The 72,089-nt window shown below is 39.6% G+C and overlaps 1 protein-coding gene across 2 annotated transcripts; it reads right to left on the bottom strand.

Moving 5' to 3' along the window:
• Positions 1 to 4,698: 4,698 nt before the first annotated feature.
• Positions 4,699 to 53,496, bottom strand: GZF1 (GDNF inducible zinc finger protein 1). Of its 2 annotated transcripts, none has more exons than XM_053712187.1 (6): positions 53,323 to 53,496; positions 49,010 to 50,346; positions 33,453 to 33,547; positions 23,639 to 23,806; positions 18,376 to 18,533; positions 4,699 to 5,155 (listed from the first exon to the last, which is right to left on the bottom strand). In XM_053712187.1, the coding sequence occupies exons 2-6, from the start codon at positions 50,323 to 50,325 to the stop codon at positions 4,805 to 4,807; spliced, it is 2,088 nt and encodes a 695-aa protein (XP_053568162.1). In that variant the 5' UTR covers positions 50,326 to 50,346; positions 53,323 to 53,496; the 3' UTR covers positions 4,699 to 4,804. The 2 variants fall into 2 exon arrangements, with proteins under 2 accessions (XP_053568162.1, XP_053568161.1); XM_053712186.1 differs by having other exon boundaries at positions 53,310 to 53,496.
• Between the last annotated feature and the right edge of the window lie 18,593 nt (positions 53,497 to 72,089).

Genomic DNA, 72,089 nt, shown 5'->3' on the forward strand with positions numbered 1-72,089 from the left:
CAACTGTCCTCTATTGGTATAGTTGTACGCTTAGCAAGTGTTGAAACAGCCCCTCTACCTTGGGGACCGTCTGCCACGCGTCCCGCCTGGGGTCATTTATGGGGAACATTTTCTTAAAGATAGGTGGGGGAACAAAGGGTACACCTGGTCTCTCCCACTCCTTAGTCACAATATCCGCCACCCTCTTTGGGATCGGAAATGCCTCAGTGTATACAGGGACCTCTAAAAACCTGTCCATTTTACACAATTTTTCAGGGACCACCATGGGGTCACAATCATCCAGCGTAGCTAAAACCTCCTTGAGCAGGACGCGGAGGTGTTCCAGCTTAAATTTAACGCTAAGGAATCTGACTCTGCCTGCTGAGAAACTTTTCCTATGTCAGAAATTTCTCCCTCAGACAGACCGTCCCTCACTGCTACTTCTGAGTGTTGTGAGGGTACTACAGATAAATCATCCAAAGCTTCTGATTGCTCATCCTTTGTTCTTAAAACTGAGCTATCACGCTTTTTTGTAAAAACTGGCAGTTTGGATAGAAATGCCGCAAGGGAATTATCCATGACTGCTGCTAATTGTTGTAATGTAATAGGGCACAATGCGCTAGAGGAACTAGGCAACGCTTGCGCGGGCGTAACTGGTGTCGACACATGGGGAGAGGAAGGAGGACTATCCTCATTACCTTCCGTCAAAGAATCATCTTGGGCTACATTTTTAAGTGTCACTGCATGGTCATTAAAATGTTTAGATACCTTAGCACACTTTAAACACAAATGCAATGGGGGTACCGCCATGGCTTTTAAACACATAGAACAAGGTCTATCAGTAGGCTCAGACATGTTAGACAGACTTAGATAGCACTCAAATACAGAAAAATACACTTTTTGAAAAAACGTTACTGTGCCTTTAAATAATAAACAGCACACACTTTTTTACCAAATCTCAAAAAAAACATCCGATCTTTATGAAATTTACACCATATAATCCTAATGCTTTGAAAAGATTGCACACCAAGTTTCAAGCCAATTAACCCCTTATTGCCCAAACCGGAGCAAATTGAAGCTGACCACCAGTTTAACACACTACCTTCCTTGGGGATTAGTTGTGGAACAAAAATAAGCCTCCCTGTAGTCCTCCTGCAGTCTCTGGACTCTACATGTGAAGCTGCATGAAGCTATCTTGTAAAAGAACGGCGCAAAAATTAGGCCCTCTCCCTCTTCACTCCGGAGTTGTGAGGCCTTCCTAAGCCAAAATAGGTGTCTAAAATTATGCCAGGCGTATAAAACCCCTAAAAAGTGTTCCAAACATGATAAACACTTGTGCAAACATCAGATTATATTAAAAAATAATCGATTTTACCCATAACAGTGTCCACCAGTGATTTAAGCCCTGTAAACTAAGCCATCCTTCTATACTGAGTCTCAGAAAATGGCTTACCTTTCCACATGGGGATTTCTATCAGTCTTCTAGCATTACCAGGTCTTGTTAGAAAAAAATGACTGAGCATACCTTAAGCAGTTAAGCCTGCAAACTGTTCCCCCCAACTGAAGTTCACTGGTATTCAACAGTCCTGCGTGGGAACAGCAATGGATTTTAGTTACTGGTGCTAAAATCATATTCCTCTCAGCAGAAATCTTCATCACTGTTCTGCCTCAGAGTAAATAGTACAAACCGGCACTATTTTAAAATAACAAACTCTTGATTGAAGAAATAAAACTACAAATCTAACACCACATACTCTTTACCACCCCCGTGGAGATGCTACTTGTTAGAGCGGCAAAGAGAATGACTGGGGGGGCCGAGCCTGAGGGGAGCTATATGGACAGATTTGATGTGTGCTCTCTTTGCCACTTCCTGTAGGGATTGAGAATATCCCACAAGTAAGGATGAATCCGTGGACTGAATACACCAAGTAAGAGAAATTCTCTTCTTCATCAAATGACCATTGAACTATATGATACGGTAGGAGACATGAAACATAGAACAACTAGTTTAATGCATAAATGTGAATGCTATATACACAGCCTGCCACAGCAATTGCAAACACAACTACTTTATCCTTTATGAAATACAAAAAGTATTCTAAATGCTCGATTGTGGGGAGAATGGATGTTAAATTTTGATGGATAAGGCTTAATGATATTAATACTAGAGGCTCCTGGATTATAAATATTGAACCAATTGCCTTAATAATGACTTTCTCTAAATATGACTACTACATAATTAAGATTCTTTTATTATTTGTTTTTGGTTAGGTTTTTGTTTTATTTTATTTGTTTTCTCAAGTTTAATTGAAACTTCAGATGACATTGCTTTCGTTTACAAAGTTTCTGTGAGAAATATTGTCTAATTCACCCACAACTTGGAGAATTTTAACTTTGATACATCCTTTTTCTTTTTTAAAAGGTTTACTAATACTTTGTATTTGACAGAAATTGAGGAAAGATATACAGTCAATGTCCTGAGAAGATAAATAAATTATATAAAAAAATATAGGTGGCTTAGAGCTATAAGAGTGGCCCTGGACTCTGAAGAAGGGTCTGGTTTAGCACGGACTCCGGGATTAGTGCGGATATTCAGCGTGCTAAAGGTAAGTATTTAACGCTTAAGGTGAACTTTTCACCTGTAGCAAAAGGAACATTTAGATTAGTTTAATGAAAACAAATATAAACTGTTCCACAAACATAGAGTATTTGTTTAAAAATAAACTAATATCGAATAGCATGGGCACAGAATATTTTTGATTATTCGGTATGAAAGACTCAGTTGAACCAGATTTTTCGCCCATACACACCTCTACTAAAAAGCATAGAAATTCATAACAGATATTTTGGTTACTCTTTAGCAGCATCAATACTTTTGAAAAACATTTTGCAAAAAAATTATTATATATATATGTAAAACGGACATTACCCAAGCGGCTGTGGGTAAAGCCTGATGTTTGATCATAAATCCCCTCAGAGTGAGTCACCACATCAAACATATTTAGCATGCACTGTAATTTCCCCTTCTTCACTATCTTTTTTTGCCTCCGTTTGGGGTGTTCAAGGGGGGGGCAAAGCCCCCTTGTAAACCTCATTCCCCAAGGTTCACTTGGGGTGGATGCCAGAGGATCGGCGGGGTGCCTTCCTTGAATCCCCCAGGCAGAGGCAATAAGAATTAGTGGAGATGGTGGAATTACAGTACATTGGGCTGTACCCACAGCAGCTTGGGTAATGTCCGTTTTACTCGGGTAATCCTAGGATAACCTGGATTTCTTACTTTACCCATAACACATACATACACACATATATATATATATATATGTATATATATATATATATATATATATATCTCTATCTATATATATATATATTTTATGTTTAACGTGTGAGAAAGTGTTAAACTAAAAAAAGGTGACTTATTTTCTTCTTTCATCCCCAGCTACTGTGTGAAGAAGGAATGCTACCAACATTGTTAAAGAAAAAACTCCTCGCTTGATCAAATACAGGAATAGGAGGATCAGAGAAAATGCCTTGGGGCCCCCAGACTTTTAGGTTGCACAGACTGTTTTTGATAAATCAAATGACAAAAAAAAAATATGATGTCCCTTTACCAAACGCTTTAGTACCTTAGTATTGATGTTTAATGCTGTTTAGACAAAACCCGTCCCTGCATAATCTTGAGATCTTTCATGCAGTGCAGTAATTACAATGGAAAAAAACATTATGGGGTTTAGCACAATCATTTGATGTTAGCAGCTGCTGATGAGTCGTTTTTTTTATGTAGATTGCTCACAATCAGTCATTTTCATTCTTTAATCAGGAGCATTTTTTTCATTATTGGTTTGGTGCAAAAATTTTGAATACTTAACATATGCCAGTTGTGTTTGGCTGATAATCCAAATTCTCGATACTCTACAACAAATTTACAGGCCATTTTTGCTTAAATTTCACAGATAAAAGGAACCCTAGACAACACTTGGACATAGGCAGATCATACTGAATTTACCTCCTACCATATTGGGTGACATTAGGAAGCAACATCACCAACCAGATACAAATGCTCCCTGCTTAATCAATTAACATTAAAATCACTATAATAAGCATTTTTACACCAATAAAAATAAGCCAAATCAATAACCAAACACAGGTCCAATTATACCAATAATTTCCATTTTCAAATCCCTTAAAAGACACACACACATCTAAGGTTTTGCCTTTGTCGTGTATTAGCTACACTACACACTATAAAAAAGGGACCAATCAATAAACAGACACTTTAACCTGTGATGTAATTGCTAAACCCACAAATAGCCATTTTGCTTGTTGTTAATCGTGAGTACTTGGTTTTTGAATGACAAAATCAGGAGATTAACATTGTAGTTAACTATTTTGTTTTGTTTTTAAGAGGTAGCAATTTCAAACTTTCAACCGGTTTTTGTTTTAATAGAAAAAAAAAAGAAAAAAAATCTACCCCAAGAAAGATAAATATGCTACAGATTCACACAGTGAGAGATTGTCTTACCCTACCACAGCCAGTAATGCTAATACTTTGATGAGGGCCTGATTTGCAATTTAAAAAAAAAAAAAAATCCTCAAATTTGAGGGCGGTAGATTATATATACTGCAAGAACTAACTTTAATCACATTTTAATATAATAATAAAAGCATGCCCTTTAAAATTAGATTTACATGTTAGAAAATATCACAAAAAGTCATTAGTAAAACAATGTCTATATTTCTTTTTATTTGATAAATTCCAGGGCATTGTAAACACAGCCAATACAGACAGAGACTTTTTGCTAGGGCTTAAAGTCCAGAGTTCAATCTACTCCATATGAACCATAGCATGAATAGATTCAGTTTGTGTATGGAGTACTGTGAGCTGGTTTAATGATGTGGCTATGTACACTTCCTGAGGAATAAGCGCACAGTCGGACTTGCAACTAAGAATAGAGGTAGAACTGTTTTCATGTAGTATATCCACAGTTCCTGGCATGATAGTCACATTCTGATAGTGGTCATTTTCTGTGTAAGTCAACTTTGATAATGATTTAAGCGAGCTGTCACAATCTTCCGCTTTCAGCTCTGGTTTTTGCTCATCATCATCATCATCTCCTTTATCTGCAGCATCCAAAACCACAAGGAACGACTTCCATGGAGTATTTTTGTCATGGATCTAGAGAGAAAATAAGTAAAAAAAAAATGTTAACATACAAAAAACAAATCTTACATAAATTCAGTTTATCGAATAAATAACATGGAAACGTGAAATGTGGGACAATGTGCTCATTCCATATTTTCTCTAGCTTTAAAGGGTGCATTCTAGTGGAAAGCAGTACTGCTCTCATTAGAATGCTAAGTAGATGAAAGACAGCAAGCTTCTAAAAGTCACTTTTATTTGTAACAAAATAGAGTTTTAAAACATATTGGCAGTCAGCACGGATATGGTCTGGCTCATTTCGGCTGATGATGCCTTACTCATAGACATGGAGTCTCTTAAGTCTTAAAGTGATAGTAAAACCTAGAGTTTGCGAAACTGCTAGGATTTACCAGTGCAACAAATAAAGGAGACTTTCAGTCATGAAGTATAAAATACTTAAATGCTGAAAGTTCCTTTGTCTGTCTGCAGCTTTCGCCATGCTGAGTGCCTCAGTCCGCCTGCAGCAGAACACTATTTCTCTTGTTAAGTGTAGTCAGTCCACGGGTCATCCATTACTTATGGGATTATATCTCTTCCCCAAAAGGAAGTTGCAAGAGGATCACCCAAGCAGAGCTGCTATATAGCTCCTCCCCTCACATGTCATATCCAGTCATTCTCTTGCAACCTAACTAAAGATAGGTCGTTGTGAGAGGTCTGTGGTGTTTTTAAACTTAGTTTATTTCTTCAATCAAAAGTTTGTTATTTTAAATGGCACCGGAGTGTGCTGTTTGTTTCTCAGGCAGCATTAGAAGAAGAATCTGCCTGCGTTTTCTATGATCTTAGCAGACGTAACTAAGATCCACTGGCTGTTCTCGCACATTCTGAGGAGTGAGGTAACTTCAGAAAAGGGGAATAGCATGCAGGGCCCCCCCTGCAAACGAGTTATGTGCAGTAAATTATTTTTCTAAGCAATGGAATTGACTGAGAAAATACTGCTGATACCAATGTAATGTAAGTTCAGCCTTAAATGCAGTGGTAGCGACTGGTATTAGGCTGATGAGTGTGTGTACACCGAAGTATTTTTCTAGGGAATGGAATTTGACTCAGAAAGAAATACTGTTAATACTGAAGTAATGTATGAGCCTTAACTGCAGTAAAAGCGACTGGTAGCAGGCTTATTAATAACACTTCATAACTTTAAAATGTATGTTCAAAACGTTTACTGGCATGTTAATCGTTTTTTGTGAGGTACTTGGTGATAAAACTTATTGGGGCATGATTTTTACCACATGGCTAACTTTTGTTTCTGCATAGAAACAGTTAACTGAGCTTCCCCACTGTTGTAATATGAGTGGGAGGGGCCTATTTTAGCGCTTTTTTGCGCAGTAAAAATTCAGTCACAATCTTCCTACTTCATCCTCCATGATCCAGGACGTCTCTAGAGAGCTCAGGGGTCTCCAAAATTCATTTTGGAGGGAGGTAATCAGTCACAGCAGACCTGTGACAGTGTGTTTGACTGTGATAAAAACGTTAATTATTAAATTGTTATCCGTTTTTGGGTATTAAGGGGTTAATCATCCATTTGCTGGTGGGTGCAATCCTTTGCTAACTTAATACATTTACTGTGAAAATTTGGTTGCTATAACTAATTTGGTTCATTGTTATTTCAACTGTGACAGCTTTTTGTGCTTCTTAAAGGCACAGTAGCGTTTTTTATATTTCTTGTAAATTTATTTAAAAAGTATTTTCCAAGCTTGCTAGTCTGTTTAAACATGTCTGACACAGATGAATCTGTTTGTTCACTATGTATGAAGGCCAATGTGGAGCCCCATAGAAATATGTGTACTAAATGCATTGATGTCACTTTAAGTAAAAGTCAGTCTTTACATATAAAGAAATTATCACCAGACAACGAGGGGGAAGTTATGCCGACTAACTCTCCTCACGTGTCAGTACCTTCGCCTCCCGCTCAGGAGGTGCGTGATTTTGTGGCGCCAAGTACATCAGGGAGGCCCTTACAAATCACTTTGCAAGACATGGCTACTGTTATGACAGAAGTATTATCTAAATTGCCAGAATTAAGAGGCAAGCGTGATAGCTCTGGGTTAAGGACAGAGCGCGCTGATGATGTGAGAGCCATGTCCGATACTGCGTCACAATTTGCAGAACATAAAGACGGAGAGCTTCATTCTGTGGGTGACGGATCTGATCCAGGGAGACTGGATTCAGAGATTTCTAATTTTAAATTTAAGCTTGAGAACCTCCGCATATTGCTAGGGGAGGTATTAGCGGCTCTGAATGATTGTAACCACGGTTGCAATTCCAGAAAAATTATGTAGGTTGGATAGATACTATGCGGTACTGGTGTGTACTGACGTGTTTCCTATACCTAAAAGGCTTACAGAGATTATTAGCAAGGAGTGGGATAGACCAGGTGTGCCTTTTTCCCTTCCTCCCATATTTAGGAAAATGTTTTCCTATAGACGCCACCACACGAGACTTATGGCAGACGATCCCTAAGGTGGAGGGAGCAGTTTCTACTTTAGCTAAGCGTACCACTATCCCGGTGGAGGATAGTTGTGCCTTTTCAGATCCAATGGATAAAAATTAGAAAATGTTTGTTCAACAGGGTTTTATCTTACAGCCCCTTGCATGCATTGCGCCTGTCACTGCTGCGGCGGCATTCTGGTTTGAGTCTCTGGAAGAGGCCATTCGCACAGCTCCATTGGATGAAATTATGAACAAGCTTAAAGCACTTAAGCTAGCTAACGCATTTGTTTCTGATGCCGTCGTACATTTAACCAAACTTACGGCTAAGAACTCCGGATTCGCCATCCAAGCGCGCAGAGCGCTATGGCTTAAATCCTGGTCAGCTGACGTTACTTCTAAATCTAAATTGCTTAATATTCCTTTCAAAGGGCAGACCTTATTCGGGCCCGGCTTGAAAGAAATTATCGCTGACATTACGGGAGGTAAGGGCCATGCTCTGCCTCAGGACAGGGCCAAATCAAAGGCCAAACAGTCTAATTTTCGTGCCTTTCGTAACCTCAAGGCAGGAGCAGCATCAACTTCCTCCGCTCCAAAACAGGAAGGAGCTGTTGCTCGTTACAGACAGGGCTGGAAAACTAACCAGTCCTGGAACAAGGGCAAGCAGGCCAGAAAACCTGCTGCTGCCCCTAAGACAGCATGAAGAGAGGGCCCCCTATCAGGAAACGGATCTAGTGGGGGGCAGACTTTCTCTCTTCGCCCAGGCTTGGGCAAGAGATGTCCAGGATCCCTGGGCGTTGGAGATCATATCTCAGGGATACCTTCTGGACTTCAAAGCTTCTCCTCCACAAGGGAGATTTCATCTTTCAAGGTTATCAGCAAACCAAATAAAGAAAGAGGCGTTTCTACGCTGTGTACAAGACCTCTTACTAATGGGGGTGATCCACCCAGTTCCGCGGACGGAACACGGGCAAAGATTCTATTCAAATCTATTTGTGGTTCCCAAGAAAGAGGGAACCTTCAGACCAATCTTGGACTTAAAAATCCTAAACAAATTCTTAAGAGTTCCATCATTCAAAATGGAAACTATTCGAACCATCCTACCCATGATCCAAGAGGGTCAGTACATGACCACAGTGGACTTAAAGGATGCCTACCTTCACATACCGATTCACAAGGATCATTATCGGTACCTAAGATTTGCCTTCCAAGACAGGCATTACCAGTTTGTAGCTCTTCCCTTCGGGTTAGCTACGGCTCCAAGAATCTTTACAAAGGTTCTGGGCTCACTTCTGGCGGTACTAAGACCGCGAGGCATAGCGGTGGCTCCGTACCTAGACGACATTCTGATACAAGCGTCAAGTTTTCAAACTGCCAAGTCTCATACAGAGATAGTTCTGGCATTTCTGAGGTCGCATGGGTGGAAGGTGAACGTGGAAAAGAGTTCTCTGTTACCACTCACAAGGGTTCCCTTCCTAGGGACTCTTATAGATTCTGTAGAGATGAAAATTTACCTGACGGAGGCCAGGTTATCAAAACTTCTAAATGCTTGCCGTGCCCTTCATTCCATTCCACACCCGTCAGTAGCTCAGTGCATGGAAGTAATCGGCTTAATGGTAGCGGCAATGGACATAGTACCATTTGCGCGCCTGCATCTCAGACCGCTGCAATTGTGCATGCTAAGTCAGTGGAATGGGGATTACTCAGATTTGTCCCCCTCTGCTAAATCTGGATCAAGAGACCAGAGATTCTCTTTTATGGTGGCTTTCTCGGCCCCATCTGTCCAAGGGGATGACCTTTCGCAGGCCAGATTGGACGATTGTAACAACAGACGCCAGCCTTCTAAGTTGGGGCGCAGTCTGGAATTCCCTGAAGGCTCAGGGATCATGGACTCAGGAGGAGAAACTCCTCCCAATAAATATTCTGGAGTTAAGAGCAATATTCAATGCTCTTCTAGCTTGGCCTTAGTTAGCAACTCTGAGGTTCATCAGATTTCAGTCGGACAACATCACGACTGTGGCTTACATCAACCATCAAGGGGGAACCAGGAGTTCCCTAGCGATGTTGGAAGTCTCAAAGATAATTCGCTGGGCAGAGTCTCACTCTTGCCACCTGTCAGCGATCTACATCCCAGGCGTGGAGAACTGGGAGGCGGATTTTCTAAGTCGCCAGACTTTTCATCCGGGGGAGTGGGAACTTCATCCGGAGGTCTTCACTCAACTGATCCATCGTTGGGGCAAACCAGATCTGGATCTCATGGCGTCTCGCCAGAACGCCAAGCTTCCTTGTTACGGATCCAGGTCCAGGGACCCGGGTGCGGTGCTGATAAATGCTCTGACAGCCCCTTGGGTCTTCAACATGGCTTATGTGTTTCCACCATTTCCGATGCTTCCTCGACTGATCGCCAAGATCAAACAGGAGAGAGCATCGGTGATTCTGATAGCGCCTGCATGGCCACGCAGGACCTGGTATGCAGACCTAGTGGACATGTCGTCCTGTCCACCATGGTCTCTGCCTCTGAGGCAGGACCTTCTAATTCAGGGTCCTTTCAACCATCCAAATCTAATTTCTCTGAGGCTGACTGCATGGAGATTGAACGCTTGATTCTATCAAAGCGTGGCTTCTCGGAGTCGGTTATTGATACCTTAATACAGGCTAGGAAACCTGTTACCAGAAGAATTTACCATAAGATATGGCGTAAATATTTATATTGGTGCGAATCCAAGAGTTACTCATGGAGTAAGGTTAGGATTCCTAGGATATTGTCTTTTCTACAAGAGGGTTTAGAAAAGGGCTTATCCGCTAGTTCGTTAAAGGGACAGATTTCTGCTCTGTCTATTCTTCTACACAAACGTCTGGCAGAAGTTCCAGACGTTCAGGCTTTTTGTCAGGCTTTGGCTAGGATTAAGCCTGTGTTTAAGACTGTTGCTCCGCCGTGGAGCTTAAACTTAGTTCTTAACGTTCTGCAAGGCGTTCCATTTGAACCCCTTCATTCCATTGATATCAAACTGTTATCTTGGAAAGTTCTGTTTTTGATGGCTATTTCCTCGGCTCGAAGAGTCTCTGAGTTATCTGCCTTACATTGCGATTCTCCTTATCTGATTTTTCATTCAGACAAGGTAGTTCTGCGTACTAAACCTGGGTTCTTACCTAAGGTAGTTTCTAACAGGAATATCAATCAAGAGATTGTTGTTCCATCATCGTGTCCTAACCCTTCTTCAAAGAAGGAACGACTTTTGCATAATCTGGACGTAGATTTTCGTCAAACTTCTTCCCTGTTTGTCGTTTACTCTGCACAGAGGAGAGGTCAAAAGGCTTCGGTTACCTCTCTCTCCTTTTGGCTTCGTAGCATAATACGTTTAGCCTATGAGACTGCTGGACAGCAGCCTCCTGAAAGAATTACAGCTCATTCTACTAGAGCTGTGGCTTCCACCTGGGCCTTTAAAAATAAGGCCTCTGTTGAACAGATTTGCAAGGCTGCAACTTGGTCTTCACTTCACACTTTTTCAAAATTTTACAAATTTGACACTTTTGCTTCTTCGGAGGCCATTTTTGGGAGAAAGGTGCTTTAGGCAGTGGTTCCTTCCGTTTAAAGTTCCTGCCTTGTCCCTCCCTTCATCCGTATACTTTAGCTTTGGTATTGGTATCCCATAAGTAATGGATGACCCGTGGACTGACTACACTTAACAAGAGAAAACATAATTTATGCTTACCTGATACATTTATTTCTCTTGTAGTGTAGTCAGTCCACGGCCCGCCCTGTCTTTTAAGGCAGATCTAAATTTTCATTAAACTCCAGTCACCACTGCACCCTATGGTTTCTCCTTTCTCGTCTTGTTTCGGTCGAATGACTGGATATGACATGTGAGGGGAGGAGCTATATAGCAGCTCTGCTTGGGTGATCCTCTTGCAACTTCCTGTTGGGGAAGAGATATAATCCCATAAGTAATGGATGACCCGTGGACTGACTACACTACAAGAGAAATAAATTTATCAGGTAAGCATAAATTATGTTTTTTCAGTGATGTGATGTTTACATCTCTTAGCAAATAGCTGTGCGGGCCAGCTGGCATTATGCCAAACGCTAGGATTTACTACCACTTTAAGTTGGAAGATCTAAATTGCTTCCCTGTGGAGAAGTCTAGCAATTTTATTGCGCCCTCAATTCTAGTGGTTTTCTTACCCATTCAATAACTCACATTTACAGTTTTAAGAACTGCAAAAACAAGCATCTAGTGATAGTATCTTCTAGAGAGAAAACCTGCCCAAAATAATTTTACAGAAACCTCTAGGAGTTCATGACATTGTAAAGGGATTAATGGATTTAATTTACCAGAAAAACATAATTTATGAAAGAAAACATAATTTATGTAAGAACTTACCTGATAAATTAATTTCTTTCATATTGGCAAGAGTCCATGAGCTAGTGACGTATGGGATATACAATCTTACCAAGAGGGGCAAAGTTTCCCAAACCTCAAAATGCCTATAAATACATCCCTCACCACACCCACAACTCAGTTTAACGAATAGTGGGGTGATAGAAAAATGAGTAAAAAGCATAAAAAAAGGAACTGGATATATAAAAGTGTGCTTTATACAAAAAAAAACAACCACCATAAAAAGGGTGGGTGTCATGGACTCTTGCCAATATGAAAGAAATTAATTTATCAGGTAAGTTCTTACATAAATTATGTTTTCTTTCATGTAATTGGCAAGAGTCCATGAGCTAGTGACGTATGGGATAGCAATACCCAAGATGTGGAACTCCACGCAAGAGTCACTAGAGAGGGAGGGATAAAAATAAAGACAGCCATTTTCCGCTGAAAAAATTAAATCCACATCCAAAAAAATAAGTTTTTCTCATAATTAAAAAGAAAAAAACTTAAAACATAAGCAGAGGAATCAAACTGAAACAGCTGCCTGAAGAACTTCCCTACCAAAAACTGCTTCCGAAGAGGCAAATACATAAAAAACAGTAGAATTTAGTAAATGTATGCAAAGAAGAACAAGTTGCTGCTTTGCCAAACTGATCAACTGAAGCTTCATTCTTAAAAGCCCACGAAGTGGAAACTGATCTAGTAGAATGAGCTGTGATTCTCTGAGGTGGGGCCTGACCCAACTCCAAATAAATCTGATGAATCAAAAGCTTTAACCAGGATGCCAAGGAAATGGCAGAAGCTTTCTGACCTTTCCTAGGACCAGAAAAGACAACAAATAGACTAGGAGGCCCATTTATCAAGCCCGAATGGAGCTTGAGGGCCCACGTTTCTGGTGTGCCTGCAGGCTCGCCAGAAACAGCAGTTATGAAGCAGCGGTCTAAAGGCCGCTGCTCCATAACCCTGTCCGCCTGCTCTGAGCAGGCGGACAGAGATCGCCACAATTCAACCCGATCGAGTACGATCGGGTTGATTGACACCCCCCTGCTGGCGATTGTCCGCAAATCTGCAGGGGCGGCGTTGAGCTGCTGGTGCAATGTTGAATACGGAGAGCCTATTGCTCTCCGCATTCAACGAGGTGTGTCGGACCTGATCCACACTGTCGGATCAGGTCCGACAGACTTTAATAAATATGCCTCTTCCTGAAATCTTTAGTAGCTTCAACATAATATTTCAAAGGTCTTACAACATCCAGAGAATGTAAGGCTCGCTCCAAAGAATTCTTAGGATTAGGACACAAAGAGGGAACAACAATTTCCCTATTAATGTCGTTAGAATTCACAACTTTAGGTAAAAATTTAAATGAAGTCTGCAAAACTCCCTTATCCTGATGGAAAATCAGAAAAGGAGACGCACAAGAAAGAGCAGATAATTCGGAAACTCTTCTAGCAGAAGAGATAGCAAAAAGGAGAACAACACTTTCCAAGAAAGTAGTTTAATATCCGAATAATGCATAGGCTCAAAAGGAGGAGCATGTAAAGCCTTCAAAACCAAATTAAGACTCCAAGGAGGAGAGATTGATTTAATGACAGGCTTGATACGGACCAAAGACTACACAAAACAGTGATTATCAGGAAGCTTAGCAATCTTTCTGTGAAATAAAACAGAAAGAGCAGAGATTTGTACTTTCAAGGAACTTGCAGACAAACCTTTATCCAAACCATCCTAAAGAAACTGTAAATTTCTATGAATTCTAAAAGAATGCTAGGAGAATTTATGGAGAAGAACACCATGGAATATAAGTCTTCAAAACTCGATAATAAATCTTCCTAGAAACAGATTTTCAAGCCTGTAACATAGTATCAATCACTCAGTCAGAGAAACCTCTATGACTAAGCACTAAGCGTTTAATTTACATACCTTCAAATTTAACGATTTGAGATCCTGATGGAAAAAAACCATCTTTGAGACAGAAGCTCTGGTCTTAAAAGGAAGTGGCCACGGTTGGCAACTGTACATTCGGACAAGATCCGCATACCATAACCTGTGAGGCCATGCTGGTGCTACCAGAAACACAAACAATTGTTTCATGATGATCTTGGAGATCACTCTTGGAAGAACTAGAGGCGGGAAGATATAAGCAGGTTGGTAAAACCAAGGAATTGCTAATGCATCCACCGACTCCGCATGAGTATCCCTGGACCTGGACAAATACCTGGGAAGTTTCTTGTTTAGATGGGAAGCCATCAGATCTATTTCTGGAAGACCCCACATGTGAACAATCTGAAAAAACACATATGGATGGAGAGACCACTCCCCCGGATGTAAAGTCTGACGGCTGAGATAATCCGCTTCCCAATTGTCTACACCTGGGATATGTACCGCAGAAATTAGACAAGAGCTGGATTCCGCCCAAGAAAGTATCCGAGATACTTCTTTCATAGCTAGGGGACTGTGAGTCCCACCCTGATGATTGACATATGCCACAGTTGTGATATTGTCTGTCTGAAAACAAATGAATGGTTCTCTCTTCAACCAAGGCCAAACCTAAAGAGCCCTGAAAATAGCACGGAGTTCTAATATATTGATTGGTAATCTCGCCTCTTGAGATTTCCAAACCCCTTGTGCTGTCAGAGAACCCCAGACAGCTCCCCAACCTGAAAGACTTATATTTGTTGTGATTCCAGTCCAGATTGGACGAACAAAAGAGCCCCCTTGGACTATACGATGGTGATCTAACCACCAAGTCAGAGGGAGTCGAACATTGGGATTTAAGGATATTAATTGTAATATCCTTGTAGAACCACTGATTCAGCATACAAAGCTGAAGAGGTCTCATATGAAAACGAACAAAGGGGATCGCGTCCGATGCTGCAGTCATGAGACCTAAATCTTCCATGCACATAGCCACTGAAGGGAATGATTGAGACTGAAGGTTCCGACAAGCTGAAACCAATTTTATTCGTCTCTTGTCTGTTAGTCATGGACACTGAATCTATCTGGAAACCTAAAAAGGTGACCCTTGTCTGAGAAATCAAGGAACGTTTTGGTAAATTGATCCTCCAACCATGTCTTTGAAGAAACAACACAAGTTGATTCGTGTGAGATTCGGCAGAATATAAAGACTGAGCTAGTACCAAGATATCGTCCAAATAAGGAAACACCGCAATACCCTGTTCTCTGATTACAAAGAGTAGGGCACCGAGAACCTTTGAAAACATTCTTGGAGCGGTCGCTAGGCCAAATGGAAGAGCGACAAATTGGTAATGCCTGTCTAGAGAAGAAAATCTCAGAAACCAATAGTGGTCTGGATAATTTGGAATATGAAGATATGCATCCTGCAAGTCTATGGTGGACATATAATGACCTTGCTGAACAAAAGGCAGAATAGTCCTTATAGTCATCATTTTGAAAGTTGGCAAAACGATTAAAAATGTTTAGATCTAGAACTGGCCTGAATAAATTTTTCTTTCTTTGGGCCAATGAATAGATTTGAATTAAACCCCAGACCCTGTTTCTGAAACTGAACTGGTATGATTACCCCTGAAAGCTCTAGATCTCAAACACACTTCAGAAAAGACTGAGCCTTTACTGGATTTGCTGGAACGTGTGAGACAGAAACTGCCCAAATGTTTTGGAAAAAAATTAATCTGCCCCCCACCAGCTGAGCTGGAATGAGGGCCGCACCTTCATGCGGACTTGGGGGCTGGCTTTGGTTTCTTAAAAGACTTGGATTTATTCCAACTTGAAGAAGGTTTCCAATTGGAACCAGATTTTTTGGGGGAAGGATTGGCTTTCTGTTCCTTATTCTGTTGAAAAGAGCGAAAATGATTAGAAGTTTTAGATTTACCCTTAGATCCTGAGGTAAAAAAACTCCCTTCCCCCAGTGACAGTTGAAATAATTGAATCCATTCTGAGAACCAAATAAAATTGTTACCTTGGAAAGAGATAGTAATCTAGACTTAGATAACATGTCAGCATTCCAATATTTAAGTCACAAAACTCTTCTAGCTAAAATAGCTAAAAACATAGATTTAACATCAATATTGATGATATCAAAAATAGCATAACAGATAAAATGATTAGCATGTTGAAGCAAGTGAAAAAATGCTAGACAAATCAGGATATTTTTCCTGTTGCGCTAAGCTTTCCAACCAAAAGGTTGATGCAACTGCAACATCAGCCATGGGTATAGCAGGCCTAAGAATGTAGCCAGAAAATAAATAAGCTTTCCTTAGATAAGATTAAGGTTTTCTGTCTAAAGGGTCCTTAAAAGAAGTACTATCTTCCATAGGAATAGTAGTACGTTTGGCAAGAGTAGAAATAGCCCCATCAACTTTGGGGATTTTTCCCCAAAACTCCAACCTAACTGCTGGCAAAGGATACAACTTTTTAAACATAGAAGAAAGAATAATAATAAAAAAAAAAAAGTACCAGGCCTATTCCATTCCTTTGAAATCATATTAGAAATAGCATCAGGAACTGGAAAAACATCTGGAGTAACCACAGGAGGTTTATAAATAGAATTTAAACGTTTACTAGTTTTAGTATCAAGAGGACTAGTTTCCTCAATATCCAAAGTAATCAATACCTCTTTTAAAAAGGAACAAATATATTCCATCTTAAAGAGATAAGTAGATTTGTCAGTGTCTTCTGAACCAGATAGATCCTCAGAGGAGGATAATTCAGTATGTTGTCGGTCATTTGAAATTTCATCAACTTTATGAGAAGTTGTAAAAGACCTTTTACGTTTATTAGAAGGCGGAATAGCAGACAAAGCCTTCTGAATCGCATCAGCAATAAAATCTTTTATATTCACAGGGATATCATGTACATTAGATGTTGAAGGAACAACAGGGATACATTCTCTGCATGTAAAATCTTATCATGACAACTGCTATCAGGCAGCAGGGTTCCAACAGTGGTTTCTGAGACAGGATCAGATTGAGACATCTTGCAAATGTAAGAGAAAAAAACAACATATAAAGCAAAATTATCAATTTCCTTATATGGCAGTTTCAGGAATGGGAAAAAATGCAATAGCATAGCCCTCTGAGCATAAAAAGAGGTAAGAAGCATATAGGAAGTGGGGTTTAAAAAATTAAATTGTTTGGCGCCAAGTATGACGCGCAACGCAAAATGAAATTTTTTGGCGCCAACAACATCCGGAAATGACGCAACTCGCGCCAAGGAAAATGACAAATTGCGTCTCCAAACGTACCATCGCGCCAAAAACATTCTCGTGCAAAGAATGACACAATAAATATCAGCATTTTGCGACCTCGCAAGCCTAATTTTGCCCGCGAACATTATTGAAAAAGCAGTCAATTTGAAGAAAAGACTATGCCCCAGATAAGAAAAAATAACTTCCTAAATATTTTTCCCAATTTTGAAACTGATAGTCTGCAAAAAAGAAATATACATAAACCTAACTCATGGCAAATATAAGTACAATACATATATTTAAAACTTTATATTAATACATAAAGTGCCAAACCATAGCTGAAAGTGTCTTAAAAGGATAGATATACAATCACCTATAAAAAAATATATCAGATTTAAATGTAACCCCCCATTGATTTTTATCCACCTACTCTTTAAGGATACCAAGTGAAGTAAGATAAATTGCTAATAAAAGGATAATGAGAAGGGAAAGAATAATGAGAAGGGAAAGTCTACACCAGAATTTGTTTTGTTTAAAAAGATAGATAATCCCTTCATTATCCATTTGCATAACCAACACTGTTATATTAATATACTTTTTAACTCTGCAATTACCTTGTATCTAAGCTTCTGCAGACTGCCCCCTTATCTCAGTTCTTTTGAGAAACTTGCATTTAATAATTACACCGGGAGCGAGCACAATGTTATCTATATGGCACACATGTACTAGTGCTCTCTAGCTGTGAAAAACTGTCAACATGCACAAAGATAAGGGGTGGCCTTCAAGGGCTTAAAAATTAATAAATTAGCCCACCTAGGTTTTGCTTTTAACAAAGAATACCAAGAGAAGAAAGCACATTTGATGATAAAGGTAAAGTGTATGCTATCTGAATCATGAAAGTTTAATTTTGACTAGACTGTCCATTTAAAGTACAACCTGGAGGTTTTCGAATTAAAATAAAAAGTAATATTTACATGCATAAGTATTTTTAAAACAGTATTTTTCCTGGTATTTTTTCTGCATGGGTTATGTATATATTTACTGTGCTTTTGATGTTAGAACAATGGTAGATATCAATCTAAAGTGAATGTGTAATATACTTTATTTTGTATAATTAAAGAAGGAGACATTTGTAAATGAGCTATAAATGTTTTTCTCTTATCTCCCTTTTAGTGTCTGTTTTCAATGTAATGAAAAAAAAGAAAAGGACATTAAATAATTCTTACAGATGTATGTCTTCGGAGCGTAGATTTATCAGTAAATGTTCGCTGACATGCAATACACATGTAGGGTTTTTCTCCAGTGTGTATACGTTGGTGTCTTTGTAGTGCATTGAGTTGAGTGAATTGTTTTCCACATTCATTGCAACTGTAAGGCCGATCCCCTGGGGGGAAAAAAAAAAAAAGGGGAGGTAATTTTTACAAGACTGTTCAATAAATTACCAACTCAAAACAAGATACCATGAAACAAGTAATGGCATTAAATTTTCCTATCTTACATTTCAAAAACTAGAGAGTAAAATACTAAGGGCACGATCCGATATACGGCGTAGGTTTCGGCGCAAGCGAGGGAACCCGCACCGCCCGTAGCTTCACCTCGCACATTGGGGTATTACATATACCCTGCCGGCAGTTCCTAAAGTGCCGTAAGTCGGATAAACTAGCGATGTCCAGAAATAAGCGTAAGTACAAATTTCTGGAGTCGCCAATGACTTACGGCACTTTAGAAACTGCCGGCGCCTAAGAAAACTAACTAAAATTTTAAATCTCCCGTAACTGTCTAACACGCCTCCCAAAAATAAGCCTGACACGTATACCCCTATATCCGCAATCCCCCCTCTCACTCCTAATAATAAATGTATTAACCCCTAGATTGATAACCCCCCACCGCAATAAACCTATCCTAGTATTAACCCCTAAACCGCCATAGCCCACACCGCAAAAAACCTATCCTAGTAGTATTAACCCCTAAATCTCCATAGCCCACACTGCAATAAACCTATCCTAGTATTAACCCCTAAACCGACGTAGCCCACATAGCCTATTAAATCTATTAACCCCTAATCTGCCGCCGCCACTATAATAAAGTTATTAACCCCTAAACCTAAGTCTAACCCTAACACCCCCGTAACATAATTATTATTTAAATAAATCTAAATAATATTACTATTATTAACTAAAGTATTCCTATTTAAAACTAAATACCTATAAAATAAACCCTAAGATAGCTACAATATAATAATTACATTGTAGCTATTTTAGGATTTATTTTTATTTTACAGGCAACTTTGTAATTTATTTTAACTAGGTACAATAGCTATTAAATAGTTAATAACTATTTAATAGCTACCTAGTTAAAATAATTACAAAATTACCTGTAAAATAAATCCTAACCTAAGTTACAAATACACCTAACACTACACTATCATTAAATAAATTAAATTAATTAACTACAATTAGCTAAAATTAAATACAATTAACTAAAATAAACTAAAGTACAAAAAATAAAATTACAGAAAATAAAAAATAATTACAAGAAGTTTAAACTAATTACACCTAATCTAAGCCCCCTAATAAAATAAAGTCCCCCAAAATAATAAAATGCCCTACCCTATACTAAATTACAAATAGCCCTTTTTTTTGCGGGGCATTGCCCCAAAGTAATCAGCTCTTTTACCTGTAAAAAAAAAAAAAAGACAATACCCCCCCCAACATTACAACCCACCACCCACACACCCCTACTCTAAAACCCACCCAATCCCCCCTTAAAAAAAACCTAACACTAACCCAATGAAGATCTCCCTACCTTGAGCTGTCTTCACCCAGCCGGGCACAAGTGGTCATCCTATCCGGGCAGAAGAGGACATCAGGACCGGCAGAAGGCTTCATCCAAGTGGCATCTTCTATCTTCTTCCATCTGACGAGGAGCGACTCCATCTTGAAGAGATCCGGCGCGGAGCATCCTTCCAGCATGACGGACTAACCACGAATGACGGTTCCTTTAAGGGACGTCATCCAAGATGGCGTCCCTCGAATTCCGATTGGCTGATAGGATTCTATCAGCCAATTGGAATTAAGGTAGGAAAAATCCGATTGGTTGATTTAATCAGCCAATCGGATTGAAGTTCAATCCGATTGGCTGATTGGATCAGCCAATAGAATTGACCTCGCATTCTATTGGCTGATCCAATCGGATTGAACTTCAATCCGATTGGCTGATTAAATCAACCAATCGGATTTTTCCTACCTTAATTCCGATTGGTTGATAGAATCCTATCAGCCAATCGGAATTTGAGGTACGCCATCTTGGATGACGTCCCTTAAAGGAACCGTCATTTGTCGTTCGTCCGTCGTGCTGGAAGGATGCTCCGCGCCGGATCTCTTCAAGATGGAGTCGCTCCTCGTCGGATGGAAGAAGATAGAAGATGCCGCTTGGATGAAGCCTTCTGCCGGTCCGGATGTCCTCTTCTGCCCGGATAGGATGAAGACTTATGCCGGTCCGGATGTCCTCTTCTGCCCCATCAGATGAAAACTTCTGCCAGGATCAGATGACTACTTGTGCCCGGCTGGGTGAAGACGGCTCAAGGTAGGGAGATCTTCAATGGGGTAGTGTTAGGTTTTTTTAAGGGGGGATTGGGTGGGTTTTAGAGTAGGGGTGTGTGGATGGTGGGTTGTAATGTTGGGGGGGGGGGGTATTGTCTTTTTTTTTTTTACAGGTAAAAGAGCCGATTACTTTGGGGCAATGCCCCGCAAAAAAAAAAAAAGGGCTATTTGTAATTTAGTATAGGGTAGGGCATTTTATTATTTTGGGGGACTTTATTTTATTAGGGGGCTTAGATTAGGTGTAATTAGTTTAAACTTCTTGTAATTATTTTTTATTTTCTGTAATTTTATTTTTTGTACTTTAGTTTATTTTAGTTAATTGTATTTAATTTTAGCTAATTGTAGTTAATTAATTTAATTTAATTTATTTAATGATAGTGTAGTGTTAGGTGTATTTGTAACTTAGGTTAGGATTTATTTTACAGGTAATTTTGTAATTATTTTAACTAGGTAGCTATTAAATAGTTATTAACTATTTAATAGCTATTGTACCTAGTTAAAATAAATACAAAGTTGCCTGTAAAACAAAAATAAATCCTAAAATAGCTACAATGTAATTATTAATTATATTGTAGCTATCTTAGGGTTTATTTTATAGGTAAGTATTTAGTTTTAAATAGGAATACTTTAGTTAATAATGGTAATATTATTTAGATTTATTTAAATAATAATTAAGTTAAGGGGGTGTTAGGGTTAGACTTAGGTTGAGGGGTTAATAACTTTATTATAGTGGCGGTGACGTTGGCGGCGGCAGATTAGGGGTTAATAGATTTTATAGGCTATGTGGGCTATGGCGGTTTAGGGGTTAATAATAGAATAGGTGTATTGCGGTGTGGGCTATGGCAGTTTAGGGGTATATACACTTTATTAGTTAGTGCGGTGGGGGATTGCGGTTGACAGGTAGATAGACATTGCGCATAGGTTAGGTGTTATTTTTTTTTTTGCAGGCATTTTAGGGAGTTACGGTGCTCCCATATTCAGCGCAAGGCCTGCTACGGCTGCATTTTATGGCGAGGTGAAAATGGAGTAAGATTTCTCAATTTTCGCCACGTAAGGCCTTGCGCTGGATATTGTATACCGACTTACGACGCGGTCCCATGTTAGCCTATGGGAGTAAAAATTGCGAGCGACGGGTGAAATATACGTGCCACATTTAGATGCGGCGCTGTATATAGGATACCAAAAACGCGCAAAACCCGGCATCGACGGCTTTTGCGGGCGACACTGCATATCGGATCGAGCCCTAGATATTAAGTGCAAGGTCCAAGACAACCTCTAGGACTGTTAAGCAGATTGATACTCAAATTGAAAAAGGACCCACTAAATCTGATGTAGTAATGGCTATACTGAGCTCTAGCTAGTAACAGTGGACTGTCTGGAGAACTATATGGCAGTAGTTTTTGTAAAAAAAAATAAAAAAATATATATACACACATGGTGTTCATGAAGTGTTTACGTTAAAACAAGAAATACATTTGATGATAAAAGTACATTTCTTAACAAAACAAATATGTTGAATGAAACATAAAATTGTAACTTTGACTCGTCTTTTATTTTTGAGGCTGCAGGTGGTGGTAAGTTTAACCAAATACTCCAGTCTAATACTGAAATGCGCCAATTCTTCAGACCATTTTACTAAACAAGTGGTTATTGTAAACTGTGTGTTAACCCAACGCAAAGAGTTAAAACACATAGGGCTCAATTTATCAAGCTGCAGCATTTGAGCTTCTGCTTCCTAACATATACACCAGACTGTGGTGCTTGACAGCTTTGCGCGAGTAGAGGGAGGAATTGCACAAGCAGATGCTTGTGCAATGTTAAATGTGGGCTGCATATTGCTGCCCACTAGCAGCAATGCTGGGCAGATAGGTTTGTGGGAGTGAATCTTGTCTCTCTGGAGTTTCTTAAATTGAGCTTATAATAGTTCAAATCATGCTTAGGAAGCAAAACTGTTGCTGCTCCTAACATACTTCTTCTTTGCAGCATATGCATGTAGCGCCCAATCACCGGCGATCTTGCACAAGAAGTACATGGGAATGCATTGGATGTGTTAGTTTTAACTATTAGTTTAATCCCTTTGGATGTGTTAAGAAAATACTCTAAGGTTTAGATAGAGCATGCAATTTTAAGAAACTTTCTAATTTACTCCTATTATCAATTTTTCTTTGTTCTTTTGGTATCTTTATTTAAAAAGCAGGAATGTAAAGCCAGCCCATTATAAGTTTAGAACCCTGGATAGCGCTTGTTTATTGGTGGCTACATTTAAGCCACCAATAAGCAAGCAAAACCCAGATTCTCAACCAAAAATGGGTAGGCTCCTAAGTTTTACATTCCTGCTTTTTAAATAAAGATAACACGAGAACGAAGAAAAATTGATAATAGGAGTAAATTAGAAAGCCGATTAAAATTGCATGCTCTATCTGAATCATGAAAGAAAACATTTGGGTTTAGTATCCCTTTAAAGAAATACAGCTAAAGGGTAAACTCCAACCTAGGAATGTAAAAACTATGCAATTCTGAATCATTAGTATAAAGATACAACTATTTTCTGCACCAAAATAATGCATTAGCAAAATAATGTTGTTGACAAGACATTCTTACTATAAATTTAAAAAAAAAAAAAAAAAGTAGTAAAAGGACACAGTATAATATTTTGATCCACGGCAGATGAAAAAGGTTTTAGATATTCTCATAATTACAGTGCCCAAAATGGCATTTGAGAACCATAGACAAACCAGAGTTAATTTGTATTCTTGTTTGAGCACAAATGGTTAAGTGGTAGGTCAATTATTTTGACTGTGCACTTGTTTATGGGAAGCTATATTCTAAAATTCGTACATGTCAACGGAAAGAGAGATTTGAGAAACACTAGTTTAGAACAGGATACCTGTGTGGACTTTAATGTGTTGGTAAAGGGAGTTCCTCTGAGCAAATGTTCTCAAGCAGATATCACATTTATATGGTTTAGAGCCAGTATGGACTCGATTGTGATGTTTTAAATATTCTTTAGAGGCAAAACTCTTTCCACAGGTTTCACACATGAAAGGTCTTTCTCCTATGAAGAAAAGATAAGAGTTGTTAAGTTTGAAGCATGACACAGGATATCTACCCTTACCTGCTGTCCTATCTGTATGCAATAGGTCAGATAAACCTTCCTCTTGTAGAAGCATAACAGTCAGTGGGGCCTATCTATCATGCTCCGAATGGAGCTTGATGGCCCGTGTTTCTGGCGAGTCTTCAGACTCGCCAGAAACAGCAGTTATGAAGCAGCGGTCTAAAAACCGCTGCTCCATAACCCTGACCGCCTGCACTGAGCAGGCGGAAGGAATCGCCGCAATTCAACCCGATCGAATACGATCGGGTTGATTGACACCTCCCTGCTGGCGGCAGATTGGCCTAATTGTCTAATGTCCCTAAAAATGGCCAGAATGTGACACTAAATAGCACATTAAACTCAACTAAATTTCTATTATCGTTATGAAAGGGCATGACTAAACATGTTAGCTTTCAACTTAAAGGGATACTAGACCCAAATTTTTTCTTTCATGATACAGATAGAGCATGCAATTTTAAGCAACGTTCTAACTTACTCCTATTATCAAATTTTCTTTGTTCTCTTGCTATCTTTATTTTAAAAAGCAGGAATCTAAGCTAAGGAGCCGGCCCATTTTTGGTTCAGTACCCTGGATAGCGTTCGCTGATTGGTGGCTACATTTAGATGACTATGGATATAATCTTTTACAGTTTTTAGAATCCAATTTTAAATTTGCCCAGGCATAACACCAAAAAATGCTTTTCCTGCATATATCCATCGTTATAACCTGGTGAAAGGAACTAGAATCTTTTTCATTTGTACATACTGGACAGGAGAAGAGCTGTTTTTATATGCAGACACCACTAGATATAATTTTAATTTAAAAAGCGAGGCCCTTATTTCATGCAATGAGACGTTTTGCACATGTAAAACTGCATGAAGGACAATACGATTTTTTATTTTATTTTTATATACAGTATTATATATTTTAGCAGCTCTGCCATTTCATTTTTTATATTATTAAAAGTGATAGCACTAGAAATGCAGGAGACCACTCTTAAAACAAGATGTCTTATGAATTTCTTAAATTTGGGCTTGACATATAATGGAACTCAGGGACACATTTCTAGAATCTTACTGTCTGTATATATTTCATTATTCTAAATAAATATGAAAACAAATATTCTGAATTACTCAACAATACTCTTAATGGCTTGGGCTCCTACATTTCACAGACACCTACTGTAAAGGGACAGTAAAGTTAAAAAAACAGACAAACATGGGGAAACCCAAAACATTTTCTTTCATAATTGAGACATCACCGGCACTCCCATGAAGCCTGTGAGTGGCGCCACTAGGCCACCAACGATCTCTGGCCTGTAGTTAGGAAGATTGTCAAAAACAGCATTTGATCGGCATTCCCCCTGCATGACGAGAAGGGTTCATCATGCGCATTCAGGTATCGATGTATAAGATGAGAACACCTTGTCATGCACATCGAAGGGGTTAAGTTACATTTATAAAACAATAAAAATGTTATAATATTGCAAACTATATAGACTACTCTCAAACCGCAAATTTTTCTGTGGAGAACACAGAGTAATACAAGTGCAGGCACCAATCACCAGCTAGCTCCCAGTAGTGCACTGCTGATCATGAGCCTACCTAGGTTTACTCTTCAACAAGGTAAAGCAAGAGGACAGAGCAAGTTTGATAATAGAAGTAAAATGAAACCAAGTAAAAAATACATTTTTATGATATTTTAAACAATATTGTCTCTTTTAACACTTTAACCAATGTTGCCCTCTGATTACTTAGAAGTGCTTGGGGCACAGTTAATGTGCTAGCAAGCCAAGAGCACATACATCTTTCTTTCATGTAATTGGCAAGAGTCCATGAGCTAGTGACGTATGGAATATACAATCCTACCAGGAGGGGCAAAGTTTCCCAAACCTCAAAATGCCTACAAATACACCCCTCACCACACCCACAAGTCAGTTTTACAAACTTTCCCTCCTATGGAGGTGGTGAAGTAAGTTTGTGCTAAAGATTTTTACGTTGATATGCGCTTCTCAGCATTTTAAAGCCCGATTCCTCTCAGAGTACAGTGATTGTCAGAGGGACGTGAAGGGAGCATCACCTATCGAATGCAATGATTTTCCTAAAGGGGATCTATTTCATAGGTTCTCTGTTATCGGTCATAGAGATTCATCTCCTACCTCCCTTTTCAGATTGACGATATACTCTCATATTCCATTACCTCTACTGATAACTGTTTCAGTACTGGTTTGGCTATCTGCTATATGTGGATGGGTGTCTTTTGGTAAGTATGTTTTCATTACTTAAGACACTCAACTATGGTTTGGCAATTTATGTATTTATATAAAGTTCTAAATATATGTATTGTACTTATATTTGCCATGAGTCAGGTTTATGTATATTTCCTTTTGCAGACTATCAGTTTCATATTTGGGAAAAACATATTTAGGAAAATAGTTTTTTTCAAATTGACTGCTTTTCATTAAATTTTTGCGGGCAAAATTAGGCTCGCGAGGGCGCAAAATTCTGATGTTTATTGCGTCATTCTTGGCGAGAGAATTTTTTGGCACAAAGGAATACGTCCGGTGACGCAAATTCGTAATTTCCGGCGTCTTAATTGACGCAGAGTTTCCTTGCACAAGGTTGCGTCTGCAATGACGCGAGTGTGTCATTTACGGATGTTGTTAGCGCCAACATTTTTTCATTTTGCGTTGTGTGTCATACTTGGCGCCAAATAATTTCATTATTTAAAGCCCCATTCCTATATGCCTCTTGCCTTTTTCTATGTCAGAGGGCTATGATGTTTGCATTTTTTCCCCCATTTTCTGAAACTGCCATATAAGGAAATTGATAATTTTGCTTTATATGTTGTTTTTTCTCTTACATTTACAACATGTCTTAATCTGATCCTGTCTCAGAAACCACTGTTGGATTCCTGCTGCCTGATAAGAGTTCTACCAAAGATAAGTGTATCTATTGTAAATTAGCTTAGATTATATCTCCAGTGGTAGTATGTAACAGCTGATATACTATTACATTCAGAGAATGTATCCATCAGTACTAGTACAATGCCTGTTGTTCCTTCAACATTTAATGTACATGATATCCCTGTGAATATAAAAGATTTTATTGCAAAAGGCTTTGTCTGCTATCCTGCCTTCTAATAAATGTAAAGGTCTTTTGAAACTTCTCATAAAGTTAATGAAATTTCAAATGACCGACAACATACTGAATTATCCTCCTCTGATGGTGATCTATCTGATTTAGAAGATCCTTCCTCAGATATTGACACTGACAAATCTACTTATTTATTTAAAATGGAGTATATTCGTTCCTCGTTTAAAGATGTGTTGATTTACATTGGATATTGAGGAAACTAGTCCTCTTGATACTAAAACGAGTAAACATTTAAATTCTGTTTATAGACCTCCTGTGGTTACTCCAGAGGTTTTTCCAGTTCCTGATGCTATTTTTGATATGATTTAATAGAAGTAATAGAATAGGCCTGGTACTTTTATCCCTTCTTCAAGGTTTAAAAAATTATATCATTTGCCAGCAGTTAGTTTGGAGTTTTGAGAAAAGATTGCCAAAGTTGATGGGGCCATTTCTACCCTTGCCAAACGTACTACTATTCCTATGGAAGATAGTACTTCCTTTAACCCTTTGAGTGCTAAGCACTTTCCCACCTGGGTGCTAAGATTTTTAAAGTTTTTTCTTTTCTTTTTTTAACAAACATTTAACTTTTTTTTTTCTTTTTTTCAGACCCCCAAGACTCACACTGTTGGAAAGGTTAGGCGATTGCCTTTCCAATGATGGGTCTTGGGGGTCTGTAGCTGCTTAAATGCCTGAAATACAGGCTTCTAAGCAGCATGCCCCCTGCTCCTATACTTAACAGTGTTAAGTATAAATAAAGTTGCACGGTGACGTCATCACGTTATTGCGCGTGACGTCACCATGCAAAACGGGAAGCCCCAGTGATGCCTGTCATTCTACAGGCATGATCGCCGGGGTAGGAGCAGGTGGGAGCCCCCAGATCTCCCTCAAGGTGGGAGAGTGCTAGTGACGGCATTAGCACCAGAGTGGGAAACTCTGTGACGGCTCAGAGCCGTCATTAGCACTCAATGGGTTAAGGACCCTTCAGATATGAAACTTGAATCTTATCTAAGGAAAGCTTATTTATATTCTGGCTATCTTCTCAGACCTGCCATTTCTATGGCTCATGATGCAGCTGCATCAACTTTTTGGTTAGAAAGTTTAGCGCAACAGGAAATGAATCCTGATTTGTCTAGCTAATCATTTTATCTGTGATGCCATTTTTGATATCATCAAAATCGATGTTAAATCTGTGTCTTTAGCTAAAAGAGCTTTGTGGCTCAAATATTGGAATGCTGACATGGTATCTAAGTCTAGATTACTATCTCTTTCGTTCCAAGGTAATAATTTATTTGGTTCTCAGTTGGATTCGATTATTTTAACTGTCACTGAAAGGGGAAGGGAGTTTTTTTGCCTCAGGTTAAAAGACCTAAGGGTAAATCTAAAATGTCTAACCGTTTTCGTTCCTTTCGACAAAATAAGGAACAGAAACCTAATCCTTCCCCCGAAGAATCTGGGTCCAATTGGAAACCTTCAAGTTGGAGTAAATCCAAGCCATTTAAGAATACAAGCCAGCCCCCAAGTCTGCATGAAGGTGCGGCCCTCATTCCAGCCCAGCTGGTAGGAGGCAGATTAAGATTCTTCCAGGACATTTGGGCAGATTCTGTCCAAAATCAATGGATTCAGAGTAATACCTCCTGTGAGAAAATTTTTTCTCTCACACATCTCAGCAATTCCAGTAAAGGCTCAGGCTTTTCTGAAGTGCGTTTCAGATCTGAAGCTTTCAGGGGTAATCATACCAGTTCCGTTTCAGGAACAGGGTCTTGGGTTTTTATTCAAATCTATTAATTGTCCCAAAGAAAGAAAATTTATTCAGGCCAGTTCTGGATCTGAAAATTTTGAATCATTTTGTAAGAGTGCCAACTTTCAAAATGGTGACTATAAAAGGACTATTTTGCCTTTTGTTTAGCAAGGGCATTATATGTCCACGATGGACTTACAGGATGCATATCTTCATATGCCGATTCATCCAGACCTCTACCAGTTTCTGAGATTCTCTTTTCTAGACAAGCATTACCAATTTGTCGCTCTTCTATTTGGCCTAGCGACAGCTTTCCTTTTTGGACGATATCTTGGTACTAGCTTAGTCTTTACATTCTGCAGAATCTCACACAAATCAACTAGTGTTGTTTCTTTAAAGACATAGTTGGAGGATCAATTTTCAAAAAAGTTCCTTGATTCCTCAGACAAGGGTCACCTTTTTTAGGTTTCCAGATAGATTCAGTGTCCATGACGCTGTCTCTACAGACAAGAGACAAATTAAATTGGTTTCAGCTTGTCGGAACCTTCAGTCTCTATCATTCCCTTCAGTAGGGGTGTGCATCTTCACTGGTCTCACAATTCGATTACGACTATCCTGTCAACTATTCGATTCCGCAATGCATCACGATTACTGCCCATGATTTTCATGAACTTGATCTATTCCATAATATATATATATATATATATATATATATATATATATATATATATATATATATATATATATATATATATATATATAATATATATATATATGCACACACATCCCCGTTTTCTATCATTTATAGGTTTTTCCTAACATACATTATCTTCTAACAAAATTAAATATTTATCCCAATCTGCAACTGGGTTGCCCCAGTGAAGTTTGTGTTACATCACCTAATAAATTAAATTGCTAATAACCCTTTAGATGCTCCAGTGAAAACTCCACATGCCTGCCCATTTGTAATATGCCCCACCTGCCTACAAAGGGTATTTTGTTTTTGTACTTGTATTTCTTAAAATACTTGTAATACTTGCATGTATTACTCCTTGCATGGTGTAAAATCTTTTGCAATACAGTGCTTAGCCGACGATTAACACTGTGTATAAAAACATGACAGACTTTTATGCTGACATACAGACAGGCCAATAGTGTTCAATATGTGATAACCTCAGGGTGTTTGCACAGAAAAGATCTGTATTAAACAGTTAAATCACACTAATATTATCCTCAAGCACATACATAAAATATCCACACTCCCAAACCATTCGTTGTAAATTATATTAATGTAGCTGTTCCTCTAAAGCCATTTCAGTGAAAGCGTTGGATTACCATGGAGGTTACAGATTAATTATATCTAGTCAAATGGCAAAGCTGATAAAAATGCCCCAAAATGCCCCAGCAAGGCTACGTCCACTTAAATTAAACAGAGGTGTTTGCAGATCTTTATGGTAGCCTTAGAAAGGAGTAGTTAATACTACTGTCTCTTTATGGGTGAAGGGGAGAAACGGATGACATGGGCCAGACACTATTAACTTAATAGTGTCTGGCCCATGTCATCCGTTTCTCCCCTTCACCCATAAAGAGACAGTTCCTTCTCAAATCAGTGTGAATGTTGTATACACCAGGAAATAGTAAATCCTCCAACTCAGGAAGTCTTCACACTGTCTACTGTGTGATGGGAAATGTAGTCCGCCGGCACCCGATCTTATCATCCTTAACAGTACACTGTCACAAAATAATATATATGACTACAACTCCCAGAGGAAGCTGGGAAGACTGCGCATGCGTTCTGCGATTTCATAGCCTCCCTTTGAGGCAGGGTCACGTGACGTTGCGCGATGAAGTCACTGACCCCTGAATCGATTCAGGTCTGCACTGCATCGATGCAAGCATTGTTAACGGCTGCATCGCGATGCATCACTGAATCGATTATTTTCAGCAGCCCTACCCTTCAGTAGCTATGTACATGGAAGTTTTAGGTCTCATGATTGCAGCATCGGTCGCGATACCCTTTGCTCGTTTTCATATGTGACCTCTCCAGCTTTGTATGCTGAATCAATGGTGCAGGGATTATTCAAAGATATCACAATTAATATCCTTAAAAACTCCAATGTTCGACTCTCTCTGGTGGTAAGCTCACATTCGTATAGTTCAAGGGGCCTCTTTTGTACGTCCAACCTGGACTGTGATCACAACAGATGCATGTCTTTCAGGTTGGGGAGCTGTCTGGGGATCTCTAATAACACAAGGGGTTTGGAAATCTCAAGAGGCGAGGTTTCTAATCAATATTTTAGAACTCTGTGCTATTTTCAGGGCTCTTCAGGTTTGATCTCTGTTGAAAAGAGATCCGTTTATTTGTTTTCAGACAGACAATATCACAACTGTGGCATATGTCAATCATCAGAGTGGGACACACAGTCCTCAAGATATGAAAGAAGTATCTCGGATATTTGCTTGGGTGGAATCCAGTTCCAGTCTAATTTCTGCAGTTCATATCCCAGGTGTAGACAATTGGGAAGCGGATTATTTCAGCTGTCAGACTATACATCCGGGGGAGTGGTCGCTCCATCCAGATGTGTTTTCTCAGATTGTTCAGATGTGGGGTTTTCCAGAAATAGCTCTGGTGGCTTCCCATCTAAACAAGAGACTTCCCAGGTACCTGTACAGGTCCAGGGATCCTCAGGCGGAGGCGGTGGATGCATTAGCAGTTTCTTGGCGTTACCAGCCTGCTTATATTTTCCTGCCTCTAGTTCTTTTTCCAAGAGTGATCTCCAAGATCATTATGGAACAATCGTTTGTGTTGCTGGTAGTTCCAGCATGGCCTCACAGGTTTTGGTATGCGGCTCTTGTTCGGATGTCCAGTTGCCAACCTTGGCCACTTCTTTTAAGACCAGACCTTCTGTCTTAAGGTTCGTTTTTTCCATCAGGATCTCAAATCATCAAATTTGAAGGTATGGAAATTGAATGCCTAGTGCTTAGTCATAGAGGTTTCTCTGCCTCAGTGATTAATACTATGTTGCAGGCTCGTTAATCTGTTTCTAGGAAGATTTATTATAGAGTTTGGAAGACTTATATATTTCATGGTGTTCGTCTCATATATTCTCCTGGCATTCTTTGGAATTCCTAGGATTTTACAGTTTCTTCAGGATGGTTTGAATAAAGGTTTGTCTGCAAGTTCTTTGAAGAGACAAATCTCTGCTCTTCCTTATATTCACTGTTTTGTACAGGCTTTGGTCTGTATGAAGCCTGTCATTAAATCAATCTTGGAGTCTTAATTTGGTTTTGAAGGCTTATAGGCTCCTCCATTTGAGCCTATGCATTTTTTAGACATTTAACTACTTTCTTGGAAAGTGTTGTTCCTTTTGGTCATCTCTTCTGCTGGTAGAGTTTCCAAATTATCTGCTCTTTTTTTGTGAATCTCCTTTTTTGATTTTCCATCAGGATAAGGCAGTTTTGCGGACTTCATTTAATTTTCTACCTAAGGTTGTGAATTCTAAGAGATCCTTACATTCTTTGGATGTTGTAAGAGTTTTGAAATATTATGTTGAAGCTACTAAAGATTTCAGGAAGACTTCTAGTCTATTTGTTATCTTTTCTGGTTCTAGGAAAGGTCAGAAGGCTTCTGCCATTTCCTTGGCATCTTGGTTAAAGTTGTCGATTCATCAGGCTTATTTGGAGTCGGGTCAGGCCCCGCTTCAGAGAATTACTGCTCATTCTACTAGATCACTCTCCACTTCGTGGGCTTTTAAGAATGAAGTTTCAGTTGACCAGATTTGCAAAGCAGCAGCTTGGTCTTCTTTGCATACATTTACTAAATTCTACCGTTTTTATGTATTTGCTTCTTCAGGCAGCCGTTTCAGTTTGATTCTTCTGCTTATGTTTTTTCTTTTCATTTATGAGAATAAACTTATATTTTGGGTTGTGAATTTATTTTTTCAGCAAAAATGTCTTATTATTGTTATCCCTCCCTCACTAGTGACTCTTCTGTGGAGTTCCACATCTTGGGTATTACTATCCCATATGTCACTAGCTCATGGACTCTTGCCAATTACATGAAAGAAAACAATTTATGTAAGAACGTACCTGATAAATTAATTTCTTTCATATTGGCAAGAGTCCATGAGACCCACCCTTTTTATGGTAGTTATGGTTTTTTTGTATAAAGCACAATTATTTCCAAATTCCTTTTTTTGATGCTTCTTACTCCTCTCTTTATCACCCCACTACTTGGCTATTCGTTAAACTGAATTATGGGTGTGGTGAGGGGTGTATTTATAGGCATTCTGAGGTTTAGGAAACTTTGCCCCTCCTGGTAGGATTGCATATCCCATACGTCACTAGCTCATGGACTTTTGCCAATATGAAAGAAATGAATTTATCAGATAAGTTCTTACATAAATTATGTTTGTTTGAGATTCACTGTTGGTATAGGGGTAGTGAAAACCCATCTCCATGTATTGTGGTCACCATATGTGATGACCAGAACCAAGAAGGGGGGGGGGGTGCAAAACCCATAATCTGGGCCCATTTGAAATCTCGAAAACCATTACATTTTAAAATGTTTCTTCTTGGAAATGGTGATAGTCTTGGTTTATGTTTATACAAATGTACAATTAGTTAAAATAAATTAAAAAAACACAAGTGGATTTTTTGGTGGGTAGTGCATTACAAGGATAGAAAGTGAGAGACATATAGAGATTTAATATATGGTTGCTGAGATTTTCTTACCTGTGTGGTGTCTTTTATGATAGATAAGCATGTGGTTTTGAGAAAATTTTGCTCCACATTCATCACAGACAAACGGTTTCTCCCCAGTGTGAATTCTTAAAAACATGCACCAGGTTAGGATTTCAGACAATATTTGGAGAAAACTTACTTTCTGAAACAAAGGATTCTTATCAATCTTGTTAAAATACAATGATTTGATACAAAGACCAGACCTATACACAAATGCTAAATGGCATAACTAAAGAAAAAATATATAAAAATACATGGTAAAAAAGTCCTGTTTCCCTGTTTACCAGTCAGTCAAGAAAAGTTACAGATCCACTTGAAGTTAACTACGAAAAAAAGACTAAATCCCCTACTTGTAATTTCTTTCTACTGTGTTACTAAAGCTTTTCAAATGCATTGCTAATCCAATAAAAAGGCGTACACACATACTTCATATAAATTATATTTATATTTTATATATGGCAACCTATGACAGTGCACATAAGTATGTGGACACCTGACCATCACCCTTATATTAACTTGTTGAGCATCTTACGACAGTGCACATAAGTATGTGGACACCTGACCATCACCCTTATATTAACTTGTTGAGCATCTTAATGCAAAACAATGGGTGTTAATATGGAGTTGCCCCCAGCCTTTGCAGTTATAACAGCAGCCACCCTTTTGGGAAGGCTTTTGTAGTGTGTATGTGGGACATAATAGTGCAATATTGTTTTGATAGGAATACAACAATTTTTAGTCAATTCTAGGGTAAAACCTACATTCGTTAACCTCAAATCAGTTAATCATATTCAGATGTACAAAATAATCCACCAATACTGCATGTATATGCGGCAAATAAAACCATCCAAAAGGCAAGCCAAAGTCTTTTCAAAAAATTCCTTTGAGGTTAACGAATATAAGTAGGTTTTGCCCTGGAATTTAATAAAATTTGTTGTATTCCTATCAAAACAATATTGCACTATTGTGTGTCACTTTTTGTTCCCTCTCTATACATATTCTGCCTCCTGTGACGTGGAGGGAAAGTGAGAAAAGAGTAAGAAAGGGACCTACCATACCCAAGCAACACAGAAGCACTCTGATTGACTAATGAATCCAGGACCTCTTATTCTATCAATGCGCAGTACTTACATCATTTGATTGAGGGAGTTTTCCAGTAAGTGGGCAATTTTATCATTTAGCCGAGATTATTGCTGAAGCTACTAGCTGTCACTACATATTTTACTCATGCAGCTTTTATTTGGAACTATATCTATTTACATAGAACTATATATTCATTGGCCAATATATTCTTTTGGGATTTATACATTAACATTTAAAATCAATTGTTTTTTATATTGGTTTATTATATTGTGGACAGTATTCGGTGTTTCTCTTGTAAGGTGTATCCAGTCCACCGATCATCCATTACTTGTGGGATATTCTCCTTCCCAACAGGAAGCTGCAAGAGGATCACCCACAGCAGAGCTGTCTATATAGCTCCTCCCCTAACTGCCACTACCAGTCATTCTCTTGCAGCTCTCGACAAAAAAGGAAGTAGCTAGAGAGATGTGGTATTTATTTAGTTTATCTTCAATCAAAAGTTTGTTATTTTCAAATGGTACCGGAGTTGTACTATTTTAGCCTTAGGCAGAAAATAGAAGAAGAGTCTGCATGTGGTCTTTGATGATCTTAGCAGGTTGTAACTAAGATCCATTGCTGTTCTCACACATAACTGAAGAGAGAGGTAACTTCAGCTGGGGGAATGGTGTGCAGGGTCTCCTGCTATGAGGTATGTGCAGTTAAAATTTTTCTAGAGAAAGAATATGCAAGAAAATGCTGTTAATACCGGAGTTATTTAAGGTAAGCCTGATTACAGTGATTTAATAACTACTTGTATCATGCTTGCTGTAAAAGGTAATATTCTTATTACTTTCTCACATTACTGAAAAATAAAATGTTTGCTGGAAGTGTTTTAAACGTTTTTTTTATACATATTGGTGATAAAACTTTATTGGGGCCCAGTTTTTTCCACATGGCTGGCTAGATTTTGCCTAGGGTTAGTTTTGTTAGGCCCTCTCACTGTGAATACAGGGTGGGAGAGGCCTATTTTCGCGCCTAAATGCGCATCAGATTTTGTAGCTTGAGACATCCAGTTTCCCTGAAGGAGTCTCCTGAACACTTGGGACCTCTCTGAGGGTTTTTTGTGCCTTTCAAAATCGTTATATGGGCAGGTAGGGCCACAGGAGAGCTGTGGCAGTTTGTTGTGACTGTTGAAAAAAGTTTATATCGTTTTTTTGATCCGGTTTTGAAACTAAGGGGTTAATCATCCATTTGCAAGTGGGTGCAATGCTCTGTTAGTCTATTATACACACTGTAAAAATTTCGTAAGATTTACTGCTTTTTATCACTGTTTTTCAATATCTGACAAAATTTGTTTCTCTTAAAGGCACAGTACATTTGTTTACATTTATCAAAGTGTTTTCCAAGCTTGCTGGTCTCATTGCTAGTCTGTTTAAACATGTCTGACATAGAGGAAACTCCTTGTTCATTATGTTTAGAAGCCATTGTGGAACCCCCTCTTAGAATGTGTACCAAATGTACTGATTTAAGTTATAAAGATCATATTCTGTCTTTAAAAGATTTATCACCAGAGGAAACTGACAAGGGGGAAGTTATGCCGACTAACTCGCCCCACGTGTCAGAACCTTTGTCTCCCGCTCAAGAGGCGCCAAGTACATCTAGCGCGCCCATGGCGTTTACTTTACAAGACATGGCGGCAGTTATGGATCATACCCTTACAGCGGTATTGTCCAAACTACCAAGGTTACAAGGAAAGCGAGACAGCTCTGGAACTAGAAAAAATACAGAGCACTCTGACGCTTTAGTAGCTATGTCTGATATCCCCTCACAATATGCAGAAGCTGAGGCAGGAGAGCTTCTTTCTGTGGGTGATTTTTCTGACTCAGGGAAGATGCTTCAACCTGATTCTGATATGTCTACATTTAAATTTAAGCTTGAACACCTCCGCGTGTTGCTCAGGGAGGTTTTATCTACTCTGGGATGACTGTGACACCATTATAGTGCCAGAGAAATTGTGTAGATTAGACAAATACTATGCAGTGCCTGTTTACACTGATGTTTTTCCAATACCTAAAAGGTTTTCAGAAATTATTACTAAGGAATGGGATAGACCAGGTGTACCGTTCTCTCCCCCTTCCAATTTTTAAGAAAATGTTTCCAATAGATGCTGCTACACGGGACTTATGGCAAACGGTCCCTAAGGTGGAGGGAGCAGTTTCTACCCTAGCTAAGCGTACAACTATCCCCGTCGAGGACAGTTGTGCTTTCCTAGATCCAATGGATAAAAAGTTAGAGGGTTACCTTAAGAAAATGTTTATTCAACAAGGTTTTATTCTCCAGCCTCTTGCATGCATTGCCCCGGTCACTGCTGCTGCGGCCTCCTGGTTTGAGCCTCTGGAAGAGGCCTTACAGGTAGAAACCCCATTGGATGATATATTGACAAGCTTAAAGCGCTTAAGCTAGCCAATTCATTTGTTTATGACGCCGTTGTTCATTTAACTAAACTAACGGCTAAGAACTCAGGTTTTGCTATTCAGGCGCATAGGGCGCAATGGCTTAAATCCTGGTCAGCTGACGTTACTTCAAAGTCTAAGCTTCTCAACATTACCTTCAAGGGGCAGACCCTATTCGGGCCTGGACTGAAGGAGATCGTTTCTGATATTACTGGAGGAAAAGGTCATGCCCTTCCTCAGGATAGGTCTAATAAATTAAGGACCAAACAAACTAATTTTCGTGCCTTTTCGAAACTTTAAGATGAGCGCGGCATCAACTTCCTCTAATACAAAACAAGAGGGAAATTTTGCCCAGTCCAAGCCGGTCTGGAGACCTAACCAGGCCTGGAACAAAGGTAAGCAGGCCAAGAAGCCTGCGGCGGCCTCTAAGACAGCATGAAAGATCAGCCCCCGATCCGGTAACGGATCTAGTAGAGTGCAGACTTTCTCTCTTCGCCCAGGCTTGGGCAAGAGATGTCCAGGATCCCTGGGCATTGGAAATTGTGTCCCAGGGATATCTTCTGGACTTCAAAGCTTCTTCCCCAAAAGGAAGATTTCACCTCTCACAATTATCTGCAGACCAGATAAAGAGAGAGGCATTCTTACATTGTGTTCAAGACCTCCTAGTTATGGGAGTGATCCACCCAGTTCCAAAGGAGGAACAGGGGCAAGGCTTCTATTCAAATCTCTTTGTGGTTTCCAAGAAAGAGGGAACCTTCAGACCATCTTAGATCTCAAGATCCTAAACAAATTTCTCAGGGTCCCATCTTTCAAGATGGAGACTATTCGAACCATCCTACCTATGATCCAGGAGGGTCAATACATGACTACCGTGGACTTAAAGGATGCTTATCTTCACATTCCGATACACAAAGCTCATCATCGGTTTCTCAGGTTCGCCTTCCTAGACAGGCATTACCAGTTTGTGGCTCTTCCCTTTGGGTTAGCTACGGCACAAAAAATCTTTACAAAGGTTCTGGGGTCACTTCCGGCGGTCCTAAGGCCGCGGGGCATAGGAGTAGCCCCTTACTTAGACGACATTCTGATACAGGCGTCAAATTTCCAAATTGCCAAGTCCCATACGGACATTGTTCTGGCATTCCTGAGGTCTCATGGGTGGAAAGTGAACGAAAAAAAAGAGTTCTCTATCCCCTCTCACAAGAGTTTCCTTCCTGGGAACTCTGATAGATTCTGTAGCAATTAGGATTTATCTGACAGAGGACAGGTTGTCAAAACTTCTAAATTCCTGCCGTGTTCTTTATTATACTTCTCGCCCTTCGGTGGCTCAGTGTATGGAAGTAATCGGCTTAATGGTACTCTACTAAATCTGGATCAAGAGACCAGGGATTCTCTTCTCTGGTGGCTATCTCGTGTCCATCTGTCCAAGGGTATGACCTTCCGCAGGCCAGATTGGACAATAGTAATGACAGATGCCAGCCTTCTGGGCTGGGGTGCAGTCTGGAACTCTCTGAAGGCTCAGGGGTCGTGGACTCAGGAGGAGGCACTCCTTCCAATAAACATTCTGGAACTAAGAGCGATATTCAATGCTCTTCAGGCTTGGCCTCAGCTAGCGGCAGTGAGGTTCATCAGATTTCAGTCGGACAACATCACGACTGTAGCTTACATCAACCATAAAAGGGGGAACAAGGAGTTCCCTAGCGATGTTGGAGGTTTCAAAGATAATTCGATGGGCAGAGATTCACTCTTGCCATCTATCAGCTATCCATATCCCAGGAGTAGATAACTGGGAGGCAGATTTTCTAAGTCGACAGACTTTTCATCCGGGGGAGTGGGAGCTCCATCTGGAGGTGTTTGCACAATTGATTCAACGTTGGGGCAAACCAGAACTGGATCTTATGGCGTCTCGCCAGAACGCCAAGCTTCCTTGTTACGGATCCAGGTCCAGGGATCCCAAGGCAGCGCTGATAGATGCTCTAGCAGCGCCTTGGTCCTTCAACCTGGCTTATGTGTTTCCACCGTTTCTTCTGCTCCCTCGTCTGATTGCCAAGATCAAGCAGGAGAGAGCATCGGTAATTTTGATAGCACCTGCGTGGCCACGCAGGACTTGGTATGCAGATCTGGTGGACATGTCATCCTTTCCACCATGGACTCTGCCTCTGAGACAGGACCTTCTACTTCAGGGTCCTTTCAACCATCCAAATCTAATTTCTCTGAGGCTGACTGCTTGGAGATTGAACGCTTGATTTTATCAAAGCGTGGTTTCTCCGAGTCGGTCATTGATACCTTAATACAGGCGCAAAAGCGTGTCACCAGGAAAATCTATCATAAGATATGGTGTAAATATCTTCATTGGTGTGAATCCAAGGGTTACTCATGGAGTAAGGTCAGGATTCCTAGGATATTATCTTTTCTCCAAGAAGGATTGGAGAAGGGTTTGTCAGCTAGTTTTCCTTAAAGGGACAGATTTCTGCTCTGTCTATTCTTTTGCACAAACGTCTGGCTGAGGTTCCAGACGTGCAGGCATTTTGTCAGGCTTTAGTCAGAATCAAGCCTGTGTTTAAACCTGTTGCTCCGCCTTGGAGTTTAAATTTAATTCTTAAGGTTCTTCAAGGGGTTCCGTTTGAGCCTTTGCATTCCATAGATATTAAGCTCTTATCTTGGAAGGTTCTGTTTTTAGTAGCTATCTCCTCGGCTCGAAGAGTTTCAGAGTTATCTGCTTTACAATGCGATTCCCCTTATCTCATTTTCCATGCAGATAAGGTAGTGTTACGTACCAAACCTGGTTTTCTACCTAAGGTGGTATCTAATAAAAATATCAATCAGGAGATTGTTGTACCGTCACTGTGTCCTTATCCTACTTCAAAGAAGGAACGTCTTTTACATAATCTTGACGTGGTTCGTGCTTTAAAGATTTACAAGCTACTAAAGATTTTCGTCAAACATCTGCATTGTTTGTTGTCTACTCTGGACAGAGGAGAGGCCAAAAGGCTTTGGCAACCTCTCTTTCTTTTTGGCTAAGGTGTATAATACGCTTAGCTTATGAGACTGCTGGCCAGCAGCCTCCTGAAAGGATTACAGCTCATTCTACTAGAGCGGTAGCTTCCACATGGGCTTTTAAAAATGAGGCTTCTGTTGAACAGATTTGTAAGGCGGCGACTTGGTCTTCGCTTCATACTTTTTCAAAATTTGATACTTTTGCTTCTTCGGAGGCTATTTTTGGGAGAAAGGTCTTGCAGGCAGTGGTGCCTTCCGTTTAAGCGCCTGCCTTGTCCCTCCCTTCATCCGTGTCCTATAGCTTTGGTATTGGTATCCCACAAGTAATGGATGATCCGTGGACTGGATACACCTTACAAGAGAAAACAAAATTTATGCTTACCTGATAAATTTATTTCTCTTGTGGTGTATCCAGTCCACGGCCCGCCCTGTCATTTTAAGGCAGGTGTTTTTTAATTTTAAACTACAGTCACCACTGCACCCTATAGTTTCTCCTTTCTCTTGCTTGTCTTCGGTCGAATGACTGGTAGTGGCAGTAGGGGAGGAGCTATATAGACAGCTCTGCTGTGGGTGATCCTCTTGCAGCTTCCTGTTGGGAAGGAGAATATCCCACAAGTAATGGATGATTCGTGGACTGGATACACCATAAGATAAATAAATTTATCAGGTAAGCATAAATTTTGTTTTTTATTGCTACTATCTATTTGATGTATTTTCTTGATTATGCAATATTAAGCTAATTCTTGGAATAACCGATACACACACACACACACACACACTAGGGCTGCAACAACTAATCGTTATAATCGATTATGAAAATAGTTGTCAACTAATCTCATAATCGATTAGTTGGTTTGCAATTGGTCTGTGCACAACACCAGCTGCTTCACTCCGATGAGCTTATGCACATAGTATTGTGTTTTATGGTTATGCCCTTAACCTAAAGGACATCTACAGATATTTACTTTTCCCTTTTTCAGGACAGTATAAGTTTACAATTACTCCTTGCTAATCATTTGGATTGTTTATAATAAATCAGGCGATTTGGGACCATGCTTTTCATGATATAGTGCCAAGCTTGTTATTTACACCTAGCCCTAGATTGATGGGAGTTGTTATTTGAATGATGTGCACTATTATCTGTTTGCACAATTATTAGTGGTTCGCTTGCTATTGCTGATTATATGTACTGTATAGATAAATGTGTAAGGCTTTGTCCTGTTATTGATATAAAGTCCTTAGCGATATATATATATATATATATATATATATATATATATATATATATATATATATATATTTATATATATATTAATAAATTGTGATAACTGATAATATGTACCAAATTCAACTTCTATAAGTATATATCTGTTATTTTTAGGGCGGACTAGATATTTTTCCCTAACCTTATAGCTGGTTATTTACCATTGCATATAGATATTCAAGATCTTTCTTATGTTAGAATGAAGTCCAGGCTTACTTTGCTGAGAGGCCCCTTGCCAAAGTGGAAAGCACTTTGCATTGGTGGAGCTAACTAAGATAAATATCCCACTTTGGCAAAATTGGCAAAACCCTAATTATGCATCTCAGATACCTCAACACCAACAGTGCCTCTTGCCTGCTGCAGGCAAAATAGCTTGCAAAAAAGCACCATCCCCAGCCAAGAGCATGTAGTTATGTTGACATTTTTGCATTTCAACTCAAAGTTTCTGTAAGAGTGAATAACAGAATGTGATAAACAGTGCTAGCTAGTCTACCTCTTTCTAGTTCTACCGCTTTTCAAACAGTTTGTGGTTTTGTTTTGCTTAATTATAAAAATGTCTCCTGCTGCTTAAAAAAATGGACAAAAAGTTGTATTAATGTAAAGTTTTAGTCTAAAGTTTATATTTGTAACACTCAGTATGTGGATTTTATTTAAAATATAGAAAACAATTATTGATTATTTTTTATCTGATTAATCAGCCGATTATTTTTTCGACTAATCAATTATAAAAATAATAGTTAGTTGCAGCCCTAATATACACACACACAGTAGAGTATAGAAGTCTACCATAACAAAATGGTTTAATTTGATCATAAAAAAGTAGTAAAATATTGTGATCAGTTGATACTTATTACTCAATCACTTTTGTAATCTCTGTTACATATTTATATGGCATTGCCTCTTCACTCAACATTTGTATAAACGTTTTCAAAACTGTTGTTGCACTATATATTTAATTTAAAAGGGTAAAATCCTAACACACACACACGAGTTGTATTAATCTTTTAATTATTCCCATATTATATTAATTATATTAGTATGGCCTTGCTAGAGCTCATGTTAGGGCCTTTGGAGAAGGACATTAGTTGAAATACCTTCTGTAATCATGACAAAAGGAGTTAAAGGGACACTGAACCCAAAAATTTTCTTTTGCGATTCATATAGAGCATGCAATTTTAAGCAACTTTCTAATTTACTCTGATTATCAATTTTTTTTCAATCTCTTGCTATCTTTATATGAAAAAGAAGGTATCTAACCTTTTTTCTTGGTTCAGTACTCTGGACAGCAGTTTTTAATTGGTGGATGAATTTATCCACCAATCAGCAAGGACAACCTAGGTTGTTCACCAAAAATGGGCCGGGATCTAAACTTACATTGTTGCATTTCAAATAAAGATACCAAAAGAATAAAGAACATTTGATAATAGGAGTAAATTAGAAAGTTGCTTAAAATTTCAGTCTACCTGAATCACAAAAGAAAAAAAAATTGGGTTCAGTGTCCCTTTAAGAGAATCAATTTGACCGCTAAACTTTTTTTACAGCGGCAAATTCCAGCTTAATAGAATATGTCTGTGTGAGCAGTTCAACACCAACTAAAGAGATTTTCTGAAGATAAAGAATTTTGAGCCAAAACAAGACCAAGCATGCTTAAAGTGACCACACCATCAGAAGACCAGCATATCAAACTAACATTATGGAATAGAACAGCACAATGCATTCACAATTAAAGCCCAGCTAAACCAGGCACAAAAGCACAGTCAAAAGACAACTGTCAAAGTGTAGTCTTCATGGGAGAGTAGCGGTCTATACATTTTTCAAAAAACAAATGTAAACATTTAGCATGAGTCAAACAATAAAAGAAATCTAAATGTGAATTTTTTGGTTGCAATCCCAGAGTTTATTTGAAGCATGTGAAGCCCCAAATAAATATGTTTATTTTAGGTGTGGGCATGCTTTGCTGCTCTGGAGCTAGCGACTTGCACAAGATCAACTTAAATATGAGCAGTACTAATCTTTTCTGCAGAGGCATGCCCTCACTACCAGTAGGACAACAATTTTAAACACACATTAAACTGTGCTAGATGTATATGAAAAGCACGGAAGAGCAATGAGTGCTAATTTGCACAGCTTTACCTCAATAATCATCAGACCTTAGCCTCATTGAACATTGTTGAAAATATTTGTTAAAGAAAAAAAAAAAAAGGACACCGACATCTCTAAATAATATTTGGAATCCTGTAAATATTGTTGAAATAGTTAACAAATGGTGATCATACTAAATACCGAGAATTTTTTTTATTTCCAGTATGTACTAAAACATATTTTTTGAACTTTTAGTAGAAGAAATGATGCATTTCTTATTAGAAGAAATACATACAGCCAGTGGCGTAGCATGGGTTGTCAGAGCCCAGGGCAAGACAAGTATTGCGCCCCCCCCTAACCCATTAGCACTGACTGAGTCTCTACCACAATACAATTTTAGATAAATATACATATTTCAAGTTAAAGTGAATGTACATTTTGATGCTAAAGTGCCAGGTTTTTAAAAATGTGATTAAAAACAGGGGTACTTTAATTCATCAAAATTTACATTTCACTACTGTTGTGAAAAAAACAAAACAAAATTTACCTTTTAAACTTGACAGCAGCTCCAGCTTCCTCCACCCGTCGCAAAGCCTCTTCCTGGGTCTAAAATGAGGAATCTGGCTTCCACCAATCGCGGCTTTGAATCAGACACTGATTCCCACGGGGGGGGGGGAGAAGCCGTGACTGGAGGATGACCTATCCATCATTTCTGACATCAGAAATGGATTGCGACGACAGGAGGAAGCTGGAGCTGCTGTCAAGTTTAAAAGGTAAGTTTTTTTTCACAACAGGAGTGAAATGTAAATTTTGATGAATTAAAGTGCCCCTGTTTTTAATCAAATTTAGCATCAAAATTTACATTCACTTTAAGTTAATGAACAGCATTAAAGGGGGACAATTCATGTAGTTTGTTGTGTATTTTGTACAACTTTACTGCAGTACAAAGTTACAAATTTAAATAAAATTTAGACATTTACTAAACACATATTTTTTATTACAGTACAGGGCAGCACTAATCTTCTTCTCAAGCAAGGCCGCCAGCACATCTTGTCACCTCACTGCCTGAGTTTCCTTTCAACCACACAAAACTACAGGCTGTACAGCCATTGGCTGAAGCTTAACTGTACAGCGCAGCTATTGGCTGCAAGCTAAACTGTACAGCACAGCCATTGGCTGGCAGAAACTAGCAGCTGATTGGGTGCACCGTGCATGGAAAGAGGGGGGCGCGTTAGTGAGCATGTTTCCAATTTGGCTTAACGCTGCATGGATTCATCTTACAATGTAAGACTTCCATGCAGCGTTAATAGTCATCAATCACTGCGGAGTGGAGGTTTCCAGCTGGAAAATGGCTGTCAGCTGATGCTTGCTAGAAGGCGAAGCAATGAGCTGATGCCGATTGCCGGCGCTGAGACAGTGAGAGCGCACCTAATGATAAGGAGATGGCTCTCTTAGCTTACCAGCAACTGCACAGATCCCCCCCATGCCCCTCATACTCCTGTGATGCATTTGTGAGTGCGCATGGTGACGGCAGTGTGCACCTTATGAATTGGCACAGGCAGCTCCCCACAAAAAGCAACCCCACGGCCCTGCCGCCTGCAATTTTTATAACGAAATTCCTTAGGGGCGCAAATTTCTTTTGAAATTTTGCGCCCCTAAGAATTATGCGCCCGGGGTAACCGCCCCTGTGCCCCCCCATGCTTCACCCGTGCATACAGCAATAATATATAATTTATCAAATTAATTTTGCAGGAATACTGAAATAAAACTAGACTTTTGGACACTAGTGCAGTGTTCACCCCAGAACTTTTTTTGGGGGTGCATCACCCTGCTGATTTTACTGAAAAAAATGGCTAAAATTTTAGCCAATATTAAGCTAAAATTGGCCAGTATTAAAAAAAATGCTCAATTTTTACTGCACAAATTATCATTAAAGGGATAGGAAAGTCAATATTAAAACTTGCATGATTCAGATAGAGCATGTAATTTTAAGAAACTTTTAAATTCACTTCTATTTTCAAAATGTGCTTCTTTTTCTTTGTATCCCTTGTTGAAAAAGAATATGCACATATCCTACACTAGTGGGAGATAGCTGCTGATTGGTGCCTGCACACATTTGTCTCTTGTGATTGGCTAACTAGATGTGTTCAGCTAGCTGCCAGTAGTGAAATGCTGTTTCTTCAGGAAAGGATAACAAGAGAATGAAGCAAATTTTATAATAGAAGTAAATTGAAAAGTTGTTTAAAATTGTATGTTCTATCCAAATCATGAAAGAAAATGTTGGGGTTTCCTGTCCCTTTAAATGCATTTTTGTTATGTATTTATGCAATTAATTTGTGCTTTAGATAGCTAAAAATTATATAATGTTAGAAAATATTACACTGCCCCCACCCAGCTACTTCATATGCTACATATACAGTTGTGCTCATGCATACATACCCTGGCAGAATGTATGATTTCTTGGCCATTTTTCAGAGAATATGAATGATAACACAAAAACTTTTCTTTCACTCATGGTTAGTGTTTGGCTGAAGCCATTTATTATCAATCAACTGTGTTTACTCTTTGTAAATCATAATGACAACAGAAACTACCCAAATGACCCTGATCAAAAGTTTATATACCCTGGTGATTTTGGCCTGACACAAAGGGGTTTAAATGGCTATTAAAAGGGAACCACAACACCTGCTTGAAAAGTTTTTAACTAACTTTCTTTGATTATGCAAAATAAACTAACTACAATTCTGCATGCAGTCTTCATCTTACTGCATTCTGTTGCAGAAAACAGCTTTATAATTTCAATGATGATCTGCAGCCTACAATCTGCTATGTCTGCTGCCATATTGTGAAGTACTTTCCACTACAGTGGGTCATGTGACTAAAACGGCACCTTTTTCTATTACTAAGGCTGAGGAAGCAGAGGGATCACTGCAGTGTCTTTTAAGAACGGCTTCACTGCTATAATCATAAATACCAAGAGCAGGGAAGGAAGTGGGAGGGGGAGAGGAATGCACAGGGGAAGAAAGGCTCCGGAGACAGAAAGCAAACTCCTGCTGCAGATATAATTGTAACCAGATACTTCTGCATTTATCTACGTTACTTACAGTCTCTGGAGCCCTGAGTCTCCCTCCCCCTTTCTGCTTCCTTCCCTGCTCTTGCTGTTTATAAATATAGCAGAGCCTGAAGCCGTTCTCAGAAACTGCAGTCCTCACTCTGCTTCCTCAGTGTTAGAAATAGAAGGTGCCGTGTGAGTCACATGACCTACTAATGTTGAAGACGTGCGTTACAATATGGCAGCAGACATAGCAAGTGCTAGGCTGCTGATTAAACTTTAAATTATGAAGCTGTTTTTCTACAATATAATGAAAATATGAAAAGACAGCATAAATAAGTGATAGTTCATTTTGCACAATTCCAACAAGTTAGTTTAGAACATTTGAAGCAGGTGTTGTGGTTCCCTTTAAAGGTAACCATCCTCACCTGTGATCTGTTTGCTTGTAATTAGTGTGTGTATATAAAAGATCAATGAGTTTCTGGACTCCTGACAGACCCTTGCATCTTTCATCCAGTGCTGCACTGACGTTTCTGGATTCTGAGTCATGGGGAAAGAAAAAGTATTGTCAAAGGATCTGTGGGAAAAAGGTAGTTGAACTGTATAAAACAGGAAAGGGATATAAAAAGATATCCAAGGAATTGAGAATGCAAATCAGCAGTGTTCAAACTTTAATCAAGAAGTGGAAAATGAGGCGTTCTGTTTGATAACATACTACATTCATCTTGCCATCAATTTTGACCAAATTTCCTGTGCCTTTGTAGCTCACACGTCCCCGAAACATCAGCGATCCACCTCCGCGTTTCACAGTAGGAATGGTGTACCTTTCATCATAGGCCTTGTTGACTCCTCTCCAAATGTAGCGTTTATGGTTGTGGCCAAAAAGCTCAATTTTGGTCTCATCACTCCAAATGACTTTGTGCCAGAAGGTTTGAGGCTTGTCTCTGTGCTGTTTGGCGTATTGTAAGTGGGATACTTTGTGGCATTTGCGTAGTAATGGCTTTCTTCTGGCGACTCGACCATGCAGCCCATCTTTCTTAAAGTGCCTCCTTATTGTGCATCTTGAAACAGCCAAACCACATGTCCTGTATTTCACCTGAAGTTATTTGTGGGTTTGTCTTTGCATCCCGAACAATTTTCCTGGCAGTTGTGGCTGAAATTTTAGTTTGTCTACCTGACCGTGATTTGGTTTCAACAGAACCCCTCATTTTCCACTTCTTTATTAGAGTTTGAACACTGCTGATTTGCATTCTCAATTCCTTGGATATCTTTTTGTATCCCTTTCCTGTTTTATACAGTTCAACTACCTTTTCCCGCAGATTCTTTGACAATTCTTTTGCTTTCCCCATGACTCAGAATCGTCAGTGCAGCACTGGATAAAAGATGCAAGGAACTGTCAGGAGTCCAGAAACTCATTGACCTTTTATATACACACACTAATTACAAGCAAACAGATCACAGGTGAGGATGGTTACCTTTAATAGCCATTCAAACCCCTTTGTGTCAATTTGTCTGCATGTTATCAGGCCAAAATCACCAGGGTATGTAAACTTTTGATCAGGGTCATTTGGGTAGTTTCTGTTGTCATTATGATTTAAAAAGAGTAAACACAGTTGATAGATAATAAATGGCTTCAACCAAACACTAACCATGAGTGAAAGAAAAGTTTTTGTGTTATCATTCATATTCTCTGAAAAATGGCCAAGAAATCATAAATTCTGCCAGGGTATGTAAACTTATGAGCACAACTGTGTGTTTATATATATATATATATATATATATATATATATATATATATATATATATATATATATATATTTATTATTTTTTTACCATTTACATTACTGTTTATTTGACAAGAGTGATCTAAGCTGCCAGTGAATTAGGAGGCACCAGGAGCTCTTCTACATTTTGTCAAAGGCAGTATGACTTGCACCTGGTTGTGAGGGGTGACGAGGGACATAAGTAGAAGATAAGAATAAAAGCATATTAAAGGGCCTCTAAAAGCAAAAGGTTTAATTCTCATATACTGCCATTATTACAACTTGCACACTCTTTTTATTTGCATACTTTCTGAGGCTCAAGCTTCTACTGAGCATGTTCACAATATATACATTTTGTGATTGGCTGATGGCTGTCACATGATACATGGGGAGGAAAAGTGGATTAAAGGGACATGAAAACCCACAATTTTCTATTTCACAATTCAGACAGAGAATACAATTTAAAACAACATTTCAATTGACTTCTATTATCTAATTTGCATGAAATAGCGATGCACATGGCTGAGCCAATCATACAAGGCATCTATGTGCAGCCACCAATCAGCAGCTACTGAGCCTATTTAGCTATGCTTTTAAACAAAGGATATCAATCCATATTTGTCTCTATTCCAAGCCGGGATTTATTCTTGTAAAAGGACAGCACACTGAGATCTGGGCAAAACCACATCTCAGTGTCTTGCACTTTCACAATATTAAATCTGGCTCCGAAAAGAACCGAATGTGGATTGAGGCCGTATTCTTCCACATTTGTTAACACCCGAAGTGAACAAATTCAGATATCTAATGTTTACTGACCCTGAAATATTTACAAAAATGTATTACAAACTAAAACTAAACAACATAAAGTCTATTCATACCTCATATGTGTTTTAAGTGCAGATGTCTGAGAAAATCTGGCATCACACTGGGTGCACTTAAAAGGTTTGTCACCTGTATGAGTCCTCTCATGAAGTTTAAGAGATGTTTTTGAACTTAAACCTTTGCCGCACTCTTGGCAGAAATGTCTCTCAGCACCACCCCCATGGACTTGTAGAATATGCCTCTTTATGTCCTTTTTCCTTTTAAACTTTTTGTCACAGATTTCACATGGGAATCGTCTTTCATTACTATGAACGTGACGCTCGTGACTTTTCAAATTACAGCTATTAGCAAATGTCTGATTACAGATTTCACAACGATGAGCAGCTTCTTCAGAAGCCATATGATCAAGTTTCAAGTCCTGAAAGCTTTCGTCACCATTTGTGTATGTAACATCCTCTTCACACTGCTTGCTGTCTACATCTGACTTTTTACTACTGTCCATTTCATAATGGCTATCACATTCTTCTTCTTCAGCCTTCATACTATCATCACCTTGTCCATCTGTTATTTCTATATTATGCCTACTTTGCTCTATTTCATTTACACTGAAAGTATTGTCAACTTCTGTACTATTTTGCTGCTCCCGTAATTTTCTAGTATACTTTTTTTTGGGAATTTCAACCACTGGCTTTTTTCCAGCTAGACGCCCACTAGATCTTCTATTTTTGGTATGTGAAAGTTTTTGAGACTCTTTTTTAATTTCCATGTTTTCTTCTGTCATTGCAGGTGATGTATTGGGACACAATTCATTTGTACTTTTTTCCACAGTATCATCAGGGTGAACGGTTGTAATATTATCGATTTGTATATCATCCTCTACAGATGACGGAGTATGGTTGCTTGGTGGTGGATTTAGGTCTTCTTCGGGTTCTCGGCTTTCTGAAATTATCTGCAAGTCTAACCACACTGACTCAAGCATCTGTTTTTTAAGCTGGAAGCAAGTTTCTTCAAGTTCCAAACATTTAAGCCTTTCAGCTATATCAATCATTCGCTGTATCTGGTCTTCCTCTACTACCACCTTTGAAGTATATACAAACTCAAGAAAAGAAGCAAAGTCCTTAGCTTGTATTTCATTTAATAATATATATGCATTAGAGCCATCAACTATGTTTGCATTAAGGAATACCTCCTTAAAATATTTACTCGAAGCTGCCAATATGGATTTGTGAGCTATAAATTCCTCTCTAGTACCTTGGTGCTCCACTCTAACAGTCACATCGCAAAGATATCCAAGCTGTCGTAAATGATACATTTCATTCAAAAGTTTGATTGGCAAAGACTTTGACTCCAGCAAAACAGAAGCGCTTTCCATCTTTCTTCCTTCATACAGGATCTGTAAAAGAATAAGAGTAAGCAAAAGTATTTTGCTTTTAAAAGAAGCAGTTTTCCAACTATTTGAGTAACATTTTTGGGTAAATTCTTCCAGTAAATATAAATAAAGCATGAAGGTTTTTATTGAAAAGAGAATGAATAACAGTGCTCTATCTATTCTAAATTCACTATCTCACACTGGTTGTCCTACATATTTATTTAGAAATCACTCGCCATACCATGTGTTTTTATGTTAACACAAGAAATTAGTTTGCAGGGAGAATAAAAAAAAAAAAAGAAGAGCAGCTTACTTAAAGGGACAGTCTACACCAAATTTTTTCTTATTTAAAAAGATAGATAATCCCTTTAGTACCCTTTCCCTGTTTTTGTATAACCAACGCAGTTATATTAATATACTTTTTACCTCTGTGATTACCTTGTATCTAAGCCTTTGCAGACAGCCTCCTTATCTAAGTGCCTTTGACAGACATGCAGTGTAGTCAATCAGTGAAGACTCCTAAATAACTTCACGGGAGTGAGCACAATGTTATCTTTATGACACATGTGAACTAGCACAGTCTAACTGTGAAAAACTTTCAAAATGCTCTGAGCTAGGAGGCGGTTTTCAACTGTTTAGAAATCAGTTTGAGCCTAGCTAGGTTTAGCTTTTCAAAAATACCACCAAGGGAAAAAAAGCAAATTTGATGATAAAAGTAAATTGGAAAGTTGTTTAAAATTGCATGCCCTATCTGAATCATGAAAGTTTAGTTTTGACTTTACTGTCCCTTTAAAGGGACAGAAAACCCCAAAATTATCTTTCATGATTTGGATAGAACATACAATTTTAAAATGTGCTTCATTCTCTTGTTATCCTTTGCTGAAGGAACAGCATTGCACTACTGGCAGCCAATCACAAGAGACAAATGTGTGCAGGCACCAATCAGCAGCTAGCTCCCAATAGTGTAGGATATGTGCGTATTCTTTTTCAACAACATACCAAGAGAAGGAAGCACATTTGAAAATAGAATTATAAAGTGTCTTAAAATTACATGCTCTATCATGCAAGTTTAATATTGACTTTCTTATCCCTTTACAAGAGTAATTAAAGTGATGTATCAAGTTTAAAATTTGTAATTATTATATATGCAATTAAAATGGACATAAAAGTGCACAACGAAAATATTTATTTATATGCAAGCAATAGTGCAATAATAAAAGACATCTGGTGAGCCAATGACAAGAGACAAATGTTTCTATCCACCAATCACCAGCTAGCTACCAGTAGTACATTGCTGCAGCTTAGCAGAGGTACAAATGCTTTTCAACAAAGGATATACTAAATTTGATGACGGGGTGAATTTAAAAACCATCTTAAATTGCATTGTCTATCAGAGTAATAAAAGTCTAATTTTACCTTTCACACTACTTTAAATATGTATATATCTCTATACAAGAGAGGAGAGATTATGTGTGTGGAGAATATATATATATATATATATATATATATATATATATATATATATCCAGATATATTGAGGCGTTTCCTGACACAAAAGTGTATAAAGTGTGTGTGTATATATACAGTATCTCACAAAAGTGAGTACACCCCTTACATTTTTGTAAATATTTTATTATATATTTTCATGTGACAACACTGAGGAAATGCCACATTGCTACAATGTAAAGTAGTGAGTGTACAGCCTGTATAACAATGTAAATTTACTGTCCCTTCAAAATAACTCAACACACAGCCATTAATGTCTAAACCATTGGCAACAAAAGTGAGTACACCCCTAAGTGGAAATGTCCAAATTGGGCCCAATTAGTCATTTTCCCTCCCTGGTGTCATGTGACTCGTTAGTGTTATAAGGTCTCAGGTGTGAATGGGGAGCAGGTATGTTAAATTATGTGTTATCGCTCTCACACTCTGTTATACTGGTCACTGGAAGTTCAACATGGCACCTCATGGCAAAGAAGTCTCTGAGGATCTGAAAAAGATAATTGTTTCTCTACATAAAGATGGCCTAGGCTATAAGAAGATTGCCAAGACCCTGAAACTGAAACTGTGGAACATACAGCGGTTTCACAGGACAGGTTCCACTCAGAACAGGCCTCTCCATGGTCGACCAAAGAAGTTGAGTGCTCATGCTCAGCGTCATATCCAGTGGTTGCCATTGGAAAGTATGAGTGCTGCCAGCATTGCTGCAGAGGTTGTATGTCTGAGCCTGTTAGTGCTCAGACCATACGCCGCACACTGCATCAAATTGGTCTGCATGGCTGTCGTCCCAGAAGGAAGCCTCTTCTAAAGAGGATGCGCAAGAAAGAACATACAATTTTAAACAACTTTCCAATTTAATTCTATTATCAAATTTTCTTCATTCTCTTGTTATCCATTGCTGAAGGGACAGCATTGCACTACTGACAGGAAGCTGAAAATATCTATTTAGCCAATCACCAGAGACAATTAGCAGCAGCTCCCACTAGTGTATGATATGTGCGTATTCATTTTTTTAACAAGGGATACTAAGAGAATGAAGCAGATTTAAAAATAGAAGTGAATTTAAAAGTGTCTTAAAATGATCTGCTCTGTCTGTATCATGCAAGTTTAATTTTTACTTTCCTATCCCTTTTTAAGATATATTGATAAATCCCACAACCTACTCTGTAGTAAGTGTTCAAACCAAATACTTTAGCAATTTTTTTAACAAAAGCAATAAATGTGTACACAAAATTGCAGTTTCCTAACCAGATAACTCAAGTCTACCAAAGTTGTAACACATGAAATGAGCACTCATAATGTAGCTTTGTAGTGTAGAATAATGTATCAAGGCTACATATTAGCATTGTTTTATCTTTAAATAAATACATGGTTTAAACAATTATAGCTTTAATGTGCATTGTTCTATATGGTCTTCTAAAGTAGTGGTAGAAACTAAATTAACAATTTATGAGGATACTAAAGGAGCAAGTTAAATACCCGAGTACCTGTCTCACTTGCCTGCAGTCACTCTTCGCACCAAACCATCTCCTGTGCCACTGAATGAACCAAGGAAAAACAAAAAAACTGTCTTCACACCGGTTCCCCTGAGCTAAATGTTACTACTGTAACCGGAACAAAACACACGTAGAGGCTAGTTCCCGTCCTTCTAAAGAACATACTGATGTCACAGCAGTCACGTGTCTGCGTTGATCACATGGAAGCAGAGCAGAATGGTTGCGACTAGTTCCCAACGTTCTAGAGGACATTCTTATGACATATCCCTCACGTGGCCGCAGTGATCACATGGTAGGATGTAGGCAGGCGGGTTACTCAAAAACAAATAGGAAACTGTTGTGCTTTGGTTATGGTTATGTGGTTGTGTGCTTGGATTTTTATTTATTTATATATGGACAGTGGAAGGATTCATCCGAGTTTATGTTTGGCGTTAAGGAAACAGGGATGTGACACATGAATGAGAAGAACACTTGTTTTCACGTTTTTTAATGTAATAAGGAGCAGGGATCCTGATGAGGAAGCTGGTTTAGGTAGAACATACACACAGAGATTTGGAGTTTTTCGATTTACAGCTGAATACAGGGAACCTCATTTGTGCCTTGAATTTACTAGGAACATGAGGACCTGAGTGTGGGAGATGATAACAGCGGCCAAAATCTGTTTAATGCTTCATTTATTAATATTTTGTAGTAGAAATGGCGTTATCTGAGATTACAGATGAACAATGGAATGGGAAATCACTAAGATTTGAACTTAAAGGGACAGCCAACACACAGGAACACTTTATCCCATACCTTAGATTCACAAAAAAGGATTCGCCTGCACCGCATCCCATCTTCAATACCACTAACGTTATATGTCTAATCATCGAAAGCCCATACACTTTTCAGCGGTAGATATGGCCGCCAAACTCGTCCCCTTCTTTTTTTAATTCAATCCTCGTTCACAGGGACGCTGTTTTATTGCTAATGCGCATTATAATTTTAGTCTGCTCGCTATTAGAAATAGTGTCTCCGTGTACGTGTGTAAATAATCTAGCCGAGGATTTAATTCTGATTGGTGGATGACTTTAAGAAGAAGCCTCCTACGTAACGGTGAGGGGAATTTGGCGGTCATATCTACCGCTGAAAACTGTATGTTCTTTTGAAGATTAGACACATAACGTTAGTGGTATTGAAGATGGGATGTGGTGCAGGCGCATTTTGTTTTGTGGATCTAAGGTATGGGATAAAGTTTTCCTGGGTGTTGACTGTCCCTTTAACTATTTATACACAAAAGTATTGTCTTTTATATGTATGTGTTGTATGGAAAGCACAGGAAAAGGAAGGCGCTAACTAGCCCATATTGTCACTATGTTAAAGAGACCGTGTAATGTAAAATAGTTGTTTTTACAGTGACTTGTTATACCAGCTAAAAAGAAATTGCCTCTTTAGGATATTTTTTTTGTATATGAAATAGCTGATTTTGTTCTTTGAAGCCTCAACCCATTTAGGGCCAGATTACAAGTGGGGGGTTCTTTAACTCTCCAGTTCGCACGCTAATTTTGCTAGAAGTATGGGTAGCACTCGTATTATAAGTTGAAAGTAAACAGTTTTCGCACGAGTGCTAACCTGATATGTGCAAAATGCAGAAGTCAGAATATCTTGTGCACGTTAATGTAGTCGTGCATAAAACCGATCGCATATTCTCAAGCGCGAATATTTCAGACCAGTTCTGAGGAAGGGGTCTCTGGACTTCGAAACGTTACCCTAATTTAATAAATTTTCTTTTTTATTTATGATAAATTGAATGAGTGCAGTTCTCACATATAAATACATATGAACACAAATATATATATTTATATATATATATATATATATATATATATATATACACACACACAGAGAAGTGAGTTCACTTCTCTCTGTATATATATATATATATATTTAGACATGTATATGTATGTATCTCTATGTTAAAGCCCTTTTTCATTCATGTCTTTCTTTTCTAACACCTGAGACCTCATATCTGAGTCCTTATAACTTGAATGCAATTTAAAAAAATAATAATGTCTATTAGTGTTATTATGAGTGTAACTGTACTTTTTGATGTATTTTGTGCATAACAGTTAACCAGAGCTCTGAAGTCGCGCTAACCCGCCATGCGTTAAATTCAATTGCTCTTCAGCAAACGCATTTACTTTCAACTTGTAATACGCTTGCTGTCTCCAATGCATGCAAGCACCGGCGATAAACCCCTTATCGTTTGTGCGCAACTGTTAGCACGCCACTCGTAATCTAGCCCATTATGGGCCAGATTACAAGTGGAACATTATTTAACGCTACTGATTGAGCATTTACTGTGCTAGAAGTTAGTACACCATGAAAATCGGTTCAGCCAGTTCCCAGTAGTACATTGCTGCTACGTCAACAAATGATACGTTTTTTAAAATGGTATGTTTTATCCAAATAATAAAAGAAAAACATATAGGGCCTGTTTTCAAATGGAGCGGTATTTAATACTCCCGCTCGAGCGCTAACTACTAGACGTAAGTTTTTTTGTGTGCGTCGGGTATTGCTTGTATTTCAACTTGAAAGTAAAAAGTTTTCACTTGCGCGCTGGTCCTAAACCTTTTTTGATTATTTCAAGGACCGGCTGTTGCTGCTTTTTTTTTCTTAATGACCTATATTACACATACACTTACTGTAATTTTTAGGTGCAGTTTTACTTTATACAGCTGTTAATCATTTATTGTCAAATCTCTTATAGTAACTGAAAGACATTACAAGATAAGTATTTTCGGAGCGCTAATTGCTACGTTTAGCCACCAAGGTGCTTAACCAAAGATGGTCTGGCTCATAAGCTTACATTCCTGCTTTTTCAAATAAAGATACCAAGAGAATGAAGAAAAATTGATAATAGGAGTACATTAGAAAGTTGCTTAAAATTACATGCTTTATCTGAATCATGAAAGAAAAAATTTGGGTTCACTATCCCTTTAAATCTGAATATTATAAATATGTTTTTATATGTTTTCATCTACTGCAAAGAGCTCCAGTGCACTTATATATATGTATACATATGTATTTATGTGTTTATAGACATCAATACATTTACACATATAAATACAAATGTAAACACACAAGGCAAGTTGTATTTTTGAGGATTAATTTTATTATTGAACAACAACCATGTTCTCAATGATCCCAAAAAACTCATTAATAGCAAAGCTGAATATTTTTGGAAGTAGTTTTTAGTTTGTTTTTAGTTTTAGCTATTTTAGGGGGATATCTGTGTGTGCAGGTGACTATTACTGTGCATAATTATTAGGCCACTTAACAAAAAACAAATATATACCCATTTCAATTATTTATTTTTACCAGTGAAACCAATATAACATCTCAACATTCACAAATATACATTTCTGACATTCAAAAACAAAACAAAAACAAATTAGTGACCAATATAGCCACCTTTCTTTGCAAGGACACTCAAAAGCCTGCCATCCATGGATTCTGTCAGTGTTTTGATCTGTTCACCATCAACATTGCGTGCAGCAGCAACCACAGCCTCCCAGACACTGTTCAGAGAGGTGTACTGTTTTCCCTCCTTGTAAATCTCACATTTGATGAGGGACCACAGGTTCTCAATGGGGTTCAGATCAGGTGAACAAGGAGGCCATGTCATTAGATTTTCTTATTTTATACCCTTTCTTGCCAGCCACGCTGTGGAGTACTTGGACGCGTGTGATGGAGCATTGTCCTGCATGAAAATCATGTTTTTCTTGAAGGATGCAGACTTCTTCCTGTACCACTGCTTGAAGAAGGTGTCTTCCAGAAACTGGCAGTAGGACTGGGAGTTGAGCTTGACTCCATCCTCAACCCGAAAAGGCCCCACAAGCTCATCTTTGATGATACCAGCCCAAACCAGTACTCCACCTCCACCTTGCTGGCATCTGAGTCGGACTGGAGCTCTCTGCCCTTTACCAATCCAGCCACGGGCCCATCCATCTGGCCCATCAAGACTCACTCTCATTTCATCAGTCCATAAAACCTTAGAAAAATCAGTCTTGAGAAATTTCTTGGCCCAGTCTTGACGTTTCAGCTTGTGTGTCTTGTTCAGTGGTGGTCGTCTTTCAGCCTTTCTTACCTTGGCCATGTCTCTGAGTATTGCACACCTTGTGCTTTTAGGCACCAAGTGATGTTGCAGCTCTGAAATATGGCCAAACTGGTGGCAAGTGGCATCTTGGCAGCTGCACACTTGACTTTTCTCAGTTCATGGGCAGTTATTTTGCGCCTTGGTTTTTCCACACGCTTCTTGCGACCCTGTTGACTATTTTGAATGAAACGCTTGATTGTTCGATGATCACGCTTCAGAAGCTTTGCAATTTTAAGAGTGCTGCATCCCTCTGCAAGATATCTCACTATTTTTTACTTTTCTGAGCCTGTCAAGTCCTTCTTTTGACCCATTTTGCCAAAGGAAAGGAAGTTGCCTAATAATTATGCACACCTGATATAGGGTGTTGATGTCATTAGACCACACCCCTTCTCATTACAGAGATGCACATCACCTAATATGCTTAATTGGTAGTAGGCCTTCGAGCCTATACAGCTTGGAGTAAGACAACATGCATAAAGAGGATGATGTGGTCAAAATACTCATTTGCCTATTAATTCTGCACTCCCTGTATATGTGTATATATATATATATATATATATATATATATATATAAAAATACATATCCATCTATAGAGATAAATATGTTTGTATCTCAATGTTAAAGCCCTTTGTCTGCTTTTTTTTCTAACACCTGAGACCTCATATCCTTGAGCCTTTATAACTTTTTTGTGTGTTTTTTATTAAAATAATTTGTATTAGATGGTGTTATTATGAGTTTAAGTGTACTTTGTTATAGTATTTTTGATGTGCTTTGTGACACTTTTGTTTTGCAAAACAAACAGTTAACCAGAACTCTGAGCTGTAGCGAATCATGTCCACCCGACAATGCTAAATGCCGACAGCATCCGCATCCGCTGCTTGTTAAATCTACTCCATAGTACGGGCTCCCAGGACACTATTTAAAATGTTATTAGGTTACCTCTTATGATGTGACTTCTGTTGTCATTTTAGAATCCAAAAACAAACCGGCCAATACCCAGCTCTAGTTATATTAAACAGTATTTATCAGGTCGCTTGTATTATTCATATAAACCTACAATATCACTCAGTAGCCTCCACATGTATATACAGAGATCTTCAAATACATTCTATTTTATTAAAAACAATTCACTCAAGTTATAATTGATAAGTATCATTCCTCGCCCAAAGTCTAAAATAAAATATATAACTATGAATAAAAACATTTGCAAATTTATGATGCTACTATCGCTGTTCCATTTATGTTACACTTACCCTGTCAACGCTCTTTAAACACCAACGTTAAAATGTTACATTTTACTTCAAGCACACACCTCCTTTTTCTCCGTAATAAAACTATTCTCTGATGTCTCATGATTTGACCACGTCATGTTTATACACAGACACGCCTTCTTCATATGTGTGTAAATCAAAACAAAGGAATCTTTTATATTTCATAAAAGTTTATCTAGTGCTAAAAGTTTTCCATCCCTATATTTTGACCATTATGGTATAAATTATTTCGTATTTGGATATACTCATTAAAATTATGTTCCTAAAATATGTCCATTTTGGCATGTAGGTCGTTGTTTACATACATTAAGGGCTAGATAGCAAGTGGAGCACTAATTTATTGCACACCCGCAAACTGGCAAATTTGCCCGTTTCCAGGCGCACAATAAATAACCAGCCTTTACAAGTGGCAGGATATTGCTACCGCAAGGTTGGTGGTAGCAATAAGTGCTTATAAAATTAACTAGAGATCAGATCTCTGGTTAATTTTATAAATGTGCCCCAAATGCCCCCAAAATATAGTGGCAGTTTTTGGGGCCTAAAGTTGGTGGGTGCAGGGTTTTTTTTTTTTATATCTTTATTTATTGAGAAAGCCCCCAACGGGTGCACCACAACAGGTAAAACACATACAGAGATATCAACAGTTTAAATTACATAGAATCAACGTCATAGGATGCAAATAGGTCCGATGTGTTCCTGGAGTGGGAGACACCCATCCAGGCACTCTTTTTTCCTTTTTTATTGGAAACTAGGGGAGGGTGGGGAAGGGGAGGGGGTGGACGGGAGAAAGAAGAAGGAATGGGAGGGGAGGGGGATGAAGTTGGGGGGGGGAAAGGACAGGGGTGGAGGTGGGGGGGGAGTATGGTAGGGGAGGAAAGAAGGGGGAGGAGTTAATGGAAATGTGGGGATGAGAGATCGTATCACTCTCACCTGAACATTGCACAATCATGCATTTCATTTCAAAACAAGATAACTAGGCTCAGAGCCTTGAGATTAAAATGATATACTTAGTATTCTCTCAAACCTGATGAGTATGAGGAGTGGAGGAGGCACCCGGTCCGCCCTTTGTGAAACATGTTAAGTGTCAAAATAAAATACTCCGTATGGGCAAATCTCTTAGTATGGAGAAGTAGAGTAAGGCAGGGAGGAGAGAAAAGAAAAAAGAGGAAGGGGGAGTGTCTCTGGAATCAGGTGTCATTCAGGTTTCTCACAGGCCAGTTTCCCTTTAGTCTTTCCGTCATAATATATGTGCTATTAGTGAAGGGTGCCAGTATCTGGGTATATCTATTGGCCGGTAAGGACAGTAAATAAGGTTGCCATTTTGTACAGAAGGCTTTGATTCGTGTCTCTAGGTCACCTTTAACGTCTGCCTGTTCGATCAGTACTTGTGCGTGTAGGGAGCTGATAAGTTGAGAGATGTGTGGTGGTTTGCTCACGGCCCATTGCCGTAGAATCAATTTTCTAGCCATCAGTATAGTGGTGTTTAGGAAGCGGTCATGTGGGGCGCTCCGTGTATGTCCCCTAAGAAAGAAGGTGTCTTGGACCGTGAGGACTATAGGTGTGCCACAGATCTTTGACAGCCAGAACTGGATTTTACCCCAGTATTGGGCTATTTTTGGGCAGCTCCAAAATAGGTGTTTAACATTTGGTCTAGGTGAGGAGCATTTAAGACAAATGTCCAGTGCCTCCGGGATCCATTTGGCTCGCAAGTGGGGGGTTATGTAACTCAAGTGTATAAATCTAAGATGCGTCTCCCTATGTGAGGTTGCAAGGGTACTTTTCGCTACTAGTTTAAAGCTATCAGTGATCATATCTTCAGTGACATCAATATCAGCGTGCTGTTTCCATTTGGCACTTAAGTGCTGCAAGGTCTCTGTGGTTTTGCCCTCCAAGATTGAACCGTAAATGTATGAAATAGAATGCAGCCCTTGTTTAGTCAGTGAGCAGATGGTGTCAATCGGAGTATTGATTTTGTCACAAAGTCCCTCAGAGAGCAACTTCTGCGTGTAGTGAGTAGCTTGAAGGTATGCAAATGTGCTGTGTCTTGGGAGGTCATATCTGTCTTGTAAGTGGGTTAGTGGGAATACCCTGGTCGTGAGCGGGTCAATCAGTTGTGAGACTGCAGTTAGTCCCCTTTCCCCCCATATGGCAAAGGTTCTAGTGGTCATACCCAGAAGAAAGGTGGGGTTGCCCTGTAGTGGAAGGTGTTTAGTATTTTCAGGAGAGAGTTTCCAGTGTTTGCATAATTTTTTCCAAGTTCTAAGCGGGTCTTTAAATAAGATGTTGTCCCTGATCTGGTCAAGAAGTGTATGTAGGGGGGCATGTGGCAGGAATGCTAGGTGAAGCGGGTGCGCTAGCGATCTCTCGAGGTGTTCATCATTAAAAACTGATGTACGTGCTAACCAGTCAAAGACTAGTTTTGCTAACGTCGCCCAGTTATACCACTCTACATTCGGGAGTTTCAGTCCCCCTTAGTCAAAGTGTAGTGCCAGTTTCATTCTGCTAATTCTGCGTTTCTTCGAATTCCACACAAATGTGTCAAAAGCGCTAGTGATGCTCCCCAAGTCTTTCCGCGTTAACATAAAGGGAAGCAGTTGTAAAGGATATAACAGTTTGGGCATTGCTATCATTTTAATTAAACTCAATCGGCCCGACAAGGCAATTGGCAATTCAACCCAGCTCTGTAGGAGTGTTCTAATTTGCGTAATTACTGGTGGGATATTTAATTTGTAAATTAAGTTCGGGTTGACATGTAAACGTAGGCCCAAATATTTGAATGAGCTGTCCGTGACCCTCAGTTTATCTGGCATTGGTGTGGATGGACATGTTCTAGTGAGGTAGGTCAGTTCAGATTTGTCCAGGTTTACTTTGTATCCTGAAATTTCTCCAAACTGGTGGAATATGGAGACCAGCTTAGGGATATTAATGGTCGGGTTATGTACGTACAGGAGTAGGTCCTGTGCATATAGTGATAGGTGCATTGAGTGGGATCCTATCTGTATTGCCGGTATCATTTTCCTTATATATATAGCTAGAGGCTCTATGGCCAAATTGAATAAGAGAGGGGATAGAGGACATCCCTGCCTGGTTCCCTGTCCGAGATAGAAAGGATGAGATACTGAGCCGTTTACTATAATTGAAGTGCGTGGGTTATGGTATAGTGTTTGTATAAGATTATGGAAGTTTCCAGTTATGCCAAATTTTTGCATAGTGATCAGGAGATGGTCCCACTCCACTCTGTCGAACGCCTTTTCGGCGTCAACAGAGAGGAGGCATGCCTCACGAGGTATCTCCGGATCGGTTTGGCTGTCATCGTTATCTCCCTGTCTCTCTCGCCAATAATGGTCTATAACTGCTAGGGTTTTTCGGATATTGGCAACCGAAGAGCGGTGTTTCATGAAACCGCTTTGGTCTTTGTGTATGACCGTACCTTATACTGATGCTAGTCTAGTTGCCAGTACGGAGGTGAATAATTTGTATTCGTTGTTTAAGAGTGCTATTGGCCTGTAGGATGCTGGAAGCGTCGGGTCTCTACCTGGCTTCGGGATTAGACACATGAGTGCATCCGCGAAGTCAGCTGGGGGCGTCACGGAGCCCTGTAAATATGCCGTGAAAGTTTGTGCCAAAAGGGGACTAAGCTCCTGTTGCAGGAGTTTGTAGTATTCGACTGGCAATCTGTCGGGGCCAGGAGTTTTTCCCAATTTGGTCTTTCTGATTGCCTTCAAGATTTCCGATGCCTGAATTGGGGCATTGAGTTTCTCTAGGTCTTCCGGGGTAAGAGTGGGGGGGGGGGTAATTTTATCCCAAAAATGGTGCTTGTCACTCTGTGCGCTTGGGTGGGCTGTGTAAAGTGTGGAGTAGAAATTTAAAAATTCATTTGTGATTGATTGGGTGTCTGAGCGGTATGCCCCTTGCACTTGTATGGATGGGATGAGGGATTTCGGGTTGATCAATTTAAACATATTAGCTAGCAGTCTCCCTGTTTTGTCCCCAAATCTATAAAACCTGCCCTTTCTATATGTCTGGAAAAGGCGGTCTTGTTGGGCCAGGGCGTCCTCTCTCAACTTCTTCTTTTCATAGTAGTTATGTCTATGTCTGGGGGAAGGGTGGGTCAAATATTGGTTATATGCCATTGTAACTTCTGTTGCGGTAACAGTTGCTAATTTTTTCCGTTTGGCGTTGTAGTGCGCTGTGAAACTAGTGATTTGGCCTCGCATGACCGCCTTAGATGCTCCCCAAAACACTCCTGGGTTGTCAAAATGTTGCATGTTGAAATTGCAGTATTCCCCCCAATGGGTTTTTAAATGTTGACTGAATTCGGTATTATGGTATAAGTAGGTAGGGAATCTCCAATTGTCATGGGTGTGAGTTGTGGATCTAGGGCCAAGTTGCAGCCAGATGGGTGCATGGTCTGAAATTATGATGTCTGAGATGTCCGTTTGCTGTATTTGCGTGTATAATTGTTTAGAACATAAAAAATAGTCAATGCGTGATAGTGTTTTGTGCGTTTTTGAGGCACATGTAAAGTCTCTCCTAGTCGGGTGGAGCACGCGCCATGGGTCTATGAGGCCTAGTGAGTTCTTGAAAGCAGTTATAATTGTCGTCTCCTTTTTTCTCTGTCTAGCATATATTTTCTCCTGTCGTTTTGTGTGATTGTCAGCCCTGCGGTCCAGTGGTAGATCTTGTTCCAGATTATAATCTCCTCCTAGCAGTAGTGGTTTGTCTGTTTGTATAGTTAGGATGGTCTGAAGGGTGTGCCAAAATTGAGGGTTTAATTGGTTAGGGCCATATATGTTTACTAAGATATAAGATTGATCGTCTACGGACAGGTTGGCTATAATGTATCTTCCTCCCTGATCTATTGTGATAGGGCGGATTTGTGCTGAAAGTCCCTTTCTGACAAGTATCGCCACTCCCCTTTTCCTTCCTTCGATGGGAGTGTAGTAGACTTTGTCTACCCAGCGGCACTGTAGTTTCTCATGCTCAGGTTCCGTGAGATGCGTCTCTTGCAAGAGAGCAACATCTGCATGGAGGCGCCTCAAGTGCTGTAACACCATGCTGCGTTTGGCTGGGGAGGTAATACCTCCCACATTCCAAGAGATCACCTTAAGCAAATGTGACATGGTGCTGACTGATAAGGGGTAAATGTGATGGGTACCTGGAAGTGGGTGTATAGGTTGCGGAGCTATGCTGTCTCATGCTATGCAGGTTGAGAGTGGTGAGAACGTCAGAAGGGGGAGTCGGAGGCAAACAGGGAGGCATGTAAAAGCAAGACAAGGTATGTGAAGCTGAGGTGAATATTGTATGGGATGATTTTGACTTACTATCGAAGCGTTTCACATTCAGGTGTCTGGGCGGAATCCGGGTGCTCCTCAAATGATCTAGGAAGGTAAAACAGTACAATTGTAATATTATTCTGGCAAGTTTGACAGCAACATTATTATGGGCATATTGCAATAAATTGGGAGGGGGAAGGGAAAAGGAAGGGTAGCATGGTTCAATCACACTTAGAGTTAGGTGGGTAAGGGAGCACTCATGAGGGGGGTGGTTAGTTAAGTTTAAACCTATATGACATTCCAGCAAAAACATTTTTGAAGATGTAACAACATTGGGGAAAGAATTTAACCCGTTGGGGTGTAAATATGTGAACATCAGATGTCCCAACAGGAGACTTTTGGTAATTTTGCAAATAATGTCATACATAACATAGTGAGATGGGGGGAGGGAAGAGGAGAGAGGGCAGAACAAGTCCGTCACACCCAGAACTGAGAAGATTGAACAACATCCATGGGTTAAATGGAAGATTGACTTTAGTCTCTTGTGGGATTGAAATAAGGACAAATTGGGAGATGTGACAATAGCAAGAGGGGAGAGCAACACAAATAGAAACATAACATTTAAGAACAAATACTTAGACTTTAAGTTGAATAAGATCAATGATCTTAGTGTCCCAACTTCCATTTTGTCAAATGGACAGGATGAGTTATAAGACATTGGACTGCGTGTTCCTTTCAGCCTTCTTCATGGTGGGCTTCCGTGTCAAGGAACTCCTGTAGTTGTTGCGGGGTCGTAAAGAATCTAGCACCCCCAGGTGTCGTCAGCCTCAACTTAGCAGGGTAGAGAAGTGAGGCCTGGCGGCCCATGGAGTGAAGTTTAGAGCAAAGGGGGGCAAACTCTTTCCATTTTCTAGCCACCTCAGCAGAGAAGTCTTGAAAGAGGAGGAGCTTGTGACCTTCAAAGAGGAGGTCAGGTTGAGATCTGTATGATTTCAGGACTGCCATCTTCTCTTGATACCTGAGTAACTTAAAGATGACCTGTCTCGGTCTTTGATTGAGTCTTGTAGGTAGATGTTCAGGCCCAATTCTATGTGCTCGCTCTATGTCTAGAGGCATAGTTTCTTGGTCCATCTTCAATAACTTCATCTTCCATCTAGCGTGTAGGCTGTAAACTCCAAAAGATCTTTGTTTTTAATCGATTCTGGGACCCCAACAATCCTTAAATTGTTGCGGCGGGATCTATTCTCGAGGTCTTCGAGCTTGTCTTGTAGCGAGGAATTCTGGCGTTCTAAGCGTTGTACAGTTATGGAGGAAGTGTGTTGAGAGTCCTCTACATCAGATATCCTCTGCTCTGCATGTTGAAGTCTGGTGGAGTATTGGCGTATCTCAGTAGTGAGAGTGTCCATTCCCGCCTGCAATGTGTCCATTTTGGGGAGGAAGAAAGCTTTAAGGTCTTGAAGTAAGTCTGGTGGTGGTTCTAGGCTAATGTCCCTGTGGGCGGGAGTGGATGGCTCTGGCTGTATCTCTGCTGCTTGTTTCTTATTTTTGTCTGATGCTTTTTGCTTGCCTGCCATGATAGGTATGGCTTGTGATGTTGACACTTTGAAGTACTTGTCTACTTTCATAAGGGGTGATGTAGTGTGTCTCCTCTTTGTGTGCAGGTGAAGGTTATCCCCCGGAGTGAGGCTAGAAATAGCTGGAGAAGTAGCTATTGTGGTATTTGTTACAGCTATAGAAGGAGGTATACCGTTTTTTGTTTTTTTTTGTCCGCCACCAGCTTTGCCTTTCTTGGGGTGCAGTTGGTGGCAGTGATGTGCTATTTGCGCTGCAGGTGAAGAAGTGTTCCACTCTGATCTAACCGGTCACCTTTTACCAGGTCAAACAGAAAATTTTTGAATCTCTGATAGGCGGTATGCGTGTATTGCGTTAGCAGGAAATGCTGGAGTTGTCATATAGGCATTGGGTATATCTGCCAGAGGTGCTTTGGATAAGAAGTAAGTTGGTGGAAACTGTAGTGATCTTTATAGTCTCTCCGGCTGAAGAATGTCTGGGAATCAAATAATGAGCAGAGTCTGTCCCCTACAGTGATTAATCTCCATCAAATGCTGTTCTGCAAAAAAGGGGAGTGATGCTGAGAGTGTCTCTGAAACTGTGTGTCTTTTTAAGCTGCGCAGCTCCTATATTTCTCTTGTTTAGGTGTCACCTCTATTGTTTGTAGAGGGGTGGCTGCCCATAAAAACAAACCCCAACCGCCGGGTTTACTCTCACTTTGTTACTGTTTTCTAGGCACTGTAGTAGCGTTTGTGTATTTCTGCTTTATCTTGCCCAGGAACTGTGTTAAATAGATAGCAGAGGTTATCTAGTGCAGCTATTGTCCCTTCAGGCTCTTCCCTTTCGTTTCGCCCCTCTACCGTGTAGAAGTCTCTGAGTATCTTGCCCTGAATTACATACATCTAGCTCAGGCTGGCTCCTGTTCAATTACTGCACAGCGTTACAGCTATCTCTGCTGCGTTTATAAAATGGCGGTTTTCCCGCTCTCAGTGCGACTCACCCTCAGGCCGGTGTTTCTGTTCTTATTGAGGTCGCTGTGTGTCTGGTGTTGTTAGTACCGATATCAGACTTCTTAGCCTCCAATCCGGTGCATAAAGATTTGTAAAAATTTCTGCTACGGACACCTCCGTAGCCGCTCTCCTCCTTTCCGATCTGTCGCCTTATGCGGTGGGGGAATTAGTTGGTATATTCCTCACTGATTAGATTCCGGGCAGTCTCCTCTCCCTCTGCCAAGGATATCAGTTGTTTTTTTGGGCTATGTGTGGCCGAATAAGGTAGTTTTCTCGGCGTTACTGCCGGAGCTCTGACCCTTGCTTCTGCCTTCAGCGCCCGCCCACCGGAATTCGTGTGCGGGGTTTTAGAAACAAAACGGCACTGAAAAGTGCCTTTACATTGTAGTCTATGGGAATTGTGTATTCACAGTAAATATGTATATGCTAATATGTGTAATATGGGTTAATATGCCACTTAAGATATTCACCAAGGTTTCCCCATTAACACAAATATTTATCAACTTAGGGGTCAATCACAATCCCTTTGAAAAATGTATCTAATGTTGTTCAACAGAAAAAAAACACAATTAAAATCTATGGGGATTTTTGTAGATAAATCATTTAATACACTTTTCTAAAGGATTGTGATCAACCCTCTAGACTTTCCAGAGGGACTTTACTTTACTGGTACACTTTACTGGTGTACCAGTTATTGGATTACAAAAAAATCATAGCTAACTAATATATAGCACAACCCTGTCAATACATTTTCCAATCTTGCATACATTATCATCAAATAAACCACTTTGTTTCTACACATAGAGAGAAACATATACTGAGATCCTCTCCTAGTTTTGAAAAATGTTGTATAGCTGTAACATCCAAGGGAATTATTTCCTATATTCTGGATTGCTGGCAGCAACTAATCTTTCAACATATGTGAAATCTTGTGGGAGAGAAATATCAGTAGAAACTACAACTAAACAATGGCATATTGTTTTTAAATGTACTGCTAAATCTGGTCATGACGTACATACATTGGAAACAAACATTATTACTAAGCAGCTGTACATAAATATTATTAGGTAACAAAGATATGTGAAATGCCCCAGAATGTGGGCAATAGATAATGAAAGGGCACGCCACTGAGTACCCCTTACCAAAGCCCCAGGTACTCCCAGGGATACATGTACCACAGGTTGAGAAACTAGGCTTTGCACCACAGACATTAAAGCATATGTTTCTGGTGGTACAGGCAAACTTTGGAGGGGATGTCAAGTTTGGGGAGATCTGTACCAAATATGGTGAAAATGGGAAAAAATCCAACTATGGACCAGATTACAAGTGGCGTGCTAACATATTTTTTTGCTCGCTCCCTAACTGCGCTCAAAGTAAAGTTTTTTTTTTTTTTTTTAAATCAACTGTTTTTATTGAAGTTTTCCAATCAAAGTAAAGTTTTAAGACGAGTGGGTTAGTGCTTATATAACAAGTTGAAAGTAAAAAGTTGGTGTGGACTTCCGGTGGGTGGAGCCAGCGGCTGGCAGCAAAGAAGAAGAGCTCTGCATCTCATGCTCCGTTAAATTTATATATCTCGCTGCCAGCCGCCCTCCCACAACACTGCCTTGTTGTGCTTCTTGTCGCCACAAGCCTCAACCGGCCAAGCATTGTGAAGGGCCGAAGATCGCCCTTGCCCCTGGGAGATATTGCTGCGCAACGCTGCGTGAAGCCACGCTGATTGCGGGAGCCATATTGGAGTGGGCCCTCTTTGCCCCAACACTAGAAGCGGCTCTATCGGAGCCTGCATATAACTGAATCTGCACCCGTGAGGATCTCAGAGAGACCGGTTGAATCCCTGCAGACTACAGAGCTGCTCAGACTGAGGGGACATGTACAGAGGCCGGTGAGAGCAGTACATAGGGAAACTCCTGCTTGACAAGTGCCTCATGTGCCGTATACACGACTCTGTGAACTACTATAGCCCCGCACTACCCCGTAGCACATTGACAACAGGGGCTTCCCCTACAGAGGTATCGCATGGGGTTTTTGCTGTTCTGAACCGGACCCCTACTCCCACAAATCTAATTTACTCTGCAAACAGCTGCACATTTGTAGAGTCTTTTATTGGGCATCTCATTTGCTCACAAAATACCGTCTGGCTTTTAGCCCCCCTCTTTCAAGCACAGAAATTTTTTATGCATATACATCTCTGGGGCTGTCCTCAAAATACTCCAACAATTTATTGCTCTAACAGTGTATAGAGAGGAAAGGGGAACATTGTGAAATACCAGCTACGTTTCTCTATTCTGCTGGAAAAGTAACTTGCAGGTGTGATAACACTGTCTTATACTGCCATCTAGTGGACTTTCATAGTCTTTGCAACTGGACTTTCTTATTATTGCAGCCGCCTAGCAAGAAGTTTTGCATGAGGCTAGATCAGTATTTTTCACCTATTTCTAACTCATTGGCAGGAAAGATGGCTTCTAGAAATAAACACTTAGACAAGAAGAAGATTGCAGCGGAAGTACATGCAGAATCCCCGCTTTCCCCCAAGACCCCAGACACTATTGTTATGGATTCATCTGCCTTGCTTCAAGAACTTAAATTTTTTTCCTGCCAAAAATGGAGTCCCTACAGGCGGGTGTGGATACTCTCACTAGTAAGGTTCGCCAGTTCTCTACAAGAATCACACAAGCAGAACAACGTATATCGGATGTAGAAGATAGGCAGGCATGAATGACCGCTTCAGTAAGGCAGCTCCTACGCCAGAATCAAGCGCTACAAGAAAAGGTGGAAGATCTCGAAAACCGTAGCCGGAGAAATAATCTTCGAGTGGTAGGGGTCCCCGAATCAATCAAAGACAAGGACTTGCTGGAGTTCACGGCATTAACACTCCATAAACTGCTGAAGATGAACCCGGATCACCTGCCTTTGGATGTAGAATGGGCTCACTGTATAGGCCCAGATAGTGGCCTGGAAACAACCAACTCAATTTTTTTAAATCAACATTGTACAGATTACATGACAGTCAGAAAAAGAACATTTGTACAATAACAATTTCGTATTACCTAGCTGACTCATCAAGCCTTTTTCTTTGTTTGTATACCAGTGTTACAAATTCCAAATAATATCATTAGAGAATATTTCTATACAAGTTTGGAGAAATACTTTCCTTTTTTACATATCTTAACCAAAAAAAAATAATTTGATAACCTGTCTTAAACCAATGATATAATTAATACTTATTATAACTCAATAATTTAATGTGGGTAATAAGAGTTGTATCTTACCACTTCTTAAGCTAAGTAAAATTAAAATTAACTAAGTCCAATTCATACCCAGATATTGACTGCACATATGTCGCTGACTGTCTCTGAGGTCTTACCCTTTCTGTCCTTAGACATAATACTGAGACTTGCAACTGTTCTTTTATTGGTTGCACTACCAGTCAATGCTTTTAGCCTACGCACGTATACAATGGCCCACCAGACTAGCTACTCAACGCCAGCGCCCCTCCCTTCCCCCACCCTTGGCTCTGAGGTCTGCTTGTCCTTGCCCTTCAACACACTTAGGTTTAAACTTGCCACTAATCCCCCTCTGCAACCAAAAACACTACTGTAGCTGTTGATAACTATTACCATGCTCTGTGTGCACAGTCAGTCTTTTCAAATGTATATGTATGATATATTGATGCTTGTATATTTTTATCCTATGCAGAAGCCATACCTTTGCTCCGGGGGGAATTTACATCATGGAGAACCTCAATCCTGGGAGTTCTGTGCTCTGGCTTGTCCACTTTTCTTCTTCTCTCCCAACTGTGAGTACCTTACCCCGACACAGCCTATTTTCATTACACACATCACAGCTACACTTTCCACCTCAGACCACTTATTGAGTGACACTCTACCCCCCCCTCCCCTAACAACGTATCTTCTGGCCTGTAGGTCTCAAAAAATAATTGCTTCTATAGCAATTGATACCCACTTTTCCCTACATTATGGCGCTGCCGTGTAACATAGTCTCATGGAACGTTGGAGGTATTACCTCTCCTGCAAAGCGCAGCAATATTCTGCACTATTTAAACTCAATACAGGCTGACATAGTGCTCCTTCAGGAAACTCACTTGACCCAAGAGGAACATCATAAACTAAAAATTAGATGGATAGGGCAACTTTTGAATACACCAACAGAGTGTAGGAAACGGGGAGTGGCCATATTGGTACAGAAGGGGCTTCCGTTTACATTTATAGACATTCATATAGATCCTAAGGGCCGCTTTATCATTACAAACCTTCACATAGCCGCTAAGACATACCTACTTTGTAACGTCTACGGACCAAACACTCTCTCCCCCCAATTCTGGCATAACCTACAAGCACATCTCACGAAGCGAAACGAATTCCCAGCCATTATTGGCAGTGACTTTAATATGGCTCAACTGTCACCACTTGACAGATTCATGGAACCCTCGCTCTCTCAGGCTTATTGTCCTAACTCCCAGCGACAACGCAGTGAAGCTAAATTGGCCTCAGGTTTTAGGGAGGGCTTGGGACTGGTAGACCTCTGGAGACTGCACAATCCGTAAAACAGAAATTTCACATGTATGTCCAAAACACATCATACCTTGTCTAGGATTGACTACTTCCTAACGTCCCCTGGCCTCACACTCCTTATTCCCCTTACTACAATACATCCCGTCACTATCTCAGATCACGCACCAATTTCCCTGTTGCTTAACCCCAACACCGCAGATAATACACGCAGAGCATGGAGATTCCCCTCTTACCTCTATAACAATGCAGACTTTCGGCAACAATTACTTTTTTTACTGGCTTGACTATACTGTGGAAAATGCACAATACCAACAAAACCAGATCTCTTTTGGCATGCATCAAAAGCTGTACTGAGAGGTAGGATCACAGCATACACTGCACACCATAAAGCCCAGGCCAAACAAATAACTACTCAATTACTCCTGAAACTTTCGGAGGCGTACAATACCTATCTGAGCCAACACTACAACACTACTATAACCTGAAACAGGAGAGAGACACCCATATACACATGGTAGACAATGCACATGCAGCACATCGTCAGGGCAGGTTTTACAGATATGGGAACAAAGCTGGTAAGCTGATGGCGAACATGGTCAGAACCATTGCACCTGAATCTAACATTCCAGCGATCGTGTCAGAGGGGGGTTTGAGTTCGGATACTCCTACAATCATGAAAGAATTTGTGTCCTTCTACACTAAGCTATACGCTAACCAAGATATCTCAGAACCTGATAAGCACTTATTCTGGAACAATGTAGCCATCCCTACATTAACACAGGACCAGCAGTCCTCCCTTAATGCCCTCATCCACGCGCAGGAAGTAGTGAACGCCATTAAGCGTGCCAAACTGGGCAAAGCGGCAGGACCTGATGATCTCCCTGCAGAGCAATACAAACTTTTAAGTAATGAAATAGCGCCCACCCTAGCGACACTATTTTCTGAATATATCTCAGGCCAACCAATGCCTGACCCCAGATTCACAGATGCTT

The sequence above is a fragment of the Bombina bombina genome, chromosome 4, assembly GCF_027579735.1.
Source record: "Bombina bombina isolate aBomBom1 chromosome 4, aBomBom1.pri, whole genome shotgun sequence".
NCBI lineage: Eukaryota > Metazoa > Chordata > Amphibia > Anura > Bombinatoridae > Bombina > Bombina bombina.

Bases quoted from the DNA above. Each gene is read 5' to 3' on its own strand.
- GZF1 (XM_053712187.1), bottom strand. From the start codon at position 50,325: ATGGAAAGCGCTTCTGTTTTGCTGGAGTCAAAGTCTTTGCCAATCAAA. The intron at 23,807-33,452 runs GTAAGAAAATCT...TTTTCTTCATAG, and splicing joins TCATAAAAGACACCACACAG to GAGAAAGACCTTTCATGTGT. The intron at 18,534-23,638 runs GTATCCTGTTCT...TTTTCCCCCCAG, and splicing joins ACACATTAAAGTCCACACAG to GGGATCGGCCTTACAGTTGC.